General features: G+C 41.4%; 1 protein-coding gene across 5 annotated transcripts; it reads right to left on the bottom strand.

Moving 5' to 3' along the window:
- Positions 1 to 18,425: 18,425 nt before the first annotated feature.
- On the bottom strand, positions 18,426 to 44,800 carry TBX19 (T-box transcription factor 19). 5 transcript variants are annotated; one of them, XM_070782178.1, is made up of 10 exons: positions 44,388 to 44,800; positions 36,735 to 36,999; positions 35,001 to 35,135; positions 31,992 to 32,053; positions 30,550 to 30,611; positions 25,017 to 25,250; positions 22,668 to 22,803; positions 19,603 to 19,747; positions 19,122 to 19,242; positions 18,426 to 18,706 (listed from the first exon to the last, which is right to left on the bottom strand). In XM_070782178.1, exons 1-9 carry the CDS (start codon positions 44,582 to 44,584, stop codon positions 19,168 to 19,170), a joined length of 1,311 nt encoding a protein of 436 aa, XP_070638279.1. In that variant the 5' UTR covers positions 44,585 to 44,800; the 3' UTR covers positions 18,426 to 18,706; positions 19,122 to 19,167. The 5 variants fall into 5 exon arrangements, with proteins under 5 accessions (XP_070638279.1, XP_070638274.1, XP_070638265.1 ...); XM_070782173.1 differs by having other exon boundaries at positions 18,426 to 19,242; XM_070782164.1 differs by having other exon boundaries at positions 18,426 to 19,747.
- Positions 44,801 to 61,165: the final 16,365 nt, after the last annotated feature.

Consider the following 61,165-nt stretch of genomic DNA (forward strand, 5'->3'; position numbering starts at 1 on the left):
TCTGGACAGGCTGGGCCTTCTGGGGTCTTCGAGATTCTTGGGGATTATTTAATTGCCAAGTGGGACAAGAGGAGACCACTTGCCTTATAGTCATTTGGAGGCCTGTTCCTCTGAAGGACCTTTCTCTGAAGGAATCTCTGGAGGGCCTTTTCTTCTAAATGAGTGGTGACATGTAAAGAGTTAACCAACTTCCATTGGAGGTTCCCAGGCAGAAAAAGGAGCCCCTTCTTTTGGAACCATCCCATATGATCTTTTTGAAAGCCCTCACTCTTAGCTTTAAGAGTCTCACCTTCAGTATATGAAGGAGTTTCTGGCAAATTAGTCTGTGGAACTAAGGTGGCAACCCCTATTAAGTCATTGTTCTGTAATGCTGCTTTCTTTGCTGCCTGATTGGCTGCTTGGTTCCCTCATGCCACCTCCATGCTACCTTTTTGGTGTTCTTTACAGTGGGAGACTGAAACCTCAGCAGGCAGATGGACTGCCTCCAAGAGTCTAAGGATTTGATCACCAAATTTGACTGGGGACCCTCGGGTGGTCAAGTGGCCTCTTTGTTTCCAAATAGCAGCGTATGCAGGTAGCACCAGAAAGGCATACTTGGAGCCAGTGTAAATGGCTACTCTTTTTCATTTGCCTAGCTCTAAAGCTCGAGTCAGGGCTATAAGCTCAGCTAATTGGGCTGAAGTACCTGGTGGCAAAGGCTTAGCCTCAGTGGTCTCAAAATTGGAGATTACTGCATATCTGGCTCTTCTTTTTCCATCCAAGACAAAACTGCTTCCATTAGTGTACCAGATTTCCTCAGGATTGGTCAGAGGATCTTCCAACAATCCCTTTTGGGGTTTTGTCCAGTGGTCCAAGGTTTCTAGGCAAGAGTGAAAGGGGGAAAAGCCCTGCCGGGGGTAGGCAGGAGGGTGGCTGGGTTAAGAACATAACAAGGGGATGTAATGAGGCCTGGATTTTCAATCAGCACTACTTGATATCTGAGAATTCTTTGATCAGACATCCATAAATGGCCTCTCCCATTTAGGAGTTGTTTCACTTGGTGGCTGGTAAAAATAATTAGTTTGCCCTCAAAAGAGTTTTAAAGCATCTTCTATCAGGATTGCAATAGCTGCAAAGTTTCAAAGGCAGGGAGAGATTTCTTCCAAATAAGGGAGGAGGACAGTCAGGGACCACTAGAAACTGGTGGCAAAATATTTGTCCATCCCAGCAACAAAGTGCTCAGGTGAATCTTTTTGTAATTGTTTTTCCTGTAGCATCCCAAATAGTACAGGTTTGGGAGGAGAAGGCTCCAGAGTAGGAGGTCAGGACAGAGTAGGTGGCCCCTGTGTCAACAAAGAAATTCTCAGACCTACCTGCCACATCCAGTTGCACCCTAGGCTCCAGCCCTGTGGTGGTTATCTGTGACAGGTGGGTTGGCTGGAGTGGACCACTGCTTCAGTTCTATTGAACCATCATGAGGGAAGGCTTGGTGCTAGACCTTGAGGCTCTTGGGTCCCGAGGGCAGAGTGCTGCCCAATGTCCCAATTGATGGCATTTGTAGCAAGCCGATTTAGAAGACTTGTCATGGTTTGAACACTCTTTGGCCCAATGCCCCGCCTGTCTACAGATTAGGCATTTGCCTCATGCCTTGTCCTTCAAGGACTCAGGATTTGCCATAGGGCTTCCCTGGAGAGCAGCCAGCATCTGAACATGCCTTGTCTCTTTCCTTTTCTCCCTCTCCTGGGCCTTGGCCTTCTGTTCTGTGTTATAAAAGGTATTGGTGGCTGTTTGGACCATCTCATCTAAAGAGGCAGCAGGGTCCTGCTGCTATAGTTGTAACTTTATCCTGATGTCTAATGCACATTGGGACAGGAAGTCCAGATTGGTAATCTTCTGGAGGGCCTCTTTCAGCCTTTCCAAAAAGGCAATGGGGTTCTCGTTGGGCTCCTGAGTTATTGCTGAGACTGGGCATAGTCCACAAGTAATAGGCTTCCTTCTATTTCCATGGGTGGACTTCCTTAGGGGTGAGTCTTTTTGAGACTTATCCTACCCAGTACTGTTGCAACCTAAGAGTCAGGCATCCCTGGGTCAGGGTGCAGATCCCCAGGCAAGCTGAGGTGTGACAGTCTCCTGGAGATCAAATCCCCAGGCAGGGGATTGAGGAAATCACTCAGTCATCTCCAACTCTTTGCAACCCCATGGACTGCAGCCTACCAGGCTCCTCCATCCATGGGATTCTCCAGGCAAGAATACTGGAGTGGGTTGCCATTTCCTTCTCCAGGGGATCTTCCTGACCCAGGGATTGAACCCAGGTCTCCCACATTGCAGGCAGATGCTTTAACCTCTGAGCCACCAGGGAAGGTGGTGGTCTTTTCAAATCTGAGACTGAGCCACGTGAGCTTTCTGCTGAGTTCGTTTTTTGCTGTACTGGTTTCCAGCACGCTGGGCTTCTTGTCATTTCCCCTGTGCTGGGTTTTCTTCGTGTTGCGCTTCCACTGCAAGAGCTTTCCCCAAGTTGGGCTCCTGCTGTGCTTGGCCTCCTCCTTGCTGGGGCCACGCCAAGGCTGTTTCAGCCAGGTTAAATCAGAGTCACGGCACCATAGATGTTAGGGGAGTGTAATTTCCTCGGTTCTATCTCGTCACAACAAAAATTTGAAGCGATGGACATTAAAGCCCTTGGTGCATCACAGCTCTTGGACAGTGTTACAGCTCTGTGTTACAGCTCAGTTTTATTTAGAAAATAAAGGAAAATACATCCTCAAGGAGTGAGGGCATGCTGACCCAAAAGACGTGAAGGGGAGACAGAGACCGCATGCCCATGTGTGCAAGAGAGAGCCCCAGTCCTTTGGCTCCTCTTTTTGTATGTTTTTTCCTTCCCCTGGGCCTGCCCTATGTAAATTGGGTCAGCCAGGAGTGCTCTTTGTTCTACCTGAGGTCCTCACTCCAGTCTTTGGACTTTCCTTTGTTCTATTTTTGCAGGCTTTTCCCTTCCTTGTCTTTTAGCCACTGCCACTCTGGACTCCTTTTTCCTATTCTAACTACCTAACAGTGTGATAATCTCTAGCTGCATGCATATTGCAGCAAATGCACTATTGCATTCCTTTTTTATGGCTGAGTAACATTCCACTGTATATGTACCACATATTCTTTATCCATTCATCTGTCAATGGACATTTAGGTTGCTTCCATGTTTTGGCTGTTGTGAACAGTTCTTCTGTGACCATAGATATGCATGTACATTTTTGAATTAAAGTTTTGTCCAGGTTTATTTTCAGGTGTGGGGATTGCTGGACCGTATGGTAATTCTATATTTAACTTTCAGAGGAACCTCCATACTGTTTTCCATAATGGCCATACCAGCTTGCATTTTCACCAACAGTATAGGAGGGGAAATCACTGATTTAGGGTCTTATAACTATGGTAGAGTACATCATGAAAAATGCTGGGCTGGATGAAGAACAAGCTGGAATCAAGATTATCAGCAGAAATATCAATAACTTCAGATATGCAGAAGACACCCTCATTTATGGCAGACACTGAAGAAGAACTAAAGAGCCTCTTGATGAAAGTCAAAGAGGAGAGTGAAAAAGTTGGCTTAAAACTCAACATTCAGAAAACTAAGATCATGGCATCTGGTCCCATCACTTCATGGGAAATAGATGGGGGAACAGTGAAACAGTGGCAGACTTTATTTTTCTGGGCTCCAAAATCACTGCAGATGGTGACTGCAGCCATGAAATTAAAAGACGCTTACTCCTTGGAAGGAAAGTTATGACTAACCTAGATAGCATATTCAAAAGCAGAGACATTACTTTGCCAACAAAGGTCCATCTAGCCAAGGCTATGGTTTTTCCTGTGGTCATGTATGGATGTGAGATTTGGACTGTGAAGAAGGCTGAGTGCCGAAGAATTGATGCTTTTGAACTGTGGTGTTGGAGAAGACTCTTGAGAGTCCCTTGGACTGCAAGGAGATCCAACCAGTCCATTCTGAAGGAGATCAGCCCTGGGATTTCTTTGGAAGGAATGATGCTAAAGCTGAAACTCCAGTACTTTGGCCACCTCATGTGAAGAGTTGACTCATTGGAAAAGACTGTGATGCTGGGAGGGATTGGGGGCGGGAGGAGAAGGGGACGACAGAGGATGAGATGGTTGGATGGCATCACTGACTCAACGGACGTGAGTCTGAGTGAACTCCGGGAGTTGGTGATGGACAGGGAGGCCTGGCGTGCTGCGATTCATGGGGTTGCAAAGAGTCGGACACGACTGAGTGACTGATCTGATCTGATAGTACCAACTAATTACAGAACTCTCTCTGCTCAAAAAAAAAAGTGTTCTCACAGAAGGATCCAGTGTGTCTTATGTGTCTCTAAAACCCTCAGGAACATGCTGTATGTGAACCTGGAAATCTGATTCTATGGACAAAAGATGTATTTTCTGCCTGTGAAAGTTCCAGACTGAAAGTTACTGAAATAACTCTTTGGTTGTTGGTGTGCTGTTGTTTTTTTTTTTTTTTTTTTTTTTCTATTCAGTGCAACAAGTTCCTTAGTGTAATCAGTGCATTTTGTGAAAGAAACACTCTTCTTCCAACTCCTTGTTAGGAGGTCACCTCAGAGTACATTTTCACCTAACCAGGGTAGTTACAGGTATAGTACTAACTAATCACAGAACTCTCTGCTCAAACAACCATTCTCTAGAAGGATCCAGTGTGTCTTGTCTGTGTCTCTACATGCTTCAGAAATATGCTACGTGTGAAGGATCATAAGAGACTACTATCAACAATTATATGCCAATAAAATGGACAACGTGGAAGAAATGGACAAATTCTTAGAAAAGTACAACTTTCCAAAACTGGACCAGGAAGAAATAGAAAATCTTAACAGACCCATCACAAGCACGGAAATTGAAACTGTAATCAAAAATCTTCCAGCAAACAAAAGCCCAGGTCCAGACGGCTTCACAGCTGAATTCTACCAAAAATTTAGAGAAGAGCTAACACCTATCCTGCTCAAACTCTTCCAGAAAACTGCAGAGGAAGGTAAACTTCCAAATTCATTCTATGAGGCCACCATCACCCTAATACCAAAACCTGACAAAGATCCCACAAAAAAAGAAAACTACAGGCCAATATCACTGATGAACATAGATGCAAAAATCCTTAACAAAATTCTAGCAAGCAGAATCCAACAACACATTAAAAAGATCATACACCATGACCAAGTGGGCTTTATCTCAGGGATGCAAGGATTCTTCAATATCCGCAAATCAATCAGTGTTATACACCACATTAACAAATTGAAAAATAAAAGCCATATGATTATCTCAATAGATGCAGAGAAAGCCTTTGACAAAATTCAACATCCATTTATGATAAGAACTCTCCAGAAAGCAGGAATAGAAGGAACATACCTCAACATAATAAAAGCTATATATGACAAACCCACAGCAAACATTATCCTCAATGGTGAAAAATTGAAAGCATTTCCTCTAAAGTCAGGAACAAGACAAGGGTGCCCACTTTCACCATTACTATTCAACATAGTTTTGGAAGTTTTGGCCACAGCAATCAGAGCAGAAAAAGAAATAAAAGGAATCCAAATTGGAAAAGAAGAAGTAAAACTCTCACTATTTGCAGATGACATGATCTTCTACATAGAAAACCCTAAAGACTCCACCAGAAAATTACTAGAACTAATCAATGATTATAGTAAAGCTGCAGGATATAAAATCAACACACAGAAATCCCTTGCATTCCTATACACTAATAATGAGAAAACAGAAAGAGAAATTAAGGAAACAATTCCATTCACCATTGCAACGGAAAGAATAAAATACTTAGGAATATATCTACCTAAAGAAACTAAAGACCTATATATAGAAAACTATAAAACACTGGTGAAAGAAATTAAAGAGGACACTAATAGATGGAGATCTATTATACCATGTTCATGGATTGGAAGAATCAATATAGTGAAAATGAGTATACTACCCAAAGCAATTTATAGATTCAATGCAATCCCTATCAAGCTACCAATGGTATTCTTCACAGAGCTAGAACAAATAATTTCACAATTTGTATGGAAATACAAAAAACCTCGAATAGCCAAAGCTATCTTGAGAAAGAAGAATGGAACTGGAGGAATCAACCTTCCTGACTTCAGGCTGTATTACAAAGCCACAGTTATCAAGACAGTATGGTACTGGCACAAAGACAGAAATATTGATCAATGGAACAAAATAGAAAGCCCAGAGATAAATCCATGCACATATGGACACCTTATCTTTGACAAAGGTGGCAAGAATATACAATGGATTAAAGACAATCTCTTTAACAAGTGGTGCTGGGAAAACTGGTCAACCACTTGTAAAAGAATGAAACTAGAACACTTTCTAACACCATACACAAAAATAAACTCAAAATGGGTTAAAGATCTCAACATAAGACCAGAAACTATAAAACTCCTAGAGGAGAACATAGGCAAAACACTCTCCGACATACATCACAGCAGGATCCTCTATGACCCACCTCCCAGAATATTGGAAATAAAAGCAAAAATAAACAAATGGGACCTAATTAAACTTAAAAGCTTCTGCATAACAAAGGAAACTATTAGCAAGGTGAAAAGGCAGCCTTCAGAATGGGAGAAAATAATAGCAAATGAAGCAACTGACAAACAACTAATCTCAAAAATACGCAAGCAACTCCTACAGCTCAACTCCAGAAAAATAAATGACCCAATCAAAAAATGGGCCAAAGAACTAAATAGACATTTCTCCAAAGAAGACATACAGATGGCTAACAAACACATGAAAAGATGCTCAACATCACTCATTATCAGAGAAATGTAAATCAAAACCACTTTGAGGTACCAATTCACGCAAGTCAGAATGGCTGAGATCCAAAAGTCTACAAGCAATAAATGCTGGAGAGGGTGTGGAGAAAAGGGAACCCTCTTACACTGTTAGTGGGAATGCAAACTAGTACAGCCACTATGGAGAACAGTGTGGAGATTCCTTAAAAAACTGGAAATAGAACTGCCTTATGATCCAGCAATCCCACTGCTGGGCATACACACTGAGGAAACCAGAAGGGAAAGAGACACGTGTACCCCAATGTTCATCGCAGCACTGTTTATAATAGCCAGGACATGGAAGCAACCTAGATGCCCATCAGCAGAATAATGGATAAGAAAGCTGTGGTACATACACACAACGGAGTATTACTCAGCTATTAAAAAGAATACATTTGAATCAGTTCTAATGAGGTGGATGAAACTGGAACCTTTTATACAGAGTGAAGTAAGCCAGAAAGAAAAACACCAATACAGTATACTAACGCATATATATGGAATTTAGAAAGATGGTAACAATAACCCTGTGTATGAGACAGCAAAAGTGACACTGATGTATAGATCAGTCTTATGGACTCTGTGGGAGAGGGAGAGGGTGGGGAGATTTGGGAGAATGGCATTGAAACATGTATAATATCATGTATGAAACAAGTTGCCAGTCTAGGTTAGATGCACGATACTGGATGCTTGGGGCTGGTGCACTGGGACCACCCAGAGGGAGGGTATGGGGAGGGAGGAGGGAGGAGGGAGGAGGGTTCAGGATGGGGAACACAGGTATACCTTTGGCGGATTCATTTCGATATTTGGCAAAACTAATACAATATTGTAAAGCTTAAAAATAAAATTAAAAAATAAATAAATAAAAATGCCATATATGGCTGCAAAAAAATAAATAAATAAAAAAGAAAAGAAAAGAAATATGCTATGTGTGAACCTGGAAATCCGAGCCTCTTGGCTAAAGCTGTATTTTCTGCCTGTGAAAAGTTGGTGATTTTAGACTGAAAATTACTTGAAAAACACTTTGATTGCTTTTCTTTTATTCAGTTCAACAACTTATTTAGTTTAACCCTTGAATTTTCTGAAAGAAACATGCTGCTTAAATATGCTTGTTGGGAGGTCTTCTCAGAGTACATTTTCACCTAACCAGGTTAGTATAGGTATAGTACTCCCTAGTCACAAAACTCTCTGCTCAGACAATCATTCATGTAGAAGGATCCAGTGTGTCCTCTGTGTGTCTCTAAAGTCCTGAGGAACTTGCTGTGTGTGAACCTGGAAATCCAAACCCATTGGCAAAAGCTGTATTTTCTACCTCTGAAAACTAGATATTTTCAGATTGAAAGTTACTTGAGGAGGAACAAAATGGTGGAGGAGTAGGTGGATGAGGAATACATCTCTCCACGGATACATCAGGAATACACCTTCAGACACAGAAGTGCTTGCAGAACACCAGCTGAGAGCAGGCAGGAGTACCTGACCAGTGGAGAAGACAATATAGAATCATGCAAAACTCTGTAGAATGAAGGCAGTAGGTGGAAAAAAAGGAGAGTTAGTAGGACTGGACCTGCCGTCGGCAGGTTAGGGAAAAGAAGCAGGTTCCAATCCTCACACTGGAGCAATTGTTTGGAATAGAGGAGAAGCATATGAGGCTCACAGTGAAGCAACTGATTTGTGACAGTCTAAATAGAATGAGAACCACACAGACAATCCTTGCTGCAGTCATATGTACCCTGGATAAGGACATGGGCCCCCTGAAAGACACAGCAGCTGGGAGCTGGAGTGCAGGCGTTGTGGAGCAATCCCAGGGCACAGTCTGCTGTTGACTGTGGAGATGACCCACAAAGATGTGGGGGAGGAGATTGTGGTGGGAAATACCTGTGGAGGAAAACCAGGCATCCATGGAAGCAAGGCAGTACTGCTGAATCGCATGTAGGGTGTGGAGCCATCACTGTAACATCTTTCTCCCCACATGCCAGTACTACCAGCTGAACAGTAGAAAGGTTGGCCCTTCAAGCACCTTGACATACTGAACACCAGGGTAGAATCCCATTCAGCAGTGCCCCTTTATGTTCCTGTTGTGTTGAGCAACAGAGAAGACCCCAGCCAGGGGCGACCTCTAAGTGCCTGCATAGGCAGAGCAACAGAAGACTAGACAAAGAGGCCTTCTGGTTGCCAGCTGCCAGAGTCTAGAAAAAGACTGTAATAGGGCCATAGTTCCTGTGGCCAAGGCAGTCCATGTTCCCAAACACTTGGTGAAGTCAGGGTCCCCACAACCCAAGCAGCTGTGCCACTCAATCCTCACTAGGGCAGATATGCCACAGGCTAGGAAAAGCCCTAAGAGTGCCAGATCTCCTGTAACAATAGCCGCTGGTAGTCAGCATTGCCAGGATCCCTGTGATCTAAGTAACTGCACCACCTCTATGCATGATTTGCACTGGGACAGAGATGCTAGAGGCTAGAAAGAGCTCTGCATCTATGCATGCCACGTCACTCTGGTCATATACAACTGTTTATGATCCTGTGGACTGTGACCTGCCAGGCTTCTCTGTCCATTGGATTCTCCAGGCAAGAATAGTGAACGGGTTGCTATACCCTTCTAGAGCACCATATTTCCTGCTGCCCTAGCCACCAGCTCCCCTGAGTACCTGGTGCTGCCAGTGCCCCTATGATCCAAGCAGCTGCACCAGCTCCACAAGTGGCCCTCGTTGGGGCACACCCAAGGCTTCCAGAACAGCCTCAGGAGCAAACCCCTGTGAATGATCCATGTGCAGAGGTGGCGATAAAACCACAGTTGAAACCCAGGGGCAGTGTGGTAAAAGAAGAGGACCTAAACTTCCCACCAGCTGTACAAGCTTTAGATTAAATCCACATGATCAACTAGGCAGACTCTGTGTCTATGGAATATATGAAAGGACAATGAGAGTTCTAACAAAAGAAAATGCACTAGTTCTGACAGTGTAGACCTTGGAGGCTAGAACACACAGGAGTAGGAACAGATTAGAGTCTGAGTTGCCCGCACAGCAGATCCAGAGACCAGCCCAGTGTCGGAGGGCATCCTAAGGAAATGAGGTGGACTGCGACTCTCAGTGAGGAAAGGACACTGACAGCAGAGACTCAAGAAAGACATTTATTATTCTTACATTTTGACATGTTCTTCAGTTCCTTCATTCTTGGGGGCTCCAAAATCACTGCAGATGGTGACTGCAGCCACGAAATTAAAAGACATTTACTCCTTGGAAGGAAAGTTATGACCAACCTAGATAGCATATTCAAAAGCAGAGACATTACTTTGCCAACAAAGGTCCATCTAGCCAAGGCTATGGTTTCCCCAGTGGTCGTGTATGGATGTGACAGTTGGACTGTGAAGAAGGCTGAGCGCTGAAGAATTGATGCTTTTGAACTGGTGTTGGAGAAGACTCTTGAGAGTCCCTTGGACTGCAAGGAGATCCAACCAGTCCATCCTGAAGGAGATCAGCCCTGGGATTTCTTTGGAAGGAATGATGCTATAGCTGAAACTCCAGTGCTTTGGCCACCTCATGCAAAGAGTTGACTCATTGGAAAAGACTGTGATGCTGGGAGGGATTGGGGGCAGGAGGAGAAGGGGACGACAGAGGATAAGATGGCTGGATGGCATCACTGACTCGATGGATGTGAGTCTGAGTGAACTCCGGGATTTGGTGATGGACAGAGAGGTCTGGGGTGCTGCGATTCATGGGGTCGCAAAGAGTCGGACACAACTGAGCGACTGAACTGAACTGAACTCAGTTGCTTCTGGATTTTTTTTCCTTTTTTCCCCTCTGTTGTTGTAGTTGTCAGTTTCATTCAGTCAGTTCAGTTCAAGGACAAGGTGGATAAGCTTATTGTGAGGCAAATTAGGGTGGCCGGTGTAGGCATGTGGTGGTGTGGGATAGGGATGGGCAAGTAGGTGTGTGGCAGCTCAGGTTGAAGACAGATGGGCACATGTGTGGGGGGATGGTTGGAATGAGGCATGAAGTCATGTCATAGGGCAGGTTGGGGCGTGGCAGGTAAATGGGTAGTGGAGCAGGTTGGGATGAGGCATGTCGGAGTGTGGTGGGATGGGTTGGGGTGAGGCTGTTAGATATGTGGCAGGATTGGAAGAGGCGGCTGGCATGAGTTGGAGTGATTTGGCAAGAGGCGGGTAGGTGTATGGCAGGGCGGTTACCAGCAAGGCAGGTATATGTGTCAAGGGGTACACTGAGGCAAGGCAGGTACACATTTTAAGGGGTGGGTTGTGATAAGGGGCTAGGCATGTGGAGGGCCGAGTTGAGACAAGGCAGACAGGCGTGTGCTCAGGCAGTAAGGTAAGTAAAGTAGACCTGTAGCAGGTCGGCTTGGAGTGAGACAGTTTGCTTGCAGTGGTACTTGTTGGGCAGGCTGAATATGCATGTGGAGGGGCAGTTTCATGTGGTGAGGGCGAACAAGTGGTTGGGCATGTTGGTTCAAAACAGTCAAGCATATGGCGGGGTGGCTTATGGTGAGGTAGTTAGGCATGTGCCAGGCGGGTTGGGGTACAGTGGTTAGGCCTGTGGCAGGGTGTGTTGGGTGAGTTGGGTAGGTGTGTGGAGGGATGAGTCCATATGAGTTGGGTACACATCTCATGTATACCCAACAGATGGGTATACATGAGATGTGTACCCAACACATCTCTTGGACCTGTTCAAGCAAGCTGTGTGACTGTCTGACAAAGGAATTGGGCAAGATGGATAGGTGTGTGACAAGGCAGGTTGGGCTGAAAATGGTGCATAGCAAGGCAGCTTGAGTGAGGCAGTCAGATGTGTAATTGAGTAGGCTGGGGCAAGGCAGATAGGCTTGTGGATCTGGGTAGTCATGTTACAGGGCAGGTTAGTGTGGTGTCTGTAGGCGTGTGACGGGTGGGTTAAAGAGAGGAGGGTAGGTGTGTGGCAGGGAAGATTGTTGAGTGGTTCAACAGCATGTGGTTGGGCAGGTTGAGACAATGTGGGTAGGCATATGGAGGTGCATGTTTGGCGTGGCTCTAGGTGTGAAGCAGTGTGGTTTAGGGTGAAGCTGGTAGACATGTGGTGGAATGGGTTAAGGACAGGTGGCTATTAGTTTGACAGGGCGAGTTGTGAGGTGTAGTGAAATGAAGCAGTGAGGTGTAGCAGTGAAGTTGTGTAATCTGGGGCAAAGTGGCTAGCTGTTCATGTTGCAGGGCTGGTTGGGGCAACATATGTAGGAAGTGTGATGCAGTGGGTTGGGACAAGGCAGGCTGGTGTTCAGCAAGGAGGATTGGGATAAGGCAAGTGGCACGTCGCAGGGCTGGTTGAAATGAGGTGGGTAGGGGTGTGGTGGTGTGAGTTGGTGTGAGGTAGTTGGCATGGGTGGGACAATTTGAAGTGAGGTGGGTACTCATCTTGCAGGTGGGTTGGGGTGAGTTGGGTAGGTGTGTGGTGGGATGATTTCAGTGAAGCATGTAAGCATAGGCAGGGCAGGTTAGGTTAGATGAGTAGGCAAGTCGTAGGTAGGGTTTGGGCAACATGGATAACCATTTCAAAGTCCTCGTAGGGGTGAGATAGGTAGGGGTGTGGCAAGGCAGGTTAGAGTGAAGCTGCGTGGTGGCATGCACTGGGGCAGGGTGGGTAGGTGCCGGGGTCCAGCCCCGGTGGATCCAGGGAATTCGAAGCGGGGACAGCGTCGGCGAGGATCAGGAAACAATTGCTTAAAATAAGGATAGCTCAATGAGAAAATTTAGTGGAGAAAAGAGGCTGAATAATTCAGCCAGAAGGTGAGAGAAAGAACATGGGGAGACCAAGTCTCAGTGAACAAGGCCCAAATATGAAAAACAAATAAAGAGATGTTGTATTACATCTTTAATTGCTTCCCCTGTGCTGGGAGCAGGAGCTCCGCCCATGGCAGGTAGGCACGTGGTGGGCCAGGGTGTGGCATGGTGTTTAGGCATGAGATGAAGCAGGGTGAGGTGAGAAAGGTAGATGTGTTGTTGTATTTCTTGCATTAAGGGGTGTAAGCATGTGGCAAGGATGGTAGGGACAAACTGTAAGTGTGTGGCAGTATGGGTTGGAGTGAGCACAGCATGTAGATAAGTGGTTCATTGAGGCAAGGCAGGTAGGTGTATGTTGCACGAATGGGGTGAGGTGGATAGGCACATGGTAGGATGGGTTGGGGCAAAGCAGGCAGACGTGAGGCTGTCCAGGTTGGTGTGAAGCAGCAAGGTAAGCAGTGGAGCAATTGGGTGCAAAATTGGTGGACATGTGGCAGAGCAGGTTGGGACAAGGCAGGTGAATGTGAGTCAGAGCAGGTTTACAAGAGGCAGGTAGCCCTCTGGTGAAGTGGGTTGAACAAGTCAGGAAGGTGTGTGGCTTGGCAGGTTAGTGTGAGGAGGGTAGTCATGTATTTTGTTGGGTTTGGACAAAGCATGAAGGTATGTGGTGGGGAGGCTTAAAGTGGTAGGAATAGGAATGTGCCAGGGCAGATTTGGGAGAAGCAGGTATGCATTTGGCAAAGCAAGTTTGATGCGAGGCAATTAGACATGTGGTGAGATGGATTGAGTCGGGCAGGTAGGTGTGTGGCAAGGCAGGTTTGTCAAGGCATTTAGATTTGTGGTGAGTTGGGTTTGTGCAAGACATGTAAACATGTGGAGGGTTGTAGTGGGGCGAGGCTGTAGGTGTGTGGCAAGATGAGTTGAACAATGTTAGTAAGCATTTGTAGCTTTGGCTTGAGGCAAGATAAATAGGAGTATTGTGGGTGGGTTGTGGTGAATTGGTTAGTTGCATGGCAGGGCAGGTTGAGGTTGGTAAGCATGTGACATGGCGGGCAAAAGTATGTCAGGTAAGCGTGTGGAGGGGCATGTTGGGTTGAGGCTCATAGGTATGTGGTGAGACAGATTGGAGTATGGAGGGTAGTCATGTGGCAGGGCAGGTTGGGGTGAGGCAGGTAGGTGTGAAGTGGAGCGAGGAGGTATGTGGAGGTGTGGATTGGGACAAGACAGGTATGGATTGGGTTGATGTGTGGAAGGGCAGTTGGGGTGAGGTGGAAGACTGGGGAGGGGCAGATTAGGGTGGCATGTGTAGGCGTGTAGTAGGTCGAGATTGAGCAAGGCACAAAGAGGTGTCCTGGGGTGGCTTGAAATGGCGGAGGTATCTTTGTTGCAGGGTGGGGAGAAGATCTAAGTGTAGGTAGAGTGAGAAATGCAAAAAAGCAAAATGGCTGTCTGAGGAGGCCTTACAAATAGCTGTGAAAATAAGGGAAGCGAAAAGCAAAGGAGAAAAGGAAAGATATACCCATTTGATGCAGAGTTCTAAAGAATAGCAAAGAGAGATAAGAAAGCCTTCCTCAGCGATCAATGCAAAGAAATAGAGGAAAACAACAGAATGGGAAAGACTAGAGATATCTTATAGATATCAAGGGAACATTTCATGCAAAGATGGGCTCTATAAAGGACAGAAATGGTAGGGACCTAACAGAAGTAGAAGATATGAAGAAAAGGTGAAGTAAGCCAGAAAGAAACACACCAATACAGTATACTAATGCATATATATGGAATTTAGAAAGATGGTATGATAACATCGTTTTCTTGTCTTGTATGTGAGACAGCAAAAGAGATACAGATGTATTGAACAGTCTTTTGGACTCTGTGGGAGAGGGCCAAGGCAGGATGATATGGGAGAAGGGCATTGAAACATGTAAATTATCATATGTGAAATGAATCACCAGTCCAGGATCTATGCATGATACAGGGTGCTCGGGGCTGGTGCACTGGGATGACCCACAGGGATGGAATGGGGAGGGAGATGGGAGGGGAGTTCAGGATAGGGAACATGTGTACACCCATGGCAGATTCAAGTCAATGTATGGCAAAACCAATACAATATTGTAAAATAAATAAATAAATAAACATAAAAAATAAATAAAATTGCTACCAAAAGAAAGTAAATAAATAAACAATTTTATAAAATAAAAAAAAAAAAAGAAGAGGTGGCAAGAATACACAGAACTGTACAAAAAAAATCTTCATGACCCAGATAATGAAGGTGTGATCACTCACCTAGAACCAGACATCCTGGAATGTGAAATCAAGTGGGCCTTAGGAAGCATCACTATGAACAAAGCTAGTGGAGGTGATGGAATTCCAATTGAGCTATTTCAAATCCTAAAAGACAATGCTGTGAAAGTGCTGCACTCAATATGCCAGCAAATTTGGAAAACTCAGCAGTGGCCACAGGACTGGAAAAAGTCAGTTTTCATTCCAATCCCTAAGAAAGGCAATGCCAAAGAATGCTCAAACTACCGCACAATTGCACTCATCTCACACGCTAGTAAAGTAATGCTCAAAATTCTTCAAGCCAGGCTTCAGCAATAACATGAACCATGAACTTCCAGATGTTCAAGCTGGGTTTACAAAAGGCAGAGGAACCAGAGATCAAATTGCCAATATCCACTGGATCATGGAAAAAGCAAGAGAGTTCCAGAAAAACATCTATTTCTGCTTTATTGACTATGCCAAAGCCTTTGACTGTGTGGTTCACAATAAACTGTGGAAAATTCTGAAAGAAATGGGAATACCAGACCACCTGACCTGCCTCTTGAGAAACCTGTATGCAGGTCAGGAAGCAATAGTTAGAACTGGACATGGAACAACAGACTGGTTCCCAACTGGGAAAGGACTACATCAAAGCTGTATATTGTCACCCTGCTTATTTAACTTACATGCAGAGTACATCATGTGAAATGCCAGGCTGGATATAGCACAAGCTAGAATCAAGATTGCCGGGAGAAATATCAATAACCTCAGGTATGCAGACAACACCACACTTATGGCAGAAAGGGAAGAAGAACTAATGAGCCTCTTGATGAAAGTGAAAGAGGAGAGTGAAAAAGTTGGCTTAAAGCTCAACATTCAGAAAACGAAGATCATGGTATCCAGTCCCATCACCTCATGGTGAATAGATGGGAACAGTGGAAACAGTGAGAGACTTTATTTTGGGGGGCTCCAAAATCACTGAAGTTGGTAATTGCAGCCATGAAATTAAAAGACGCTTACACCTTGGAAGGAAAGTTATGACCAACCTAGATAGCGTATTAAAAAGCAGAGACATTACTTTGCCAACAAAGGTTCGTCTAGTCAAGGCTATGGTTTTTCCAGTGGTCATGTATATATAGAAAGCTGAGCACTGAAGAAGTGATGCTTTTGAACTGTGGTGTTGGAGAAGACTCTTGAGAGTCCCTTGGACTACAAGGAGATCCAACCAGTCCATCCTAAAGGAGATCAGTCCTGAGTGTTCATTGGAAGGACTGATGTTGAAGCTGAAACTCCAATACTTTGGCCACCTGTTGTGAAGAGCTGACTCATTGGAAAAGATCCTGATGCTGGGAAACATTGAGGGCAGGAGGAGAAGGGGATGACAGAGGATGAGATGGTTGGATGGCATCACTGACTCAATGGAGTTGGCGATGGACAGGGAGGCCTGGCGTGCTGCGGTTCATGGGGTCACAAAGAGTCGGACACAACTGAGCGACTGAACTGAACTGACTGAAGGTCACCACGTGTTTGGAGTGGCATCACTGCCAGAGATCCAGGTCCAAAAATGGAATGGCACCAGAAAACAGGCTAACTACAACATGTTAAAAGATCCTTCTCTGTAGAAAGAGCCAAGGACTCACAGTGCTGTGTTTGGATGCCCCAGGCTAAGAGTTGGCATGGGTGGGTTTTTATGGGCTCTACTGATGGAACTGTGGGAGTGATCTTGGTACCCAGCAGTGAGTGGTGACATGAAGTGAGAACTTAATTTCCTGCCCAGGAATTGAACCTGGATAGCCTGGGTGAAAACTAGAAGACTGAGCCACCAGATCAGCAAGGGCTAGAGGCTAGAAGCTATTTTTCTGGGCTCTTTCCTCCAGTGAAAAATGCATTTATTATGGAGGCAAAAACTGTAAATGCAGGTTCAAAGTTTATTATTAGAGGCACAGCACAACAACAAGTGGGGCAGCACACAGAGGAATGGTTTCTTAAGGTGGAAGCAAGGGAGAAATGCATACTCAAAGAGAAAGGGTATAGGTGTACCCCCTAGAGAGGGGGAGCACAATAAAGAAGTGGTTAAATCATTTATATATGACAGTTCTTCAGATCTTTGTTTATCTTCTGCCAATTATCTGGCTTCTTTTTCCACACCTGACCTACCCCAGAACCCTTCCCAACATGCACACACAACTGTTTTCCAAGATGGATTTCCAGTTGAGAGGCCTATGGAATCACATATTAACATCACATATTATGGGGCAGTACACCATTCTTTTGGAGAAGGCAATGGCACCCCACTCCAGTACTCTTGCCTGGAAAATCCCATGGATGGAAGAGCCTGGTAGGCTGCAGTCCATGGGGTCAGTAAGAGTCGGACACGATTGAGTGACTTCACTTTCACTTTTCACTTTCATGCATTGGAGAAGGAAATGGCAACCCACTCCAGTGTTCTTGCCTGGAGAATCCCAGGGACGGGGGAGCCTGGTGGGCTGCCGTCTCTGGGGTTGCACAGAGTCGGACATGACTGAAGCGACTTAGCAGCAGCAGCACACCATTCTTTTTGACCCCAAGGAGCCTTTCTGCACATGTGAAATGTCTCTCTTGCCCCAAGGATGGTAAATATATAACCTCTTGATTTTTTACTCAAACAGGTTTAGCTCCTCTATGTTCCTGCCATAACTGTTACCTTAGGGTGTCCACAGGAGACAAAACTTGGCTTTTTATCCTGTTTCAGTTGTTAATTCCATTTAGAAGAGCAAACAGGAGGCTGGTTGTAGATATCTAACCTGGAGCCCACCTATTGTCTATTTCGAGAAATGCAAACTGGTGGCTAGCTGTAAGTGTCTGGCCTTAAGCCCATCTTTTTCTTGCCTCAAGAAATGTAAACAGGAGACCAGTTATAAATGCCTGTCTCCTGCCTCAGTGGGAACAGCTGAGCCATGGCCAGGTTCCAAATGGACTCTCAGAGTCCCTCAGGAATGACCCAAGAAAGCTGCCCAGTCCATGCAGCATGCTATCGATGCTGGGAGAGCCACCTTTCATCCAGGTCTGGAGACCTCACTCCTGTAGTGATCAGCACATCCAGTAGTGGGTAGAAAAGGAAAACCAATGAAACATGATTCTGCTCATTGGCTATGGCAACGGTCTAGAATGGTGCAGAGGTTGAAACCCTTATCTGATGAGATCCCGGGAGTATTCATCATTCTGTTTCTCTGTTCCAGGCAAGTCATTTTCAAATTTGGCTCTGAGACCATTGTCTGGAACACTTGTATGAAATGCAGATTCCTGGACTCCACCTCCAAAGATTCTGATTCAAGAGTTGTGGAGTGTGCCAAAGAATTTATTTCTCAGTGTTCCATGTGGTTCAGAGGAGGGGCTCCAAGGACCAGTGTCTGGGAACAATCACCCTAGCCCACACCATCTCCTTATACAACCAATCACTGAGAAAGGGCTGCACTGCAAATGTAACACCCAGAGTGTCCCCGATCTCCCGCTTTGACCTGCTGCCCATTATGGGACATATATCTCTGAGCTCTGCCCTCCGTGAGCTCCATAGCTGTCCTTTTCACATATGCACTTCACATCCATTCAGTTCAGCCAGTGTTTATTGGGCGCTTCCTATAGGATAGGCACAGAACCAGGTGCTGCTGTGGGGAACAGAGAAGAGAAGGCTGGGCCTCACCCTCAAGGGGCTCACAGTCTAGTGGAAGAGACACAGGTACTGAAAATACAAGGGAGCATGAGATGAACTCTGTAACAGAGGCAAAACCAGTGGGAAGGCAGGGAACCCAGGCAGATCAAATGCTTGGTGCAGCAGGTGATGCTCTGGTCAGTCCATGGGAGATAAGCAGGATTCGCACAGGTGGAACTGAGCAGAGAAGGAAATTTCAGGCAGGAGAGAAGGTACAGAGGTGGGAAAGAACACTGAATGTTTAAAAGATAGAGGAAGAATGTATGCCTTGACTGAAATAGAGGATACTAATGGGGTAACAGGGAGCTAAAGCTGGAGAAATGTTTTGAGGGCAGATGGCAGAGGAGATCAACTTTGATCTGTAGGTGATGGTAAGTCACCCAAGGTTTCTGAGCCAAGGAGCAACATGATTTCATTTCCTCAATTCTCAGTGCTATAACATGTAATTAACTCTACTTCTGTTAACTTCACTCCATGGCCTTACACCCTCTCTTGATCTCAAAGCAGAAGCTCTGTGGCTACACATACCTTTAGGACTGTACAAGGTTATGATGCAGTAGCCTTAGGCTAGGTAAATTTTTAGCTCACTTACCAGCTTTACACTATGTCCACAGAACAGGAGGGGCAGCCTTCTAGAATCATTTGAGAGTAAGGGTCAGGGCACAAGGAAGGTACTCAACGAACTTTTGTTGCCTAAGCATGGCATGGATAAGCTGCGGAAAAAAATGGGAGCACAAAGAGAAAATGGTAGAGAGATGCAGGTGACAAAATTAGTGTCATCTAAACCAAACCGTTTCCTAGGAGGCTTCTGCTACAACCCACTTCATTGGGTGGGGAGACTCTGCAGTCTGGCTCACTGGGATCAGTAGGTGGTTCTTCTAAGAGCTCTACATCTAGCAGATTCTCTACTGACACCTTCACTAGGATCCTGCTTAACTATGCAGTGAGGAGGGAGAATGGTGCCCACCCCTACCTGGGCTACCCCAGCCTGTAAAGGAATGTGAAGCCACTGCTGTCCAGGTGGACATGGCGATGCTGGTCAGCGAGGGCTCCCCCAGAACCTCCACACTAACCGAAGTGGGTGTCTGGGTGGAGACAGGTGAAGTCACAGCTGGGTTACCCAGGAGAAACGCTCCCGGGGAGTTGGCATGCACCTCTGAGCCCGACCCGGCAGGTCCCCCGCCACTGTTGTTGATGGTCCACAGGTATGGGTGTGGGCTGCAGAAACAGAGAGAGAGAGAGAGAGAGAGAGAGAGAATGGTGATGATACTCCTAGACAGGAGTGCAGTCTGAGAGCGACGCGAGTTAGAAACAGAGGATCTAATCAGGGCTTTATTTCCAGCTCTGACACACACTGGTCCCATTTCCGCAGAGAAGCAGCAAGATGTAGTAGAATAAGCATACAATTAGGTGTCCTGAGACCTGCATTTTGATGCTGGCCCTGCCTCTAGCAAGTTGTTCAGTTTTAACACAGCATTTTATTTCTCTAGGCTTCCTTTGCCGTCTGTGTAAATGGGCAGGGGAGTTGAAAGGATATTTGGGCAGTATCATCTGTGAGTAAGATCTCTCACTGGCCAAGAGAAGTGATGTGGCCTAATAACCAGGACAGAAATCTAGGTTTAAATCCTAGCATTACAGCTTATTAGCTCTGTGACTGTAAACAAATTATTTAATAGATAAGCCTCAGTTTCCTTATCTTCAAGATTTGGAGTGATAATTAAACATATCTTACTAAATATTTTTATGAGGATTGAATAAGAAAATGACTACATGAAATCCAAAATATAGCACTCAGTAAATGGTGGTTGTATAATTAATTCTTCCATTCCAGGTTTCTACCTGTCAATTCTGGTCCCTGGTAGAAAGGCGGGGAACTGGACCACTTTCTTAGACTTTTCTATCCTACATCACTGGGTCACGAACTTGACTGTACATTGAAATCACTTAGCAAATTAAAAACATTTCTGACACTTGGGTTCTACCCCAAGAGATCTGATGTAATTAGTCTGGCATGAAGTATCAGAATTTTTTAAAGCTTTCCTATTGACTGTGATGTGAAGCCAATTTTGCACCTTAACATAGAACCTGGATTAAAATGACAGCAGTCAACAGGCAAAATAACTTCCAGTATTTTCATCATCAGTTTTCAGAGTCCCTACTTTGCTTGATAATAGGCTCATTACCCAATGACAGTACTGAACACATTTTGCTTTTCTCTAGCAAAATATTTAGTCAGCAATGAGTTAAACATGCCACCGATGAAACTAGAGGTAGAAATGCACTCTGCCATATTTCAGATTCCACAGACCTCATTGGACCATATGAAGCCTGCAGAAACCTAGATAGGCCATGGGGGTTGTTGGTTTTTTTAGCCAGCTCAGCTTGCTGGGATTCTGACCCCAATTCCCCAGTTTTCAAAAGAAATTCTTCTACAGTAACAGTCAGAGCCCCTTTCTGAGGCTTCCTGGGCTGATTAAAAAACCATGGGCTCTGAGTTACTTTATTTACTGTCTTAGCTTCAGGCAGTTCTTAATGCCTCTGAGATTTAGTTTCTCCATCAGGAAAATAGGAATTTCAAAAGCAGCCTCATGGATGTCTTTGAATCCTATAAATGACTTACATAAAGGATCTAGTACAGAACTTGGCACATAGTAATTTGTCTAATAGCTTCAAGGACACTCTTTCCCTCACTTCCAATACAGCACCAATAAATGCATTTCCCTGAGGTCCTCTACTCAAGCACTGCCAACAGAAATAAAATGTGAGCCACAAATACGAGGCTAAATTTTCAAGAAGCCACACTTGAGGAAAGAATAAAAAGAAACAAATGAACTTATTATTAATACTATTTTATGTAACCGAAAATATTTAAAATATTATCATTTTTACATGCATCAGTATAAAAAATTATTAAGAATTTATTCTTTATTATCTACTGTCTTTAACATTCTGTGTGTTACAGCCCATCTAGTTTGGACCAGTTGCATTGCAAGAGTCCAGGAGCCAAAGCAGTTTGGGGCTGTTGCCTTAAGAGCACAGCACTAGATCCTCAAGGGCCATAGCAACATCAACATCAAAATCAAGATCACAGTTTACAGCAACATCAGCAACACCTGGAAGCTTGTTAAAAATGCAGAATCTTGGGCCCTAACCCAGACCTATTAATCAGATTGTGCATTTGAGCAACATCCCAGGTGATTCTAATGCACATTAAAGAGTGAGCAGCATTGATGTGAATCAACGTTCTATGACCCTCAAACTTTTTTAGATCTGCAACTCATAAGTCATCTAACATCTACCCCCAAAAAAGATAGGACATCTTTTAATTTTGAATTGCTTTTTGGACCTTCTCAAAAGTCTGCCTAATTATGTTGAACTTAACAAGACATATATATATTGATACAATGTTATTGCTTACAGTACATATTATGCTCTTTTTAATTTTGGTGTTCACCATAACTCTACAGAGTAGCTCATATTATTGCCATGTTACAGATAAGAAAGTTTAAGCTTAGTGAGGCTAAGAAAATTTCCTAAAGTCACAGAGTCAATAAGAAGTGAAACCGGGACTGAAGGCCACATTTGTCAGATTCCAGGCCCCTTTCCTTTCTACTCATCACACCGATTTCCAACAGTCAGAACTGAATGCTGGTCTCTGGTATAAGAGTTATGCCATGGGTCCTACAAGATCCTCTCAGCCCTATTGCCTGGGTTGAGGCCGGGGGGCCCAAAATCTGTCTACCTGTTAGAATGAGTAGCTTGTGAGGATATAGACAATCAAGGGTCTTGAGGTTTCAGTGCATATTTACACTTTTCCCTTTAAATTCCCTGATGCTACCACCATTGTTCACAGTACTTCTTCCTGATTGAGACAAACAATCCCAGGCCACAATATCTTTTCCCTCTTAAAAAAATACCAAAGTTACAAATGAAAAGAGTACAGGACTGAGTAGGTGCTTTCTCATCACACTTTTTCCAGGGGCGAAGAGTTGACCTTGTTATTTTCACTTCTTAGTGGCTTAGAAGTCAGGACAAAAGCTTAGACCAAGGCATTCCAGGAAAAATATATGAATTCGAGGTCCCATGCCAAAAAGTAAACCTTCAAGGACAATGAGCAAGTTGATTGTGTTGGTCTTACCTAGGCCCTGGATTGACTGGTCCGCTGGTGTGGGGTACAGACAGGATGCTGGCGTGGGGTGTGGAGGATAAGGAAGTCCAATTGTCAGCTCCAGAGAAAACTTGCAGATTATTGCTGGAGCTTTCTATCAAATTCACTTTGGGGAAATAACAACAGTTCAATTTATGAAGCATGGAAAATATAAAGATGGTGACCAATGACATTATCCTAGGTCAAAATACAACCATGGCTTGTGCCACATGTGCCAACAGTGTGTTGATACTTTCTGAAGGAAACACGAGGGAGGAACTTAGGTTTATTGAAGTTTATTGAACGTCAACCATATGTCATGTACTGAAAGTGAAAGTTTCTCAGTCATGTCCAACTCTTTGCGACCCAATGAACTATACAGTCCATGGAATTCTCCAGGCCAAAATACTGGAGTGGCTAGTGTTTCCCTTCTCCAGGGGATCTTCCCAACCCAGGGGTCAAACTCAGGTCTCCTGTATTGCAGGCAGATTCTTTACCAGCTGGGTCATGTACTGTTCATCTTTCAATCTTTATAACAACTTCTCACCTCCATTTTATAGATGAGGCTCAGACAAGTGGAATGATTTTCCCTTTTTGACACAGATCTAACTCAGGTCACCATGCTTACATCCCCTTTAAAATGGGCCATGTCATCATCCCCTCAAAACAAGCCTAAGGCCACCAGTGCTTCAGATGAAATTCTGAGGATCAGGACCTATTTTTCTCAGCAACCCCAGGGAGATTTAAACATTTCAGGAATAGTGTCTTCTATGTTTTGAATCTTCATTTGCACAAATAGTGCATATATAATAGAGAGGAAGAAGGGAAAGAAGATGGGAAGGAAGGAGGGGAAAGATAGGAAGAGGATTTCATGTACATCCCTGGCCAAGTCACTCCTTTTCATGGTGTGGCCTTCAGCCTCAACTCCTGCATCCACCATATTGCCTCCCTCCTTCTCCACTCTTCCCAAACCATTCCCAGGTAACCTAGGTTCTCTCCTCCTTCTGTACCTTTGCTCATACCACTCTCTCACATGGAATGCCCTTCATTTCTGCCTGTATCCCATGTCATCCATCTTTCACCCCTGCCCACTCCAACCTTTATCCTTTTCTATTCATTCTTCAAATCTCAACTTAAGCATTAAGCCCTCTGGTAAATCTAGCTGCCCTTTTCTTTCATTCCCATAGCACCGTGGCTTGTGTGCTTTATAGAATGTTTCTCTAACTTTAATGTGCATAAGAATCACCTGGGGATTTTGTTAAACTGCAAACTCTTTCAGAAGGAGAACCTGAGAGTCTACATTTCTAACAAGTTCCTAGGGAATGCTACAGGTCTGAGGACCACATTAAAGTTCTCACTATACTGTATTAGGATTAATTATATATATTTGCATAACCCTAAGATCCTCCAGGGAATAAATTAAACCTTAATCACCTTCCTTACCCCCCTGCTTAGAAGAGTGCCTGGTGCATAGCAAATACTCAGATGTGTTTTGTGTGCTGACCCCAGGAAAGAATCAAGAAGTAAATGAGAACCCTGCTCAGTTTATGATATCATTAAGCTCCATTTTCTCCCTTCCTGGAAGCAGCTTGCTTCAAGGTTCCTGGGAGTAGCCAGCTATGGGGCACAGGGACAGGTAGCTGATGATCAGCAAAGTCATCTGCAGGTACAGAGCTCAGGATGTCCCTGAGGCTGGTATCCTAACACACTCCTCTATCTCCCATACCATGAACTTTACTTGTTTCCTTTAGTGTTAGTGTACCCATATGAGAATAGAATCTCTGTGAGATGATTGGTTCTGTAATCTATTTTGTTCATGGACAAAACCTAGCACAAAGTCAACCCTTGATAAATATTTGCCAAATCAGACCAAAGCCTGGATGTAGGGTGAGCTAGCTTCCCAAAACTTCCTAATGGCTCTCCAATACTGGGCCCAATATTTTCTGGACTGAGCCATGTACTACAACTGTAGAAAAGAGTCATGTGAGGGCAATGAGCTGAGCGTCTTAGAACTCCATGACTTAACTTGGCTTTTAGAGTGCAGCCTGAAACTGCTTAGTACACCAGTGCCCTGGGAGGAGGACTTTCACACCCATTAGAAATTGGGAGACTGGTTGTCTCCCAGCTTTCATAATTATTTGAAATAATTATAAAACACTAATAATGCTATAATGATATAGTCAACTATTAGTATATAAAACATCAAAATTTTAATATATAACAATATTACATATATTAGATAAAATGGATTCTATCTTCAGATATTTACTTCTACTAGTTGTTTATCTACTTCTTACCACCATCCACACCCCCAAGGGTATTGTTAGCAGAATCACACACCTGAGGGAGAATGATTTCTATGCATGTATGCAGAAGGGTAGGGAGCCTGCCGGTGGTGTCCTCGGATGCCAGGATAGTGCTCACAGCCATGGTGGGTGTGGGGAGCAGACAGAGGCAAAGGAGTAGTATACTGGTAATTGGTGTTTCCTGCTGTGCACACTCCATCCGGATTGGAAAAGATCCAGCCTCCCACTGGAAGAGATAAGAGGAAGACACAGAGGAAGACTCTGTGAACTTCCACACCGAAAATCAGGTTACCAGCCACTTCGCATAGTTATATTTCTGAGTGAATGGCAATGTCTACCTGTGTGGAGTTAGATACTACCACCTCCGTTGCTACTTCCCTTCCATGTTAGCAGCAAAGTTGGCTTCTTTGGAGATGGATGACAGGTCCTATCAAGTTTGGAAAATCTCTTAAGAAATGCTGGAATCACAGCTATATAAAATATTATTTGAATGTATAAGTTAATAGAAAATACAAAAGTTAAGTTGCTTCTGACTTAATTGGATTAAAAGTCAGTCCACGAAGGAGATGTCAGATGATATATTAATCATTGATTAATAGCTACTAGGGAATGTTTAATTTGGTTACCCAGAAAGAATGGAGCCCTCCCTGTTTCTGCCAAATGATAAATTATCTTTAGTTCTCACTCCAAGCAAGAGGAGACATGATGCCTCCCATCACCACCCAACAAAGAGGATTCTGAAGGCAAAGAGAGAGGGAGATGGCTAGCACAACTTGATAAGAATCTTGCAAAACATTTTGGAAAACTGCAAAATATTTCACAGAAATGTGTTTGTGAAAGACCATCTCAATTGATGCAGAAAAACCATATGACAAAATTTAACACCCTATCATAATAAAAGCGTTCAATAAAGAATACAGGAAAATTGCCTCAACATAATAAAGGCCATATAGAACAAGCCCACAGTTAACACCATGCTGCTGCTGCTGCTGCTGCTGCTAAGTCGCTTCAGTCCTGTCTGACTCTGTGTGACCCCATAGATGGCAGCCCACCAGACTCCCCTATCCCTGGGATTCTCCAGGCAAGAACCCTGGAGTGGGTTGCCATTTCACCACCATACTCAATGGTAAAAAACTGAAAGCTTTTCCTCCAAGATCATGAGCAGAACAAGAATATCCACTCTTACCATTTCCATTCAGCATCGTACTAGAAGTCCTAGTCAGAGCAATTAGGAATAAAGAAAAAGAAACAAAGAAAAGGCATCCAAATTGGAAACAAAGAAAATTATCTCTGTTCATAGATGACACAATCTTATATGTATAAAATTCTAAATATTCCACAAAAAACTTTTATAATAAACAAATTCAGCAGTTGCAGGATACAAAATCAACACACAAAAATCAGTTGCATTTCTATACACTAACAATGAACAATCCAAAAAGTAACTAAGAAAACAATCCAATTTAGAATAGCACCACAATTAATAAAGCACTTTGGAACAAAATATACCTACAGGGAAAAGACTCGTACACTGAAAACTATAAAATATAGATGAAAGAAATTAAAGAAGATATAAATAAATGGAAAGACATCCTATGTTCATGGATTGAAAGGCTTAATATTATTAAAATGTTCATACTACCAAAAGAAATCTCTATCAAAATCCATAAGACACTTCTGTCAGAAACGTAAAGCAATACTAAAATTCATATAGATTCTCAAAGAACTCCAAATAGAACAATCTTGAGAAATAAAAATAAAGCTGGAGGCCTCACAGTTCCTGATTTCAAAACACATTACAAACCTACAATACTGTAAATAGTATGTGCTCAGTTGCCCATTTGTGTCTGATTCTTTGCAACCCCATGGACTGTAGCCTGCCAGGCTCCTCTGTCCATGGAATTTTCCAGGCAAGAATACTGGAGTCAGTTGCCATTTCCTACTTCAGGGGATCTTCCTGACCAGGGATCGAACCCAGTCTCCTGTGTCTCCTGCACTGGCAGGCAGATAGCTTACCACTGAACTACCTGGGAAGCCCCCTAATTAGTATGGTGCTGGTATAAAGACATATAGACCAATGGAAGAAAAGAGAGCCTATAGATAAACACCACTTATATAGTCAAATAATCTTCAACAAGGGTGCCAAGAAAGGATAGTCTCTTCAACGAACAGTATTAGGAAAACTGGATATCCACATGCAAAAGCAATAAATTAAACTCATATTACACCATATAAAAATTTTAACTTTAAATGAATAAATGTAAGACCTATAAAACTCCTAGAAGAAATGCAGGGGAAAACTTCATGAAATTGGATTTGGCGATGATTTCTTAGATATGACACCAAAAGCATGGACAACAAAAGCAAAAATAGACAAACTATTTCAAACTTTAAAACTTCTGCACAGCAAAAGAAACAACTAACAGAGTGAAAGGGAAATCTATAGGATGGAAGAGAATATTGGCAAACTATAAAACTATAAAAGGGATTAGCATCTAGAATATGTAAAGATCTCTTATAACTCAACAATAAAACAACAAAAATCCTAATTAAAACAAGCAAAGGACTTGAACAGACATTTCTTCAAAGATATACAAAAAGCCAATATGTATATGAAAAGATGTTCCACATCATTATTCATTAGCAAAATGCAAAACACAAATCGAAACAAGATATCACCTCGTACTATTAGGATGGCCATTATCCAAAAAAGATTAGGAAATAATAAGTGTTGGCAAGAATGTGGAGAAATTAGAACCCTTGTGAACTGTTCATGGGGATGTAAAATGGTGCAATTGGCATGGAAAACACTATGGAGTTTCCTTAAAAAATTAAAAATAGAAGTACTGCATGATCCACCAATTCCATTTCTGGCTATATACCCAGGAGAATTAAAGACATTTGCAGATTCATATTCATTGCAGCATTATTCACAGTTGCCAAGAGGTGTAAGTAAGCTAAATGACCATCAGCAGATTATGGGATAGGCAAATTTGGTATATACATGCAAGTGAATATTATTTCAGCCTTAAAAAGAAGGAAATCCTATCGTATGGTACTATATGGGTGAGCCTTGAGGAACATTAGGATAAACAGAAGCAGCCAGTCATAAAATATATATATATATATATTGCATTATTCCTCATACTAGGTATCTAAAGGCTATGGATATAGAGGTATAGAGTAGAACGGTGGTGGCCAAGGGTTTTGTTGGGAGGGAGGTGTGAAGAGATGAAGTTTGGTGAGTACATGTAGTTTTAACATGCAGGAATTGGGGTGGAGGGGGCAAGCAGGTGGTTCTGGGAATCTTTTGCACCAAAATGTGCATGTGATTTGACAATATTGTACTATACATACAACTCTAGTGAAGGTGCATTTTATACTGTGGTTTTAAGCCACAATAAAAAATGTAGTTAGTATTATGAGGAAAAGGCTTTACTTCAAGTGAATTCACGGGAAAGGACAGAGAGGCCGTAGAACAAGAAACACATTCTTTCGCCAACCAGCTCTCAACTGAGGGGCCCACAGATAAAGATTCAGACAGGACCAGAAATGTTCCTTAAGAATATTGACTAGGGATTGTCACCAGGGCTTTTGTGATATGGAACTAGAACTTTTATTAAAACCATTTGCTTAATACTTCTTAAGTATAAGTAAACAAATTATACAGAATTCATATTACAAAACGTAGGTCAGTCATTCTTAATAAATCATTTTGTTATCTTCATTTTCTCTTTGTTGTATAGACATGTGGCTCAAGGGATCACTATCTGAATGACAGAATCAAGATTCAGGTGCTCAGTAAGCAAAGCCAGGCAGAACTAGACTTCTGTTGTGAAGTTTGCCACATATAAGGATGTTTACCGAGAAGGTTGCAACACATGAACTTGAAACAGTGTGGTTCCACATGTGATCCCATCCTATACAAAATAGCTTTTCATTCCAGGTCAGTTAAAAAGTGCTTTTCTTGGATAAATTGTTAGAAATGTACCATCTTCCACAACTGAATCAGGAAGAAATAGAAAATATGAACAAACTGATTACCAATAATGAAATTTAATCAGTAATCAAAAAACTCCCAACAAACAAAAGTTGAATTCTACCAAATGTTTTAAGAAGTAAACATCTATCCTTCTCAAACTATCCCAAAAACTGAAGAGGAAGGAATGCTTCTGAATGCATTCCATGAGGCCAGCATCACCGTGATACCAAAACCAGACAACAGCACCACAAAAAGAAAGTCACAAAACAAAACAAAAGATAACATTGCACCACGATTTACAATAGCCAAGGAAATGAAGCAAGTCAAGTGACCACCAAGAGATAAATGAATAAATAAGGTGTGTGTGTGTATATATATATATACACACACACACACACACACACACACACACACATACAGTGGAATATTATTCAGCCATAAAAAATAATCATGCCATTTTCAAAATCACGGATGGACTTAGAGGGTATTATACTAAGTGAAATAAGTCAGGTAAAAAAGATAAATACCATATGATTTCACTTATATGTGGAATCTAAAAAACAAGCCACATGAACAAATATAACAAAACAGAACAGACTCATAGAGAACAAACAAGTAGTTACCAGACGGTGGGGAGGAAATAAATAGGTGAGGGAGATTAAGAGGTACAAAATTCCAGTCACAAATGAGTCATGAGGATGAAATGTGCAGTATGGGGAATATAGTCAATAATATTGTAATAACTTTTTATGGTGACAGATGGTAACTAGACAAAGAAAAAAAAAGACTCCTAAGAAAAGGGTTTTTTTAAGTTATTTTCTGAGAGTTGTTTCTCTTTATGTGGCTATACTGCCACTTCTGCAATGAAAAATGCATCGAACTTTAGGGGAAGGAGGGAGTAAAGAATTTCATAGCTGGAAAACTGTAGAAGGGATCTTAGCAAACCATTATACTCTGAATTAAAGGGTATCTCAGACACTGATGCTACTGACCTTGGATTACTGCTGCAGCTTTAGAGGGCTTGCTCCACTGTGGAGCCTCCTCTCTGTTCTGAGACATGGAGAGGGTGGCACCCTATCAGGTACATCCAGTCTACCTGCAGAATTCCAGGTATATGACTCCACTAATACTGTAGTTTTCCAGTCAACAAATACAGAAGTTTCCTCATGTGCAAAGCTGTGGCCTTCCTGAGGCGTGGCAATGGTGATAAACTCAAAAACCAGAAAGTACTAAGAACAAGGAAACCCCAAAGCAGGAGTGGAGTGTCAGGGTAGAACCTATAGCCAGAATGCACTTTTATGAGCTCTTTGGCCTCCCTGACACAAAAATGGGAGTCAAAGAAATTCACTATTTCCATTTTTGTCTCCTGCCTTGGATTTGTATACACTCCCCCAGGAGCAGTGGTTCTCTCTGGGAGTTCTTGAAAGGGCATATACTTGTCTTGAGTGGGAGAAATAACCGTTGGGTCTTGATAGAATATTGGGAACAAGCCTGAAGCAGTCATGACAGGTAAAAAGTCTGAGTGTGGTGGAGATGCTCCTAGTGTAGCCCCAGGCCCCTCCTATCCAGGGTTCACCCAACTCACAGTGAGAATAGGTCACATGCTGGCTCTCAGACATAGCTTCTGGAATATCCTTGAGGTGGTTCCTGAAAGAGCAATGAAAGTGCACCATAGCTGTCCAGCTTACCATTCATATCCAGCATCAAGTACACCCAAGATTGTCTTTGGAGAGCAATAAATTTCTCAAAATAAGAAAATCAAACACTTTTTTCCCCTCAAACTACTATCTTTGCCCCATTCTCCTTCTCCTACTTTATGTTCTTATGCAATTGCTCTTTGAATTGCAACTTTATAGTCAATCCAATTTACCTTATTTACACCTATCACTATGTAGCTTGATCTTACTGATTTGTGGTCAGTGTTTCTGCTTGCTAAAATTCAAGCAATGATTACAGCAGCTAAGATTTGCATAGGACTTCAGGGCACAGTCGCATCTGTGATATGCTAGGTCCACCAATTATCCTGTGATAGAATATTACTACATGCTTTCGCAGATTTAGAAAGTGGGTCCCAGAAAAGCAAATTGACTTATGCAAGTCAGGAAATGGTAAAGCTAGGACTCAAAGCCAGGATCTCTCTCTCTCAAAGTCCTAAATATTTTTATTATATGACTTTTCTTATCTGAAAAAAGGTATTTCTTCTACATCATCAAAATTAAGTCAAATATTGACAGGACAGATCCCTGTGACACACTATTATAAATACCTGTCCATTAGTCTAGAGCCTTTATGATGAAAAAGAAAGATTAGACAGTTATAGGAATTAGTGTAAAGATTTGAAACAGAAACAACAAAATCTCAACACTTCAAAGGAAATCATTCACAACCCCCAGAAGTCTTTGACTTAAAGACATGAGCCTCTCACCTTTATGAATTACTCACCTTTCCTAGGTGAAATCTAGCTTTAAAAAATTTATTGAAATCGTACTACTCAGATAACTGTGGTAAAGGAAGATTGAAATTTAAATCACTTAGTTTTTTTTTAATATGATTATATTAGTTTTAAGAATCTACCATAAGATAGGGCAGATAAAACATGGCCAGTTCCAGGTCCTCCTGTTGTTTAGCTGCTAAGTCGTGTCCAACTCCTTGTGACCCCATGGACTGTAGCCCACGAGGCTCCTCTGTGCATGGGATTTCCCAGGCAAGAATACTGGAGTTGGTTGTCATTTCCTTCTCCAAGGGATCTTCCTGACTCAGGGATCAAATCACATTTCCTGCATTGGCAGGCGAATTATTTAACACTGAGCCACCTGGGAAGCCCCAGGTTCTCCTGGACCCCTATTATAAAGGACAAGTAATTATAAATTTGTTTTATCTTGCTGATTTTGTTGGACACTGAATTAAATATTAAAAACATGTTTCTATCAAAGGTAATGCAAATGCCACTAGTTAGTTCCTTCCAAGATTATTATAAACTTCATATTTGCAAAGATCATAAGATTTCCCTGAAATTTCTCTACTCACCTTTCCTTGGCATCCAAGAAGGCCTTGGCAAAAGGGTTGTACTTGATTTTGAGAGCTGTTATCTTGCATTTACAAAGACAAGTAGTGTTAGTGAAAGGAGAATATGCGTGGGGAACAGAACACTTTATCTTCACCCGTGAATTTCTGTAAAACCAGAATAATTCTCCTCTTTTTTTCTCCTCTCCATGTTTCTTTGCTTCCTTCTGCACAAAATCACTATTGCACTGTCCAACAAGCAACGTTTTATTGTCACATATGGTGAAAATGGCAAATGCAGTATAAAGTGAGCAAAGAAACGACAAAGCAACAAAATTGCACAAACCTGAGGTGCTAAATCTAGCATTTATTCTATTATTCATTTTTTTCAACAGTAATTGAACACCCACCATCTGTCAGTTACTTTTCTTGTCACTGGGACACAAAGGAGAGGATACTGATGAACACCTGTCTCTAGACTCTCGAGTACAGACTAGAATCAACTCCCTGACCTCTTAAATAATCACTTACCCTTTGGGCCATGTTTACACACACGCACACACACACACAAACTATCAATTCCACCTATTGTCACCCTTTATCTCTCCTGGGCTTAGCCTGCTTCATTTTCCTTAGAGCCATCTGACCAAATATGTATTTATCATTTTTATCTCTTCTCACCGGGATATAAGTGCCTTGAGTACAGTGCAGTATTACCAGCATGTAGGAAAACATCCAGCCTGTAGTAATACCCAACAAATATTTGCTGAATAAAAGAAGATTTTTGGCTCCCTCATCCACCCCTGTACCCATTCTCAGGGTGAATTTACATTGGCAGAGATACGTTGTCAGGAGACAGAGGCTCCGAGGTTAGAGTTTCCCAGGTTTGATTCCCTTGGGGCATGTCCAAGACCAGAATTACAGCATCAGGCTAGTAGCCTGTTGAAAACATAGCCTTAGCCTTGCTACTAGTTCAGAGGGAAACCTCCAGCATGTGTCCAGGAAAATCTGAGCACTTAGCGAGAGGGCAACCAGATGACAGGTTCCACCTGCCATGGACTAAGAGAGCAGGCAGCACGTCAGTGGATAAGGGACATTGTCCAGAGAACAGAGGAGGTCAGGATGTAGCCCCCAACTCCTCCCCACTTTCTGAAGTTGCAAAAGCCCACTCAACCTTCATAAACCCAGAGGCCATCCTACAGAGAGTAAAAGGGGATGAAAGGCAATCTGAGAAACAAAATGCATCAGCCTATAAAAACAGAACAGTTTTTGAGGGCCTGTTTAAATTTTCAGATATTTGGTTAATTTTTCTTTCCACTGACCTGCTAAAGGGCTCGGCTGAGAGGCCAGATTAGTTATAGAAAAGAAATTACATTTCCCTGCACATCATCTGTAGGCACTAAGGCAGTAGTTTCCAAACCTGGATGATCATCAGAATCCTTTAAGAAGGCTCTTAAAACCAGATTCTGGGTATTCTCCCTGGAGATTCTGACTCAGTTAGCTGGATGGGAGCCTAAAAATCTTAAGCTTCCAAATAAAGAAATGCAAATTAAAGCCACAGTAAGATACCATTTTTTCTACCCTGTTGAATTATCAAAGCTGAAAATGTAGGTAATCACCAATGTTGAGATTGGTGTGGGAATTATAAATGGATATGCTCTTTGGAGGGAGGCAATGGGGCTTTGTCTATCACAGTTCTAAACATACACTCTCCTTAACAGAAAAATTCCATTTCTGAGTGCTTAATATTCTTTGCAGTGTTATTTATCATAGAAAATAAAACAACTGGAAATGACCTAAACATCATTTAGGTGGGAAACTGATTGCCTGAAATACAGTGTATCCTCTGCAATAATTTCAGAAAAGGAGATAAATCCTAATCCAATTTACATAGAAAGATATTCATAATGTACTCTTAAATACAGGGGGTGGGGAGAAATTTCATACTAATATGAACATGAGCCAATTTGTGTGAGGAAATCTATACACTGTGCATATTTATAAATGAACAGACTATGCGTGGGAAAAAAGCACACTCTAAGCTATTATTTGTAGTGTCCCTGGGGTGTAGGATTCACAAAATAGGGAAAGAGTAAATTTTTACCTCTAACTTTTCATTTCATTGTATATACTTCCATACTAGTTGTTTATCATGTGAAGTTTTTTTAAATAAACATGTATAATTACCATTAAAAAATTTTTTTTAAGGGTGGAGGAGGGATGAACTGGGAATTTAGGCTTAAATGCAAACTATTAAATACATAGAATGGAAAAACACCAAGATCCTTCTGTATAGAATGGGGAACTATATTCAATATTCTGAGATAAACCATAAAAAAAGAATACGTATATATCTATGTATAACTGAATCACTTTGCTGTACAGCAGAAAATAAAAACATTGTAAATCAACTATACTTCAATTTTTAATCTTTCAAAGTTTAAGCAAAAAGAATCCAACCGATCAGGTATCCTGGTGACCAGCAGTCCTGGAAACTCCTATAGTATGTGGATGAACCAAAAAAATTTTGCTCCCACAGAGTTTACGGAGGCCAAATGCTGGCTCCTCAGCTGTAACCCATCAGAGTGGCCCAAGTTAGGCAGGAAAAGATCTACATATGGCCCCAAAAGAGCTAACAAGTGGGACAGATAGTATAACACAAACCCAAAGAGGGTGCACGATTGGATCAATTCCCACAGACTTGCTTTAGAGCAGGAGAGATGCCTAGCTCTGTCAGGTCAAGGGCCTGGAAACAAAGATCCTGCATTTCTGCTGGTTTTATTACAACGCACCACTGTGCCTTACTGGCACCAGGAGAAGAAACACTGGTGGAGCTTTGCAAGCAGGGAGAAGGAGGTGGAAAGTGATTACCACACTGTTCAACTTTGTCTCTACCGAGTCTTTCTGAGTATATCTGAATGTTAGCAAACCTACCTTTCATCCAAGTTTGGTCATAGCAATAAAAGCACCACTCCCTAGTCCCACTACACTCCCCCAGGTGACATTTACACATACATACACACACACACTCACCTCCTCGTTCTGATAGGCAGTCACAGCTATGAACTGGGTTTCAGGGAAGGAGCAGTTCATCACCATTCGATGGGCATCTCCAACACGCACTATGTGAACCTGGGGTTCATATTTATGCAGAGAATTCAACATTATCTGTTTAGGTGGAAGAAGAGAGAGGACACACAAAGCCTGAGGCATCACAGGTTACAGATGACCCAGCACCTCTGATTAGTCCTAAGGTTAACATTTAGGGCCACACACATTGATCCCCAGTCATCTGAGCTGCCACTGTCTCTCTGAGAAATTATTGAAGGGAGATTTTTTAGAAACTCTTAAGGAGAATAACTTTGGAGCTGCTTATATGAGGGTGACTAAGTACATACACACATAAGAGGGTGAAGAGTGGGTTGCCAGAGAAGAGCTGGTCTAAAGAGTATTCAGTTTTCTGCCAAAATCCTGGCTTCCTTTTTTTTTTCCTCCTGTTTTCAGCACAACGGTATGAATTTTGCTCTGTTAAAACATACTGTTTTTCTTCCTATGAGAAAGTGTGTTAGTGTTAGTAGCTCAGTCATGTCTGAATCTTTGCAACCAATCTAGCCCACCAACCTCCTCTGTCCATGGAATTCTCCAGGCAATAATACTGGAAAGGGTTGTCATTCCCTTCTCCAGGGGATCTTCCTGATCCAGGGATCAAACCTGGGTCTTCTGAATCACAGGCAGATTCTTTACCATCGGAGCCCCCAGGGAAGCCCCCTAGTAAGAAATCCTAATTGTCTCAAAATCCTGACAAAGGGCTGAATTACCTAAAAAGTAATGATAGCTGACATCTGCTGGTTATTTAACATCCACTCTTTGTGATTCAAATCAAAGGTTTATTCAAAGTCTCCTGTTGTGAAAACTGGGAGAGAATAATAGTTTACTTTTCAATTTCCTGATTCAATAAAGAACTGGAAACTTCTGAATATTGCAGAGACTTAGGAAGATGACTTACCATTCTTAAAACAAGAACCCCTACATCCCAGCTGGATTAGCACAGAGATCAGAGAAGGGGTAAAATGTCTAAGGGCTTATGAGACTGACCAAAGTGAAATCTGGGGGAATAAGACCTCTTCTCCCAACTGTGTCTAATCCCCCCAAACAGTCTACATTTTATAAAGCAAATAACAACCTTGCACAGCACACTAGTATGCACAATCCTACCAGAGAAAACAAAAGAGTAAAAAGCCTCAAAATCTTGTTTACTCTAATTGGAGACCTTAAATAAAACCCTCCTTATTTAAGGTTTGTTTGGATTCTTTTTCTGAAAACCCAAAGCTGATTCAATATTCTATTGATAATTATCATAATGCCCAAGTGGAGGGAGCAATTATTTCATTTAGGAGCAGCTTTTTATCAAGATGCCACTTACACCAGAAAAAAAAAAGGGAGAGGGAATAACAAAACCCTGGTACCCACAAACATCTCCCTCCCAGGCTTGGTAAAAAGCACCGCACACAAGGCAAAACTCTGAAAGGCCCCTGATGATTAAGTAAACTACTGCACTCTCTCACTCTCTCTTAACATCAGGAAGTCCATTAAAAACTGAAAGCACCAATTAAGAGCTGTTTATTCCTGTTCACATTTGGACTCCGGGGAATAATTGGCTTCTGTGAGAGAAGAGGTCGGTGAGGACCCCCTAATTGCCTAAATGCACCCTCGATATTTCTTGATGAGTGTTGTGGGGCAGCCGGGTGGCCAGGCTACCGAGCATACCTGCCCACCTCCGTTGAGCTTATTGGTCAGCTTCACTTTGCTGAAGGAGATGGGTGCCTTCATCCAGTGGGCACCGAAGTTGGGGGAGTCTGGGTGGATGTAGACACAGCTGTGGCTGGAGACCTCTGGCTTGCCTGCAGGCACCCATTCTCCATTGACGTACTTCCAGCGATGACTGTCCGTTGGGACAAAGTCCAGAAGGAGTGAGTACATGGCATTGGGGTCCAGCCCTGTGATGCTAATCTTTAGGACTGGGAACATCCGTCTAAAAGAAAAGGCAGAAATTGAGCCAAAGAAGGATATTAGAATGTTAGGAACATTCTAATATGTCCAGTCCTCTCTCTGCTCAGAGGAGACTGTCCTTGGACGGCTCTGGTGATGCAGAAAATGCACAGGGGAAGCCAAATAAAGAGGGGCCAGGCCAGCAGCCTCAAACTCAGTCAAGCCTCTTTTTACCAATGTATTTTATATTGAGGTTTTACTTTCAAATGTTATGCTCTGTTTTCAAGTCTGAAAATCACTGATCTAGTCATTCGACTAGAATGAAATTCCTCCTGAAACTTGAGGTATTATAGACAGGCGGGTGCCAGGTCTTCACAGAGCTTCCTTCAAAGGCTTTTTCTCAGCATACATCAGGTTTTCACACTATTGCCACAGAGCAGACCTTCTCTGTAACAGAAAACAGTTCTAAATAATAGTAACAGTGTTAATACAGAAAACATGGTTTGTGGTAAAGGCAGTGAAGCGGACCCTTAACTCTACATATTTAGACCAGTTCCTTCCCTGCAGGGGTTGTTAGAGGCTTTAATGCACCTGCATGCACTTTGAGAAGGGTGAGGGATTCCGCATTCTGCACTTGTGTACCAGGGCAACCATCTTCTCACTGAGCATCTTGTGGGAATTTGTGTTCAAGAAATACACTTTGAGGACTTCCCTGGTGGTCCAGTGGTTAAGAATCTGCCTGCCAATGCAGGGGACATGGGTTCAGTCCCTGGTCTGGGAAGATTCTACATGCTATAGGGCAACTAGGCCCATGAGCCACAATTACTGAAGCCTGCATGCTATAGAGCCCTCAAACCGCAAGCAGAGAGTAGCCCCAACTCACCACAACTAGAGAAAATGTGCACCCAGCAACAAAGACCCAGTGCAGCCAAAAACAAATGAATAATTTCTTTTTAAAGGAAGATGTATACATTAAGACATGATGATCTGGATTTCTTGGTCCTTCTCCCACCCTCTGGGGTGTTCCCAGGTGGTTCAGTGGTAAAGAATCTGCCTGCCAATGCAGGAGACGTGGGTTTGATCCCTGGGTTGGGAAGATCCCCTGGAGAAGAAAATGGCAACCTACTCCAATATTCTTGCCTGGGAAATCCCATGGCCAGAGGAGCCTAGTTGGCTACAGTCCACAGGGCCCTAAAAGAGTCGGACACGATGTAGAGATTAAACAGCTGCAGCAGCAGCTCCTACGCTCTAAGAAAATACCAGCAAGCTTACTGTCACAAATATTTGGAGAAGCCATCTTACCTGGCTTCTGATTCTCTTTAGCTTATTTTTCCTTCACCAAGCTTTCTAAGTTGCTCAAATCTCCTCAAAAGACCTAGTTTCCATACAGACACCCCTACCACCTCCTGATTGCCCCAGAAGCTATCTTTTTTGTCAATACATCTTTGAAAATCTGAGTCCCCAAGTTGAGAAGCTAACAAACTAGGGTCCAAAAACTTGCTACTCAAAGTGGTTCATGACTCAGCAGCAGAAGTAATCAGAAATGCGGCAGCTCAGACCTAACTCCAGACATACACAATCAAAATCTGTGCTTTTCAAAATCTCCAGTTAAGTCACCAGAACTTTAAAGCTTAAAATGTACTGGTCTAGGGTATCTTTAGCTTTTAAGATAGCAACTAAGGAGACATCCAAGGGAGTAAGGGGAGTCACTTGGAGGATTTGTGCTTCTATTAAGGTTGGGAAGAGAATAAAAAGGGGAAAACTGAGTATGTCCACTGCTAAAAGAAGGAGTCCAAGGATGCCAGGTATGGAAACATTAAAAGCATAATGGGTATAGATGAGGGACTGGAGGGTCACCAAGAGAATCCTCCTGTACCCAGTAGTGCCTAGTTTTGAAATAACGTACAATAAGAACTGTCACATATGGAAAGTGAAGAAATTGAGCAACAGATAATAAGGGCTGGATCTAGAGATGGACTCAAGCCATCCAGGCTCCTCAGTCTTCTGAGCTTAAATTGCATGGGCTCCCTGAATACTCTGGACAGACAGGATATTTTTCCCCTTGGCTCATCCACCTCATCAATACTTCCTTCCAACTCTTTGCTGGGTCCTATTCCAACTTAGTCCTCCAGCTGTGTATGAATAACGGGGATCTGTTTTCAGCAGCCGCTCTTTTCTAAATGCCCTGCCTTAGAGACTACTTCAAAACTCATGACAGAAGACAAAGAACCTGGGGGAGTTTACACCAACCAAGGTTTATACCCTGGAATGGCTCCTAGCAAGCATTTAATAGATAGTAAATAGATAGTACCTTTGAGTACTAGAGGCTGGGTGAGTGAGATAATGAAAATGAAGCTTGGTGAGTTTAAGTAAACCAACTTAAGTCCATGTATTCAGGAAGAGTACAAGTTAACACCTAACAAACTGAACTATAACCTACATTTGAAATCATTCCTCATACTCACTAGATGGCTATAATAATAATAATAATAAAAGGTGAATAACAGCAAGCATAGAGAAATTGGAGCGCTCATACATTGCTGGTGGAATACACAATGGACCAGCCACTCTGGAAAAAAAGTGGGTCTTGTAATTCCTCTAACAAATTAAAATACAGAGTTACCATATGACCCTGTAATTCCATGCCTAGGTGTTATGTGCATGAGTAATGAAAACATACACCCATGTAAAAACTTATATACAGACATTCATAGTGGCATTATTCATTACAGTTGAAAATCGGGAACAACCCACATGTCCAATATGAGTGAATAAATAAAATGAAGTATATTTATACAGTGAAATGCTATTTGTCAATAAAAATGCTACAACACAGATGAAACATGAAGACATTATGGTATACTTTAAACAAGTTTTTTGGATTGTACAGTATGTAAATTATCAAAATAAAGCTGTTAACAAAAAAAGTAAATAAAGAAAAAGAAGTAAAGAAGCATCCTGGTTCTTAGAAGAACACATGTAAAACATGGTAGGACCATTTGTTGCTTTAATCTCTAATACTTCATTTGCTGAGAATTTTATCATTATTTTTCTTTTTTATCACTACAGAAATGAACTGAGATGCTATGTATTTTTATCTTCTTTATACCAATGATGTCATAAATGTCACCAAAGTGAATAAATGTCAACTTGCCCAAAGTCTTATAACTAGCACCCTGCCTCCAAGCCAAGTTCAGCACCTCCTGCTCTCCTCTGCCTCTTTCTCTAGCCTCGCAAGGACTGGGATGTGCTATCTCTTTACTTGGGGGCAACACTCATGACCAGGCTGTTTTCAGGGATGAGCTGCACTTCTTTGATCTTTTCTCCCTTTTCTTCCAAGGGAAATCTTTTCTCCCTTTTATTCCATCTCTGTGGCTAACCACAGAGACGGCCAAGAATCTTTGAGAAGCTGAGAAATATGTAAACCAATCCGTATATCAGAGAGAGAGAAGCAAATGTAGTAGGGAATACAAGCACTGCCCAAAACCATACTTGAGGAACCACACATGCTTAGGCTTGGCCATGAACTCTGTATTGTTTAGCTATGAGGCTAGTTTCTCAGTTTTTATTTCTGTTACAGGGGATCTTGAGAGCCAGCACTGCTGAAAGAGGCTGTGAGGACTGAGATCTATCGGAAGAAAGAGGGCAGACAAGGCAGATTTCCTAGGTGGGGAAACAGCAGAGATGGTTAAAGGCAAAAATCAGGAAGTAAACCCCTCCTCTTTCCCACCACAGAATTTTAATAATCATAAAGCATTCATCAGCGTTTTGGAGCGTGTGTGTATGCAGACACATGGGGCATGGATGTTTAGACTTATATGAAGATGAGAGAAGGAGCAAGAAATCAAAGTAGCCTGGTTAGAGGCTGCTAAGTCTCTTCAGTTGTGTCCAACTCTGTGCGACCCTAGAGACGGCAGCCCACGAGGCTCCCCCGTCCCTGGGATTCTCCAGGCAAGAACACTGGAGTGGGTTGCCATTTCCTTCTCCAATGCAGGAAAGTGAAAAGTGAGAGTGAAGTCGCTCAGTCGTGTCTGACCCTTAGCAACCCCATGGACTGCAGCCCACCAGGCTCCTCCGTCCATGGGATTTTCCAGGCAAGAGTACTGGAGTGGGTTGCAATTGCCTTCTCCATGGTTAGAGGCAGATCACACAAAAACATATGATCCTCATAAACTGCAATTGTAAGCTTCAGAGAAAAATCTCCATAGACTACAGGGACATGGAAAATTTTTTCCTGATGTACAACATTGGTTTTCTCTGTTCTTGCACCACTATACCTTCAGGGCCCTCATTGCGTCCCACTATGAGCATTAGCTCATCGAACCAACATCTCTAAATCACTGGGAAGTTCAACTTAGTGATCCTAACATTTTATGATAACAAATGGATACACCAATTACATCAGAAATTCTTCCAATTTATTAAAATCTTCTCAAGGCAAATTTAATCTGAATGAAATCAAATTATTCAACTTCATGGAAATACACATGAAATATAGCTTTTCCCCCTAAGGCAAATATGTTACTGTATAGAAAACAAAAGTTACAAGAGATTTCACTTATTTGCCACTGAAATCTGAAATAAATCTTTTTGTGCAACCTAAAATACAAGTTCCTAGCTTAAAGGATGGAGATGAAAAGAAGTATTTACAAGCCGATGCACTAGAGATGATTCAAATGATTCTAAGGAGGTATTATAATTGTTATTGTTATGTCTGAAAGGCTATTGAATATCAATAACTAAGCATTTTCAATAAAAAAGGAGGGGAAGAAAAGAGAGCAGAGAGAAAAGAAACGGTAAAACAGCATGAGGAAGGGACAGGAGAAGGAGAATGAAGAACCATCATAATCCCAGTTTCTGAGGCTAATTCACTATTTTTCAGGGGAAATCTCTACTACTTCTGATCAATGTCAGAAGCAAGCCTCCTATTTATGCATATAAATAGATGTCCATTTGAAAATGAGTCCTTTAATTCATCATCCCATCTATGCTATTTTAAAACTTGCTATTACACAGGACAATTATGCTCAGGAGTACAGGAGATATCTGATTAACCCCATCAAAGATTTAGAAAAGTCAGAAAGTTAACTGACTACAGGGACAGGAGGGTAACATGAATGAAAAGGGCCAAGACTAGGTATTAACTACCAGGAATGTTCTTTCCAGGGAAGGGCCACAGTTCCATCTGCCTTAGGCTCAGGAGTTGGTATGAAAGGTAAGGATGGGGCATCTGGAGGAGACATTTGGGTCTACTGACAGAGGAAAATAGGTCAAAAGCAGTGATACAAGGTTAGGAGAAAAAAGAGGGAACAGAGAGATGAAGAGGAGAATAAAGAAGACAGCAAAACAAGAAAGATGTGCCTATATCAAGAACAGGAAAGTGTTGCTAACAGTTTATTCTGAGAAACTAAACAGACTGCAAGTAATTCCAGATCACACTCATCCGTTACCAACTGCATTAATTTCTTAGAGATTTGTCTTCCCTTCTTTATCTGAAATACAAAGGGAACTATCTCCTGGCAAAATCTTGACCACGGGGGGTTCAGAGATCCTAAGAAAAGATTTAAGTCACTGAGGAGGTAAAATGTCAGCAGGACCTCCACAGAAAATAAGAATAATCACATTGACCATAATTAGACTTTTTCTACAGAGAATAATTTTCACATAGTTAATGAGTTTAAATACGTGAAGACTTCTCAACTTTAAATATGGAGAAAATTATATAGGTGCAAAAAAGCAAGAGAAAGCTCTTCTAAAATTGTAAAAGAACATATCAATATGACATAGTATTAAGTTGAATTTTATAATGGTTTTCAAAATTTTTATTTATTCCTCATTCAAATATATGGACTGTATTTTTACTTGATTATTATACTTATTTTAATATCATATATGACCACTTTGACAGCCAAATAAATAGTATGAGGCTAAGTATTAGTGTAACTAAAAGAATACTAAACAGAATGGTCTACCTGTCATCAGATATCATAAAACTTTTAAAATTGTATCATACTCATCTTTAAAAGGAAAGAAAGTATATCCAGTTTTAGGAATTAGGGATAATTCTTTGAAGTTACAAACATGTTTTCTATTTCTTTTTACAGAATATAATGTGTCAATACAGATCAAAAGTAAGAATAGGTGAAATTATAATTAAAATTATTTAAAATAACAAATTCTATATATGAAATAAATATGGGACCCATTTAGAGAGAGAAAATATAAGTATCAAGCAAGATTGATATTCCTGCTACTATTAGTAATCACAATTTATTGAAAGGCCATTATCTCTAGAACAATTTTTATTTACAAAGCACTGTAATGTCACACAACAAAACTCTAGTTCATAATTTTACCAGATAGAATGGTTCATTCTCTATGCCATGCATTTTATTCAGAAATGGAAAAGTGAGAAGTCAGGAATGAAAGTGTTTTTCACAAGGACAAAAGCCTGCCAGAATGTCAGCTAGCTTGGATTTTTCTCTCATTGGAAAACAGAATTTCTCTCAAAGGTCACAATCTTTGAGATTGTGCTGAAGCTAACCATATTGAAAATACCTTTCAATGTACTTTTTTGACCATGTGAACAGAAAGATCAGTATCACATTAATATTGGGAGCTGTTTGGCAAAGCTTGGGAGCAATACTTTCTAAATATTTTTATCTCCTTTACTAAACAGAAACCCCTAATATTACCTTAGACAGTCACTTGGCAGAAATAGATTTAATATAATCCAAGAAATGCCAACAGAGACTCCATTTCAGTTAATCCCTAATTTGTTGCAATGAAAACACAGAAGGCATCTTCTCTTTTCTCAGTCAGTATATTATGGTTTCATTAACTATTACTGCAATGGCTTTCATACTGTCACAGACACACACAGTTTCAAATGAACACTCACCACAAACACACAGGAAGAAGCAAGTGTAGTAATAGGAAGTGAGATTAAATTTGCCTTTTAGCCTCTGAATCTTCAGCTTGTCAGAAATGTCTCGCAAGTTTGCTATACTTCAGACAAAATCACCCAGCTTCCAGATAAAGTTGCCTTTTATTTTATCTTATCTGAATGGAATTGGGGTTCAAAGAATAGTTATCTGCTCCAGGATGTACAGTCAGTCAAAAATTAACATTATTTTCTGACATTTGAGTGCATTTCCCAAACCCACGGGACATGCCCCCCTTTACAGTAATTTCAAAGTATTTCTTCACTTAAAATGCAGGCAAAACAGGTGGCTTCATCCTCCACTTCTCTAACGATCTCAGAGAAATTAATTAAGTTGGCTGGGGGAAAGCCGTAGGAGACTGTCCTCGGGAGTGTTTAATCAGACCCTGCTACCTCTGAGTGAAGAGCTGTAACCTTTTCTATGTTCGAGGGGCCTTGCCTCCCTTGCCAAGCCCCGCCAGCCCAAGTAGAGCCACAGATAATCTCACCTGCCGTTCTTGGTCACGATCATTTCGTTAGTGACTTCCTTGAACCTCTGCCAGAGAGGGGCATCCTCCAGAATGATCTGAAGTTGCTTCTCTGTAGGGTCGCCTTTTTCCCTCCCTGCCTGAAGCTCACTTTCCACCACATTGAGCAGACGAGAAACAGTTCCATCACAGGTCTTCTGAGTGTCCAACTCACTCATGGCCACAGGCCCCTCTCAAACTTTGCTGAGAAACGGTAGTTACTTTGCCGGCTTCCACCTCTTTCCTCCTGTCACTTGCCTGCTTTTCAAATCCAGCTGGACAGTGCCTGGGAAGCTGGGGAAGAGATGCCTAGTCTCTTGCCTAAGCTCCTAGCATGACACCCTGAAAGTCTACAAATTATACCACCAACCTGTTAAGCTTTAGTTGGGGGTGGGTGGGAGGGGAGAGGTGGGGAAGAAAAAGCCCTCTCTTGATTACTCACAGGATCAGGTGGGAGAAAGCCTGGCTTTCCCATTGGCTGCTGTGTATAGAGTAGATATTTAAGAAGGGTACTCCATCCAAATTATCAGGCTTTTATCTTGCTGTACCTGAAGAGGTCTAATCGGTGTATTGAGGACCATTTTCCAGTTAATTAAAATTGTTGTGGGCCCAGACTGTAACAATCAGGCAAATCACATTTGTGTATAAATCATGGCTTGTGGTATCTATAGGGAAAAAGAAGGATCGAAAACCTTGATGCCAATACAGGATTTCCTGACACAGTTGAGAACCAAACCACTGGCTCTGAATAGAATAGAATATATGGAAGGCCAAGGGCATTGTGCCAAGGAATATGACAACTGTACCACAGAAGAAAGGAAGATGCTCTGTGTGCCATCCACTCCAGGGTCAGAAATCAGGAGAAAAGAGCTAAGGACTTCATTCTCCCAGGATATCCCCTACTGGCCATCTCTCTCCTGAAGGATCCTACAGACCTCTCAAGGTGTAGTCTCCTGTTCATCTCAAGGTCCTTCATTGCCTCCCACAAGCAGAAGAGCTCTGAACCTTGCTCCTCCTCCCTAGTATCCACAGCCCGAATATTTCTGATTTCCAATCCTAGCCAGGAGGAGAAAAAATCCTTCTAGCACCATATTAATCTAAGGAAACACTCTGTCCCCAGTGATTGAAAAATAAGCTTTTTACCTTATTGTGCAGTTGTAATCTTAAATCCAGAAAGGCATTCTGGCTTTCCCCTTCAATGGTTTGTGGCCTATCTGGCATTCTGAGGTGAATCCTCACTTTCCTTGAGGAGATACTACTGGTAGAAAACATTTCTTTTACCCACGACACACAGTGCACACAGTATACATGGGGAGGGCAGAGACAGCGCCACCTCCCCACCTGCGAGTAGATCCTGACACTTGTGGGTTTTCCTCTTGCTACAACAGAAAGCTGTAGAAAATGAAAATAAAAGAAAAATAAAAGCAAAAACATAAGATAAAGTCAGAGTAAGGATGGTATTCAAACAGTATGCTGTGCCTACTAAGTGCCAGATACTGATGAAGCCTTACATCCAACAATGAATGAAACAGAAATGGCCCTGCCTTCATGGAATTAAAAGTCTGACAGAGAAGATGAATAATATAAACAACTGAGACATTTACTCCTTGGCAGAAAATTTATGACCAACCTGGACAGATTATTAAAAAGCAGAGACATTACTTTGCCAACAAAGATCCATATAATCAAGATTGTGGTTTTTCCAGTAGTCGTGTATGGATGTGACAGTTGGAATATAAAGAAAGCTGAGCACTGAAGAATTGATGCTTTTGAATTGTAGTGTTGGAGAAGACTCTTGAGAGTCCCTTGGACTGCAAGGAGATCCACCCAGTCCATCCTAAAGGAAATCAGTCCTGAATATTCATTGGAAGGATTGATGCTGAAGCTGAAACTCCAATACTTTGGCCACCTGATGCGAAGAACTGACTTATTTGAAAAGACCCTGAGGCTGGGAAAGATTGAAGGCAGGAAGAGAAGGGGACAACAGAGGATGAGATGGTTGGATGGCGTCACCAACTCAATGGACATGAGTTTGAGTAAACTCTGGCAGTTGCTAATGGACAGGGAGGCCTGGTGTGCTGCAGTCTGTGGGGTCACAAAGAGTTGGACATGACTGAGCAACTGAACGGAACTGAACTGAGTAATTACCAGTAGTGATAAGTATTTGAAGACTATGTAAAGGGGTGAGATGGTCAAGAAAAATGTGTATAAGGCAGGGTGGGGAGGATCCTAATTAGGTGGGGTTGTATGGAGAGTCTCCTCTGAGGAGGAGACATTTCAGGTGAGAACAAAAAAGATGACAAGGATTTAGTTAGAGAAGAGTTGGAGGAAGAGTTTCAGGCAGAGGAGGCATATATGAGAAGTGGAGCTTGGGCCAGTTAAAGAACCATGGGGAGGCCAGTATGGCTAGAACATGGTGGTACAGAGATCAGAGTGAGATGTGCTTTAAGAGGGGCCTTATAAATCTTAAAAAGGAATTTGGATTTTATTCCACATGAGATACAAAACTATTAGTGTGTATTAAAGCAGGAAGATACTATGTTTTGCTTTGTCCTCTTTTTAAATCTGGACAACTTATAGAGAATAGAGTAGTAAAAGTCAAGAACTGAAGAAAAGAGGAAAATTAGAGGGTTGTTATAGTGGTTCAGGCAAGAGATGGTGGTGGCTTATCCTAGGGTGGTGGCAGTGGCCACAAAGACAGGTGGTTGGACTCTAGATTCATTTTAGAAATAGATACGGCAGAACTTCAGAGGGACTGGATGTGGGGTGAGGGAGGGAGGGAGTGAGGAATCAAGTGTCTGTGGTGAACGGCTAGTAGGTAAGAGGGCCATTTACTGAGATGGGGAAGGATGCAGGGAGAGGAGTCTGCAGTGGTACGGCTTTAGTTTGAGGAATCAAAATTTTCATTTTCATGTAATTAATATTGAGAAAATTGTGAATAATAATTGTGAATAAGTCTGAATAATATGCCCATGCCCTAACCCCCAGAACCTGTGAATATGGTACCTCACATATGATAAAAAAGAACTTTGCTGCTCAACATTGTATGTCATCATGGAAAAGCAGGTTAAACCAATAACAAGTTACCATTATGTGCCCATTAGCAGGAACAAAACACTGACAACATCAAAGGCTAATGAGGTGGCTGAGCAATAGGAGTTCTCGTTCATTGCTGGTGGGTATGCAAAATGATACAGCCACTTCAGAAGACAGTTTGACGGTTGCTTACAAAACTGGACATACTCTTACCACATGATCTAACAATCCATGGTGCTACGCAAATAAGTTGAAAACTTACGTCCACAAAAAAACCTGCACACAGATGTTAACAGCAGCTTTGTTTATAATTGACAAAACTTGGAAGCAACCAGGAAGTTGTTCTATAATTGAAAGGGTTAATAAATGGTACACCCAACAATGATTATTCAGCGCTAAAAAGAAATGAGCTATCAAGCCATGAAAATACATGGAGGAAATTTAAATGTATATTGTTAAGTGAAAAAAGCCAATCCCAAAAGGCTACATATTGTGTAATTCCAACTATATGACATTCTGAAAAACACAGAACTATGGAGACAATTGGAGAAGGTAATGGCACCCCACTCCAGTACTCTTGCCTGGAAAATCCCATGGATGGAGGAGCCTGGTAGGCTGCAGTCCATGGGGTCACTAGAGTCGGACACAACTGAGCGACTTCAGTTTCACTTTTCATTTTCATGCATTGCAGAAGGAAATGGCAACCCACCCCAGTGTTCTTGCCTGGAGAATCCCAGGGACAGTGGAGCTGGATGGGCTGCCGTCTATGGGGTCTCACGGAGTCAGACACGACTGAAGTGACTTAGCAGCAGCAGCAGCAGCATGGAGACAATAAAAAAAACAGTTGTTGCCAGGGACTGGGAGAAAGAGGGATGAATAGACAGAACATAGAGGAATTTTATTTTTTTTAAGTTCTTTTTTTTTTAAACTTTACAATATTGTATTGGTTTTGCCATACATTGACATGAATCCTCCATGGGTGTACACGTGTTCCCCATCCTAAATCCCACCTCCCACCTCCCTCCCCATCCCATCCCTCTGGGTCATCCCAGTGCACCAGCCCTGAGCATCCTGTATCCTGCATTGAATCTGGACTGGTGATTCATTTCACATATGATAATATACACGTTTCAATGCCATTCTTCCAAATCATCCCACCCTCGTCCTCTCCCACAGAGTCCAAAAGACTGTTCTATACATCTGTGTCTCTTTTGCTGTCTCGCATACAGGGTTATCGTTACCATCTCATAAAGGAATTTTAAAGCAGTGAAAACACTCTGTATGATTTCATAGTAATGAACACCTGTCATTATATACTTATCCAAACCCATAGGACATACATCACCAAAAGGGTACAATACCAGAATGTAAATGATGGACTTTGGGTGATAACGATTTGTCAGCATAGGTTCATCAGTGTGACTCTGGCCCAGAATATTGACAGCTGGGGAGGCTATGCATGTATAAAGTTAGAAAGTATATGAGAAATCTCAGTACTTTCTGCTCAGTATTCCTATAAGCCTAAAACTGTTCTAAAAACTAATTGGTGGGGGGAGGAGGCTTTACAGATATGACTCAGTTAAAAATTTGAGATGGGGGGATTATCCTGGATTATCTAGGTAGGTTCAAGGTAATCACAAGGGTCTTCATAAGAAGGAGACAAAAGGATCAGAGTCAGAGAAAAAATATGTAGGCACAGAAGCAGAGGTCAGAGAGAAGGGTATCTTACTGAGCTGCTGGCTTTGAAAATGGAGGCAAGGGTCACAAGCCAAGCAAGTTGTAAAAAGAAAAGGAAATGGATTTTCCCCATTTCCCCAACAGCCTCCAGAAAGAACTCTCACCAATACCTGAATTTTAGTCTAGTGAAGCTGATTTAAGACTCCTGACCTCCAAAACTGTAAATAATAAATTTGTGTTACTTTAAGTCATTAAGTATATGGTAACTGTTATAGCAGCAATAAGAAACTAGTTCAAAGATGACAAGACTTCTAAGCAAAGATTTCAAGAAGAAACTGTTTAAAACTATGGCACAAGTGTGGCTCTGATCTTCCTAGCAGCCAGTACAAGCAGGGGGAAATACAATCTGACATACATTGCACTGTGTTCCTAAAATAAAAAACAAGCCATTTGCCCAAGGGAAACTTCTCCTATGAGTTTTTAGAAGAAAACCCTGTGTGATATGCTGAATAACGTTTCCTCAAAAGGTCCATAAATGCCAGTAGGATGAGGATCCCTACCGTCAAAGTATGTAACAATCTAAAAGAGAGAAAAGGCATGTTGTTGTTCTGTCACCCCATTGTGTCCAACTCTTTCTGACCCCATGGACTGCAGCATACAGTTTTCCCTGTCCTTCACCATCTCCCGGAGCTTGCCCAAACTCATGTGCATTGAGTCGGTGATGCCATCCAGCATCTCATCCTCTGTCGTCCCCTTCTCCTCCTGCCTTCAATCTTTCCCAGCATCAGGATCTTTTCAAATGAGTCAGCTCTTCACATCAGGTGGCCAAAGTATTGGAGTTTCAGCTTCACCTTCAGTCCTTCCAATGAACACTCAGGACTGATTTCCTCTAGGATGGACTGGGTGGATCTCCTTGCAGTCCAAGGGACTCTCAAAAGTCTTCTCTAACACCACAGTTTGAAAGCATCAATTCTTTGATGCTCGGCCTTCTTTATGATCCAACTCTCATATCCATACATGACTACTGGAAAAACCATAGCTTTGACTATTACAGACCTTTGTTGGCAAAGGAATGTCTCTGCTTTTTAATATGCTGTCTAGGTTTGTCATAGCTTTTCTTCCAAGGAGCAAACATCTTTTAATTTCATGACTGCAGTCATATGCCCTGGGAATTACAATACAGAGATGTATGAAGTGTACCCACAAGGAAGAAAAGAAATAAAGAGTGTTATTTTTCTTATCCATTACATCCAAATCAGTGTGCTCCTAAAAACTAGGTTAACACACAAATATCTTCAACCAGTATGCCCAGTAAAGAATGATCCTTGGAAAACAGTACATGCAGTGGTTATGGGGTGAAACTAGCAGTCAAAAATGATTTACACTCTCTTGGCTTTGAGTCTAGCCTATCTAGACAATGACTCCATTTTCCAGACTATCACCTCTAAGGTCTGTGTTATATTAGACAGTTTAGATTGAACCACATGAAACTGCTGCTATTCAACCTTTGTTTTATTTGAAAAAAAAAAAGTTTCATATAGTTCAACTAATTATTGGATTTGAAACTAATATAAAATGCTTTCCCTGAAACAGCTATATATTGGGCTGTCCAAAAAGTTTGTTTGGGTTTTCCCATGCCATCTTATGCAAAAATCCAAATGAACTTTTTGGCCAACCCAATAATATCATTTTACTTGAATGATCTTTCTTTAGTTACTAAGTATCTTGCTACAGATAATTTTGAAAAATTAAGTAAAGAAAAACTATCTATAATTGCAGCACCAAGAGATGACCTCTGCTAACAAGTTTGATGAAGACACTTTTATTTATAATACATGCATACTTCTTTTAAAATGGAATTTTTAAAGGCTCTTGATTAAGCATGGCAGATTAAACACATTCTTTTATATATGCTCCTCAAACCGCTCTAAAATGGCACTAAGGTAATATGAAATGTAAACCCACAAAGTTGAGGAGTGCAACAGAGCAAACAACAGCAGAAAAGAGATGCCACCAAGATTTTGGGAACTGCCGAAAAAAATGGCTGAGTTACTGATGAGGCAGATCAGAGAAAGTTGAAATATAAAAAGCTTCAGGGGAAGAGACAAGAAGCAAGCCAGTTGTACCACAGAACCCTGAAATGCCTCAGGGATTTGATACACCATACACCTCTGAAAAGAAGTTGTTCAGTTGCTCAGTCATGTCCAACCTTTTGTGATCCCATGGACCACAGCAAGCCATGTCCTTCCCTATCCTTCACTATCCTTCCCTGTCCTTCACTATCTCCCAGAGTTTGCTCAAGCTCATGTCCATTGAGTCAGTGATGTCATCCAACCACCTCATCCTCTGTCAATCTTTCCCAGCATCTTTTCCAGTGCATCAGCTCTTTACATCAGGTGGCCAAAGTATTAGAGCTTCAGCTTTAGCATCAGTCCTTCCAATGAATATTCAGGGTTGATTTCCTCTAGGATTGACTGATTTGATCTCCTTGCAGTCCAAGGGACTCTCAAGACTCTTCTCTAGCACCACAGTTCAAAAGCATCAAGGCGCTCGGTCTTGTTTATGGCCCAACTCTGTTTCTGGCTAGGATCAAATAGGAAAATATCTTGAAATTTTGTTTACAAAAACCATTAATTTTTTTTTTAGCTTTCTCAAACTGAAGTTTTATTTACAGATTATTATTGTTTTTCAGCTGTTCTTGGAGTACACAATTTGCTCAACAATCCCAAATTTGATGAAGAAACGACTAACATGAAAGGTGGCAAAGGGCCTTTGAGAAGTAAGTTGACATGAAATCTGTGGTAAAAAAAACCATTAACTTTTGAGATCTTCACTTCTCAGCCAGACAACTGTACCTCCCCATTGCAGGAGAAAACAAGAGAATGACTTTCAGAAGAGAGGGGATTTGGAAGGATTTGTACTCAGAGACAACAATTGCTGGTGGAGGCAGGGGTGAGGAACATTCTGAAAACAGAGTGTTATGACACACTCCTTAGGTAATAGACTTAGTGATTCCTCAGTGAAATGACCCATCCTCAATTATCACCAACCTCAATCAAATGGGAAAACCAAACTTTGCAAAACTGCCCATGAACATAGGAATTGCATCAGCATTGACAGGCATACTTCAGTGGTTCAGTTCCAAACCTCCCAAACAAAATGAATACTGTGATAAAATGAGTCACATAAATGTTTTCTGTTTCTCAGTGCATATGAAAATTATTGTTATGCTGTAGTATAGCCTATTAAGTATGCAACAGCATTGTGTCTAGAAACATAATGTACATACCTTAATTAACGTATATGCAGAGTACATCATGAGAAATGCTGGGCTGGAGGAAACACAAACTGGAATCAAGATTGCCAGGAGAAATATCAATAACCTGAGATATGCAGATGACACCACACTTATGGCAGAAAGGGAAGAAGAACTAAAGAGCTTCTTGATAAAAGTGAAAGAGGAGAGTGAAAAAGTTGGCTTAAAGCTCAACATTCAGAAAACAAAGATCATGGCATCTGGTCCCATCACCTCATGGCAAGTCGATGGGGAAACAGTGGCTGACTTTATTTTTCTGGGCTCCAAAATCACTGCAGATGGTGATTGCAGCCATGATATTAAAAGACACTTACTCCTGGGAAGGAAAGTTATGACCAACCTAGATAGCATATTCAAAAGCAGAGACATTTGCCAACAAAGGTCCGTCTAGTCAAGGCTATGGTTTTTCCAGTGGTCATGTATGGATGTGAGAGTTGGACTGTGAAGAAAACTGAGGGCTGAAGAATTGATGCTTTTGAACTGTGGTGTTGGAGAAGAGTCTTGAGAGTCTCTTGGACTGCAAGGAGATCCAAACAGTCCATCCTAAAGGAGATCAGTCCTAGATGTTCATTGGAAGGACTAATGTTGAAGCTGAAGCTCCAATACTTTGGCCACCTGATGTGAAGAGCTGACTCATTGGAAAAGACCCTGATGCTGGGAAACATTGAGGGCAGGAGGAGAAGGGGACGACAGAGGATGAGATGGTTGGATGGCATCACTGACTCGATGGACATGGGTTTGGGTGGACTCCGGGAGTTGGTGATGGACAGGGAGGCCTGGCATGCTGCAGTTCATGGGGTTGCAAAGAGTTGGACACGACTGAGCGACTGAACTGTACTGAACTGAATAATATTTTATTGCTGAAAATGCTAATCATCTGAACCTTCAGAAAGTTATAATCCTTTTATGATAGTTACAACATCAAAGAACACTGATCAGAGATCACCATAAAAAATATAATAATAATGTAAAAGCTTGAAATATTATGAGAATGACCAAAATGTAATGCAGAGACATGAAGTGAGCAAATGCTTTTGGAAAAATGGCACTGATAGTCTTCCTCAATGCTGATTTGCCACAAACCTTCAATTTGTAGAAAACACTATTTCTGTGAAGCACAATAAAGTTAAGTGCCTGTATGTGCCTCAAAATAAGAGATTATCAGACATCAGACAGGGAAGTCAGAGATCAAAGCAAAAAGTAAATTTAAAAAGGAATTCTGAGTAAACAGAGACCATGTAGGGAGCAAAATATAACAAAAGAAAACTATTTTCCACCTAAACATAAGATAAAATATTGCATTCATAAAATAAGACAAGGAAATGGAAGGAAGGAAGGAAGAAAAGAAGGAGATAGGGATCACAATAAGAGAGGAGGGGAGGAGGAAACAAAGGAATAAAGAGAAAGGGGATGCAGAAAGGAAGAGAAGGAAGAACTGGAGGACAACATAGAGGTCTTGGGAATTAAAGACATCAAAATGTATATTTAAAATTCAATAAGAGCTTGGAAGTCAGAGTTTGTGAAATTTCTAAGAAAGTAAAAGAGTGACAATGAATTCCAAAAAGAAAGAACAGTGAACATAAAAGTGCAGAAATTCTTCAAGAAATAATACAGGAGATGTTCTTAGAATTGAAGAACATAAGTTTCCATATTGAAAAGTCCATGAAGGGCACAGAATAATGAATAAAAAATATTTATCTGCTCCAAGACACATACATCATCACGAAATCTTCTAGAGAAAAAGCAATTTGTTACAATAAATAACAAATTATAATGCTATCAACCTTCTCAATAACAACCTGAAAGCTACAAGAAAATTAAACAATGCTCTAAGGACTGTGATGGAAAATTACTATTCATTCAGAATTCTATACCCATTCAAAATACGTGGTTTGAGAGTAAAGACATTTCAGACCTACAAGGTATTTAAAATTTTACCTACCATGCACTTTTTCTCAGAAGTTGCTAGAGAACGTCCTTAAGTGAAACAAAAGAGTAAAATAAGAAAAGAGAGCAAAATACGAAAACTGGGAAACAGGAGACCCAACACAAGATAAAAACAAAGGAAAGCCCCTGGAATGATAAGTGTATAGACAAACGACAATTTACAGACAAATGTCAGTGGTAGGCTAGGCTTTATGAAGAGATCAGAAACTGAGAACATTTGGATAAATCAAAGTTTGTTTGCCTAACAGTTATGGAAGGCAGTGAACACACAGAGCAGAGAAGTCAGCAACATTCCCCAGGGTACACAGAATGCAAATTTCTGTGTCCTAAAAAGTCCTCACCAGTAAACATATTGTTGACTGATGAATTTGAGTAAGTATGCCGACACACCTGCTCCCAAGACTAAATGCTCCCACATATACATCTATATTTTCTTCCAGTAGTCACGTATGGATGTGAGAGTTAAACTATAAAGAAAGCTGAGGGCCAAAGAATTGATGTTTTTGTACTATGGCATTGGAGAAGACTCTTGAGAGTCACTTGGACTGCAAGGAGATCCAACCAGTCCATCCTAGAGGAAATCAGTCCTGAATATTCATTGGAAAGACTGATGCTGGAGTTGAAACTCCGATACTTTGGCCACCTGATGCGAAAAACTGACTCATTTGAAAAGACCCTGATGCTGGGAAAGATTGAAGACAGGAGGAGAAGAGGACAACAGAGGATGAGATGGTTGGATGGCATCACCGACTCCATGGATATGAGTTTGAGTAAGCTCCAGGAGTTGGTGATGGACAGGGAAGCCAGGCATCCATCGGATCACAAAGAGTCGAACATGACTGAGCTACTGAACTGAACTGATACATCTAAATTTGAAAAAGTGCTACGCATGTATCAAGAACCGCCTCTTGGGGCCAGTAACCCCAGAATTCTTTAAGTTGTGCAATATTACAATAGCCAATGAGAAGTATAGCTAGTATTTGAGCCTAAGGACAGGTTATAATCTTAACCATTATGTTTTACTGACCGTTTATTATGGACCAGGCACTGTATTATGTTTTTATATACATGATTCATATCATAGTCATAACTTTGTAAAGAATCATTGCCACTCTCTTTTTTTAAAATGAGGCAGGTACTCCAATTCCGAGAGATTATGAATCCTCCCGATGTCACATAATAAGTAAATGGAAAAGTCATTTCAGTCTAGGTCATTCTCATTTTGAGTACAATTTATAGTCCAAATAGATAGACTTCATTTTAGCCCATCTATCTCCAGGAATTCATTCATTCAGCAATTTAATGATCAAATCAGGAGATGATAATTATCTCCATATTATAGGTGAAAAAACTCGGTAAGGGAGGAAAAATTATTTATCCAATCAGAAATGAACCAGGGAAAGAGTTAGAAAAGAAATGACCCTCCCACCCCCAAAATACAGTGCAAAAATAAGTGCATTTTTCAGGATCCAGAAAGAAAGACCTCATGAGTGGTCCTATATCCCCTTGCTGGGCTGAAAGGTTACCAGGGAACTAGCAGGTAGGATTCCCCACTTCACCCTCCCCTTGCTCCACTGAACATCCTTCAATCACAAAAATTCTTTTTCTACATTGGGTTGCCATGGAACTTCTTGTTTTAAAGAAAGGTGAGAAAAAATGGTCTCATAACACAATTTGTAAAGTTTAAAAATAAAAATAAAATTTAAAATTAAAAAAAAATACATTTCAAAATCCCTGGTATAAATGATGCCAAAGGTGTTTCCCAGCTCTAGCAATCTAGCATTCCTTTGATATATATTGGTGGTACTACTATAATTGTTGCTATTTTACCTACTAGCAAGGGACCAATTGGTTCATGTATTAAAAAAAAAGGGGGGGGGGGTCAAAAATCCCTCATGGAAATCTTGTCTTCCTCAGATATAATATACTATTCTGACTTTCCATGGCAGTGTGTTACCACTTTCTGATGTTCTAAGGGCCTCATATTGGGGTCCTTGGCACATTTTATAAGTAGAGATGTTAATCAAGCTTCTTAAAAAACAAATCATTCATTTTATTCTCCCTTCAGTTGTCTTAACAGCACAATGCCTTCCTAAAGTACAGAGTTAAATCTTATATAATATGTAATTCACTATCAAATTTTCAATAGTTCAAATAGACCTTCATATCTACATTTTAGGATTAAATTGCTAAGTTGTTTTGCCTCCAATATCATGTCCTTACTGCCTTTATCCATAAAGTTAGTAGCCAGCCCATAGTAGATCCTCTATACTTACTGTTTGATTTATTGCTTAAGGTCAGGTTGCAATAAGGTAAAAATTCATATTTATTAAGAAAAACCATTGTGTTTCTTTAATAACAAACTTTAAGGGGAATCACAATATATTTTTTATTAAAGTATCAGTTCAGTTCAGTCACTCAGTCATGTCCGACTCTTTGCGACCCCAGGGACTGCAGCACGCCAGGCCTCCTTGTCCATCACCAACTCCTGGAGTTCACCCAAACCCATGTCCATCGAGTTGGTGACGCCATCCAGCCATCTCATCCTCTATCATCCTCTTCTCTTCCTGCCTTCAATCTTCCCCAGCCTCAGTATCTTTTCAAATGAGTCAGCTCTTCACATGAGGTAGCCAAAGTATCCAGGTTCGATGCACGATACTGGATGCTTGGGGCTAGTGCACTGGGACGGCCCAGAGGGATGGTATGGGGAGGGAGGAGGGTGGAAGGTTCAGGATGGGGAACACATGTATACCTGTGGTGGATTCATTTTGATATTTTGCAAAACTAATACAATTTTGTAAAGTATAAAAATAAAATAAAATTTTTTAAAAAAAGTATTGGAGTTTCAGCTTCAACATCAGTCCTTTCAATGAACACTCAGAACTGATTTCCTCTAGAATGGATGGGTTGGATCTCCTTGCAGTCCAAGGGACTCTCAAGAGTCTTCTCCAATGCCACAGTTCAAAAGCATCAATTCTTTGGCACTCAGCTTTATTTATAGTCCAACTCTCACATCCATACATGACTACTGGAAAAATCATAGCTTTGACTAGACGGACTTTGGTTGGCAAAGGAATGTCTCTGCTTTTTAATATGCTGTCTAAGTTCATGATAATTTTCCTTCCAAGTAGCAAGCATCTTTAAATTTCATGGCTGCAATCACCATCTGCAGTGATTCTGGAGCCCAAGAAAATAAAGTCTGACATTGTTTCCACTGTTTCCCCATCTATTTGCATGAAGTGATGGGACTGGATGCCATGATCTTTGTTTTCTGAATATTGAGCTTTAAGCCAACTTTTTCACTTTTCCTCTTTCACTTTCATCAACAGGCTCTTTAGTTCGTCTTCCCTTTCTTCCATAAGGGTGGTGTTATCTGCATATCTGAGGTTATTGCTACTTCTCCCAGCAATCTTGATTCCAGCTTGTGCTTCATCCAGCCCAGAATTTTGCATGATGTACTCTGCATAGAATTTAAATAAGCAGGGTGACAATATAAGCAAGGTGACATACTCCTTTTCCTATTTGGAACCAGTCTGTTGTTCCATGTCAAGTTCTCACTGTTGCTTCCTGACCTGCATACAGGTTTCTCAAGAGGCAGGTCAGGTGGTCTGGTATTCCCATCTCTTTCATAATTTTCCAGTTTATTGTGATCCACACAGTCAAAGGCTTTGGCATAGTCAATAAAGCAGAAATAGATATTATATTAAAGTGTAGTTGATTTTAAATATTTTATTAATGTCAAGTGAACAGCATAGTGATTCAGTATTTTTATAGATTGTATTCCATTAAGAGTTATTGCAAGATAATAGATATACTTCCCAATTTTATGCAATATATCTTTGTGATGCTAGTGGTAAAGAACCTGCCTGCTAATGCAAGAGACATAAGAGATACAGGTTTGGTCCTTGCATTGGGGAGATCTTCTGGAGGAGGACATGGCAACCCACTCCAGTATCCTTTCCTAGAGAATTCCATGGGCAGAAGAGCCTGGCAGGGTGCAGTCCAAAGAGTCACAAAAAGTCGGACACGACTGAAGCAACTTAGCACAGCACATGCAGCACAGTCTGTATTTCTTACTCCCATCCCCATAACATGCCTCTCCCCCTCCCCCCCACCCAATAGAAACCACCTGTTTGTTTTTTTAATTTATCTATTTTTAAATTGAAAGATAATTTCTTTACAGTATTGTGTTGGTTCCTACAAAACATCAACATGAATCAGTCATATGTTTACCTATGTCTCCTCCTACTTGAACCTCCCTCCCATCACCTGCCCCATCCCACCCCTCTAAGTTGTTACAGAGCCACTTGGTGTTCCCTGAGTCATACAGCAAATTCCCATCGGTTAGCAGTTTTACATATGCTATTGTAAGTTTCCATGTTACTCTCTCCATGCATTTCACCCTCTCCTTCCTCCCACCATCCCATGTCCATAAGTCTGTTTTCTATGTCTATGTCTCCACTGCTGCCCTGCAAATAATTTCATTAGTACCATCTTTCTAGGTTCCATATATATGCATTAGCATACGATATTTATCTTTCTCTTTCTGACTTACTTCACGTGATATATATATAATAGGCTCTAGGTTCATCCATCTCATTAGAACTGACTCAAATGCATTCCTTTTTATGGCTGAGTAATATTTCATGTAAATATGCACCACAGCCTCTTTATCCACTCATCTGTCAATGGACATCTAGATTTCTTCCATGTTCTAGCTATTGTAAATAATGCTGCAGTGAACATTGGGGTACCTGTGTCTCTTTCAATTTTGGTTTCCTCAGGGTATATGTCTAGTGGGATTTCTGGGTCAAATGGTGTCTTTATTCCTAGTTTTTTAAGGAAACTCCATACCGTCTTCCATAGTGGCTATATGAATTTATCTTCCCACCAACACTGCAAGAGGGTTCCCTTTTCTCCACACCCTCTCCACCATTTGTTTGTAGACTTTTTGATGATGGCCATTCTGTCTGGTGTAAGGTGTTATCTCATAGTTTTGATTTGCATTTCTCTAATAATGAATGATGTTGAGCATCTTTTCATATATTTGTTAGCCATCTGTATGTCTTCTTTGGAAAAATGGCTGTATAGGTCTTTTCCCCATTTTTTGATTGGATTGTTTGTTTTTCTGGTATTGACTTGCATGAGCTGCTTGAATATTTTGGAAATTAATCCTTTGTCAGTTGTTTCATTTGCTATTATGAGGGTTGTTTTTTCACCTTGTTTACAGTTTCCTTTGATGTGTAAAAGCTTTTAAGTTTAATTAGGTCCCACTTGTTTATTTTTATTTTTATTTCCATAACCCTAGGAGGTGGGTCATAGAGGATCTTGCTTTAATTTATATCATCAAGTGTTCTGCCTATGTTTGCCTCTGAAGTTTTATAGTTTCGGGTCTTACATTTAGGTCTTTAATCAATTTTGAGTTTATCATTGTGTGTGGTTTTAGAAAGTGTACCAATTTCATTCTTTTACATGTAGCTGTTCAGTTTTCCTAGCAGCACTTATATTGAAGAGGATATTTTTACCCCAATGTATATTCTTGCCTCCTTTGTCAAAAATAAGTTACCCATAGCTTTGTGGGTTTATCTCTGGGCTTTCTATCTTGTTCCAATGGTCTATATTTCTGTTTTTGTGCCAGTTCCATGCTGTCTTGATGACTGTAGCTCTGTAGTATAGTTTGAAGTCAAGAAGATTGATTCCTCCAGCTTCATTCTTTTTTTCTCAAGATTCCTTTGGTTATTTGGGGTCTTTTGTGTTTCCATATGAATTGTGAAATTTTCACTCTAGTCCTGTGAAAAATGCCACTGGTAGTTTGATAGGGTGGAGAAGGAAATGGCAACCCGCTCCAGTGTTCTTGCCTGGAGAATCCCAGGGACAGAGGAGCCTGGTGGGCTGCCGTCTATGGGGTCGCACAGAGTCAGACATGACTGAAGCGACGCAGCAGCAGCAGCAGCAGCAGCAGCAGTTTGATAGGGATCACATTGAACTTGTAGATTGCATTTGGTAGTATAGTCATTTTCACAATATTGATTCTTCCAACCCAAGAACATAGAATATCTCTCCATCTGTTTGTGTCATCTTTGATTTCTTTCATCAGTGTCTTATAATTTTCTGCATACAGTTCTTTTGTCTCCTTAGGTAGGTTTATTCCTAGATATTTTATTCTTTTTGTTGCAATGGTGAATGGAATTGATTCCTTAATCTCTCTTTCTCATTTTTCATTGTTAGTATATAGGAATGCAAGTGACTTCTGTGTATTGATTTTGTATTCTGCGACTTAGCTAAATTCAATGATTAGCTCTAGTAATTTTCTGATAGTATCTTTAGGGTTTTCTATATATAGTATCATGGCATCTGCAAACAGTGAGAGCTTTACTTCTTTTCCAAACTGGATTCCTTTTATTTCTTTTTCTTCTCTGACTGCCGTAGCTAGGACTTCCAAAACTGTGCTGAATAACAGTGATAAGAGTAGGCACTCTTGTCTTGTTCCTGATCTTAGAGGTAATGCTTTCAGTTTTCAACCATTGAGACTAAGGTTTGCTATGGGTTTATCTTATATGGCCTTTACTATGTTAAGGTAGGTTCCTTCTATGTCCATTTTTTGAAGAGTTTTTGTCATAAATAGATGCTGAATTTTGTCAAAGGCTTTTTTCTGCATGTGTAGAGATTACCATATGGTTTTTCGTTTTCAATTTGTTATTATGGTGTATCACACTGATTGATTTGCATATATTGAAGAATCCTTGCTTCTCTAGGGTAAACCCAATTTAATCATGGTGTATGA

The sequence above is a fragment of the Bos indicus genome, chromosome 3, assembly GCF_029378745.1.
Source record: "Bos indicus isolate NIAB-ARS_2022 breed Sahiwal x Tharparkar chromosome 3, NIAB-ARS_B.indTharparkar_mat_pri_1.0, whole genome shotgun sequence".
Taxonomy (NCBI): Eukaryota; Metazoa; Chordata; class Mammalia; order Artiodactyla; family Bovidae; genus Bos; species Bos indicus.

Coding starts and splice junctions, on each gene's coding strand:
- TBX19 (XM_070782164.1), bottom strand. CDS start 44,584: ATGAGTGAGTTGGACACTCAGAAGACCTGTGATGGAACTGTTTCTCGT. Junction 35,136..36,734: donor AGCTCAACGGAGGTGGGCAG/GTATGCTCGGTA, acceptor CCACCTAAACAG/ATAATGTTGAATTCTCTGCA. Junction 19,748..22,667: donor CCAGTCAATCCAGGGCCTAG/GTAAGACCAACA, acceptor CTGTTTCTGCAG/CCCACACCCATACCTGTGGA.